Genomic DNA, 72089 nt, shown 5'->3' with positions numbered 1-72089 from the left:
AGTAGACAAAGAAGTACAAGATTGAGAAGAACACACACACAAAAGAGGTTCTGCATGTTGAAATAATAGAACACAGAGAACTGTGGAATTCAACAGTGATTTTCATTTTGTTAATGCTTGGTTGTAACAAACAGAATAAAACCAGAAACAAATAGGGGTGTAATATTTTCATGAAATAGCAGTAAATAGTATATTTTGCATCATGAAGTTACATTTTATACATAAAGATTTGTAGCCATTATTAAGAAGTTATGTTTTTATTTTTAGAATAATTATGTGTGCCATCAAAAGAGATTGGTTATAGAGGGCCCTTGTTTAAAACCCACTTTCTTCTTTAAAAAAAAAATATTTAAATTCAATTACTAGCATATAATGTGGTGTTTGTTTCAGGGGTACAGGTCTGTGATTCATCATTCTTACATAATACCCTGTGCTCGTTATAACTCACTTGGTTCTTCATCACCGTGATCCCTTCATTAAGGGACTCTCCTCTTTTCCTCCTCCTTTATGGAGGTGTTATTGAATATTCATTTCTAGTATCCAAATAATGGTACCCTCCTCACCAAAAGAAAGAAAAGATAAATTTAGTACAAATTCCTATGATGATATTTTAGAAAATGTACCTTCCTCATGAGTTCAGATATTTCAACCCAGTGTTTGAGCTCTAATGGATCTAGCTAGATTTTATCTGAATATTTTCCTCCCTACAGAATACATCCTTAGATGTACATTTTTCCTTTTTCTCTCAGCATGTATATTTATTTACATAGTTTTTTTCTTTATTTTCTACTTTTCCTTTCCACTCTTTCTGTCTCAAGAAAAAGAATTATTCACATGGGACAACAAAAGAAAAGCCAGGCAGCAAAGAAAAGTTCCATGGAGTCTAATCAAACATTGAAATTGAAGAACATTGGCCTCTATTCAGAGAAAGATAGAATACCCTTCACTGGTGAGGGTTTCAAAACAGAAGTGGCTTTGTGAACAATTCTGAGATAGAAGGCAGAGTAGACTGTAGCCAGCCTGGCACTACTGGCCATCTTCATTCCTGGAGCACGATTCACTCTGATCTACTCCAGAGAATAGGGCTCTCGTAAAACTATGCCCAGAGTCTTCTACTCCCCAAGAAAGTCAGAGCAATATAGATTTAATTCTGCTTTGTTTTTCTTTTAAATATGCATTTCATAATATGACATAAAACGTATTACAAAAATGCTGGACAGAAAAAAAAACAATGATGACACAGATTGTAGGTGGTTTTAATAGTTTCCTTTTAAAAACCTAAGTTTTTTTCATAAATTTCTGATAATATTCAGTGCTTTAAAAAAACCAGAAAAATGTTTTATTAAAAGTTAAATACAGTTCAAGCATACAAACTGCATCTTCCCTCTGGGCTGGGAAAGCTCAGGGTATAAATGTACATTCTGAACCCTGTCTTTCTGTTGTGATACTATGAAGAAGAACTAAATTAGGTTTCCCATTCTTAGTTATTTGCAGAGAAGTTTTCCAAAGTCTCCAAACCTGCTTTTGTGCTTTGTTTGGTTTGTAATTTTTATTGGAAAACATTTTAGAATTAACATTACTTCAATCTTTCACTACCTAATTTTTTAAAGAATTGTATTAATCCAGAGTCTTGTATAATCTATGGGTTTCAAGAATAAGAAATCAATTAATTGAAGGGAAGATCTTACTTTTATGATATAGATTTTTAAATAAAGTTGATTTAATGACATTTAAGTAATTGGTCACTTACCTGAATTTCATTAACTGAGATAAACTAAAAGTGTTTTTGTGTTCCAAGTACTGTAGGCAGTTACTTAAATGGTGGTCTTCCATTAGTTAAAAATATATGATCAGAGTTAATTGTTTGCTTTAGAAATGTACGTGCCGGAGCATTGAGAAATACATTCTATTGAGGAGCAGAAGCATAATAATCAGGGAAAAAGTAATTCCTGAGTAAATTTCATTCTAAGGGTGCAGCAGAGAGGTATGTCAGGATCTAGATAAGATGTATGTTTTGGTCCAAATAAATAGTGGGATTCTCTAGACCAGGAGTATTCTCATCATTATATAAGGGCAGACTTCTTAGATTTGGATGAAAAATAGAATTACTAAAGTGATATGTTATTTCTTGGGGTGGAGTGCAAAGTTTTGTACTTTTGGAGTTTTCAGGATGAGGGAATCTGGATTTGTGTCCAGAAATTTATCCTATCCATGTTGGTACTCACTTGCACCTACGTGGAACCCCATTTAAAGTCTCATGTTGGTGTTGAGGCATGCCTTTACAGGCAGAGAAGAGATACCTATCTTGGATAGTGAGAGATGTTGACCATTGGATTGGCTTGTCAGGGGGTTTCCTGAGATGTGGGACTTTCAGTGCTAAATGTTCGGTAGTCCCAGAAAAATCAGGGCAGTTGGTCACTCTGCTTCTTTTTCAGTAGGAGATTAGACATTTGTCACTCACACAGAGTGAGTGAAGAAATGTTTTAGCCACTATGCATCAATGAAGGGGCTCTAGTATCCAGATGGGAGATATATTTTTCTTTATCTCTCAGTCCCATAGTACCAGAGGCGGCAGGTCTGAACTCTTCAGACAAGACAACTTGTTGCCACATCTCTTTGATCAAGAGGTAATTATGTATTGCACCATTCGCAGGAAAAGGGCCAAAAAGAAGGGTCATCTTGATCACATTATATTGATTTATACCGGAGCTCAGATCAAACACAGATGTACTTCCAGAAAACTCAGCTGCTGTACTAGAAGCAAACGGGTGATTATCCAGAGGCACAAGTTTGTTTTAGGTACTTCCTTTGTCAAGTTTAGAAGAGAAAGTTGTGGGCTTAATTGTCAGGCCTAGGTAATATAATCCAACAGTTTTGGGCAACGAAGCCAAGTGATCTTTTGTGCATCTTTCTATGGAAGTGTCTGGTGACTAGATATTTTTAGAATTAGCTTTACATTTATTAATCTTGAAAGCATCATATTCTTTTTGGTTTCATGAAGGTAGTTTGTGTATTCTGTCAAAACCTGTCTTCAGCAGAAATATTGAGCCAGTTGACGTGGACTTTCTGATTAAAAACAATTAAGTATGTTATGGTTTCCTTCTATTCTGAAGTTTACAGTTTAACTTCTTGAAAGTTGTGTTAGCCTACATGTCTGTATTCATCAACTTCTGCTTGTTTCCTTCCAGGTCACAATATTCATGAGTAAATTTCTGTTGCAGAATTACTTATTGACTGAAAGTTGTCCACTTTGACCTGAGGGTTTTGCCTTAAGTATCCATTGGAAGGGTGCCTGGGTGGCTCAGTGGGTTAAAGCCTCTGTCTTTAACTCAGGTCATGATCTCAGGGTGCTGGGATCCAGCCCTGCATCGGGCTCTCTGCTCAGCGGGGAGCCTGCTTCCTCCTCTCTCTCTGCCTATCGTGATCTCTCTATGTCAAATAAATAAATGATTTTTTTTAAAAAAGTATCCATTGGAGCAGTGAGGAAGGCTCATGGTGACTTTTCTTTATTTGTTTTTCTTACTTGCTGCTCATTTTTTTCAGCTTGAACTAGAACATGGTCTCCATTATCTTCGCTTTCTTTTTTTATCTTCACTTGTTTTAATATGTTTTGTTGTTCAGAGAGAAGGACAAAAAGAAAGGAAGAAAGAAAGATGAAAGAGGAAGGAAGGAAGGAAGGCCAACAAGGGAAAAAGTGCTCTTATCAATTCTGTTACTTCTTCAAAGAGTGTGGAAAGCCCCCAGTGAAAGTATATAGGACTTTACTGTTTTGCTGAAGAAGTGGATATGTTCAGCCTGCTGTGTGGGGCAGGACTTCAAGGGCTGGATATCTATTGATGAATTGTCATAGGATCTACTTCTAGGCCTGGGTAGCTTAAAATTTAAATTTTATCATTTTACTCAGATATGATCAGACTGATAGTGAACTCAATGAACTCAATTAAAATATTAACTGAAGGCCATTCTGCTGTCGAGCCATCTAGTTATAAAACAAAATTACAAAATACAAGGGCATTTGAAAACCAGCTTTAAAATCTAATTAAAATAGATCAAGTGCCTACTATGTCTCCGATGCTGTGCTAATTATAGTTAAGAAAGGATATTGATTTGAGTAAGCTGTTTCAAAAGGAGGGGTGCGTGGGTGGCCAGTCCTTCAGCCGCTGCCTTCGGCTCAGGTGAGGATCGCAGCGTCCTGGGATCAAACCCGGAGTTGGGCTCCCTGCTCAGCAGGGAGCCTGCTTCTCCCTCTCCTCCTGCTTGTGTTCTCTCTCTCACTCTCTCTCTCTGTAAAATAAATAAATAAAATCTTAAAAAAGAACAACAAAAACAAAAGGAGTTATGAGTGCTAAATGCAACCTGTTAATTACTATGTAAAATTATTCTGAAAATGTCCTTAGATAAGTATGCATAAAATATATATTCTCATTAGCCTCTTGTTAAAAGAGTGATACTTCAGATTCTTTTTCCTAGAAAGTCTGATTTAATTTGCCACATAATAGCTTGCTATCAGTGATTAATTTTCCTATTATTGGAAAATTTTACTAAGCTTATTTTTTATTACTCATGATTATTATGAAGGTTCATGATCTTCAAAAATAAAAACTTGAAAATATTGAAGAGTAAACCGTAGCATGTATAGTGTGCGAAACACCCTGAATATCAAAGTCTAGTTATTATCTTCGATCGGTCTCATGGTTTTAATGAGTCAAAAACAATTCTGCATGTTAATATATTTCAGCCCTTTCTATAAAGGATATATGGCAACCTGTAAGAAGTTATATAATAAAACCTGCAAAACTATGAATCACAGAGGAATAACAATAATCTGTTTTATATATTATACTAAAAAATTGATCATTTTATTATTATAAATTTGTATGTACCTTTTTTGTCTTCTTATTCTCCTCTTTATCTTCCATCAAATAAGGTTTTTTTTTTAATTTTAATTTTTTTATTTTTTATAAACATATATTTTTATCCCCAGGGGTACAGGTCTGTGAATCACCAGGTTTACACACTTCACAGCACTCACCAAAGCACATACCCTCCCCAATGTCCATAATCCCACCCCCTTCTCCCAAACCCCCTCCCCCCAGCAACCCTCAGTTTCTTTTGTGAGATTAAGAGTCACTTATGGTTTGTCTCCCTCCCAATCCCATCTTGTTTCATTGATTCTTCTCCTACCCACTTAAGCCCCCATGTTGCATCACCACTTCCTCATATCAGGGAGATCATATGATAGTTGTCTTTCTCTGCTTGACTTATTTCGCTAAGCATGATACGCTCTAGTTCCATCCATGTTGTCGCAAATGGCAAGATTTCATTTCTTTTGATGGCTGCATAGTATTCCATTGTGTATATATACCACATCTTCTTGATCCATTCATCTGTTGATGGACATCTAGGTTCTTTCCATAGTTTGGCTATTGTGGACATTGCTGCTATAAACATTCGGGTGCACGTGCCCCTTTGGATCACTACGTTTGTATCTTTAGGGTAAATACCCAATAGTGCAATTGCTGGGTCATAGGGCAGTTCTATTTTCAACATTTTGAGGAACCTCCATGCTGTTTTCCAGAGTGGCTGCACCAGCTTGCATTCCCACCAACAGTGTAGGAGGGTACCCCTTTCTCCGCATCCTCGCCAGCATCTGTCATTTCCTGACTTGTTGATTTTAGCCATTCTGACTGGTGTGAGGTGATATCGCATTGTGGTTTTGATTTGTATTTCCCTGATGCCGAGTGATATGGAGCACTTTTTCATGTGTCTGTTGGCCATCAGGATGTCTTCTTTGCAGAAATGTCTGTTCATGTCCTCTGCCCATTTCTTGATTGGATTATTTGTTCTTTGGGTGTTGAGTTTGCTAAGTTCTTTATAGATTCTGGACACTAGTCCTTTATCTGATATGTCGTTTGCAAATATCTTCTCCCATTCTGTCAGTTGTCTTTTGATTTTGTTAACTGTTTCCTTTGCTGTGCAAAAGCATTTGATCTTGATGAAATCCCAATAGTTCATTTTTGCCCTTGCTTCCCTTGCCTTTGGCGTTGTTCCTAGGAAGATGTTGCTGCGGCTGAGGTCGAAGAGGTTGCTGCCTGTGTTCTCCTCAAGGATTTTGATGGATTCCTTTCGCACATTGAGGTCCTTCATGCATTTTGAGTCTATTTTTGTGTGTGGTGTAAGGAAATGGTCCAATTTCATTTTTCTGCATGTGGCTGTCCAATTTTCCCAGCACCATTTATTGAAGAGGCTGTCTTTTTTCCATTGGACATTCTTTCCTGCTTTGTCGAAGATTAGTTGACCATAGAGTTGAGGGTCTATTTCTGGGCTCTCTATTCTGTTCCATTGATCTATGGGTCTGTTTTTGTGCCAGTACCATGCTGTCTTGATGATGACAGCTATGTAATAGAGCTTGAAGTCCGGAATTGTGATGCCACCAACGTTGGCTTTCTTTTTCAATATCCCTTTGGCTATTCGAGGTCTTTTCTGGTTCCATATAAATTTTAGAATTATTTGTTCCATTTCTTTGAGAAAGATGGATGGTACTTTGATAGGAATTGCATTAAATGTGTAGATTGCTTTAGGTAGCATAGACATTTTCACAATATTTATTCTTCCAATCCAGGAGCATGGAACATTTTTCCATTTCTTTGTGTCTTCCTCAATTTCTTTCATGAGTACTTTATAGTTTTCTGAGTATAGATTCTGTGTCTCTTTGGTTAGGTTTATTCCTAGGTATCTTATGGTTTTGGGTGCAATTGTAAATGGGATTGACTCCTTAATTTCTCTTTCTTCTGTCTTGCTGTTTGTGTAGAGAAATGCAACTGATTTCTGTGCATTGATTTTATATCCTGACACTTTACTGAATTCCTGTATAAGTTCTAGCAGTTTTGGAGTGGAGTCTTTTGGGTTTTCCACATATAGTATCATATCATCTGCGAAGAGTGATAATTTGACTTCTTCTTTGCCGATTTGGATGCCTTTAATTTCCTTTTGTTGTCTGATTGCTGAGGCTAGGACCTCTAGTACTATGTTGAATAGCAGTGGTGATAATGGACATCCCTGCCGTGTTCCTGACCTTAGCGGAAAAGCTTTCAGTTTTTCTCCATTGAGAATGATATTTGCGGTGGGTTTTTCATAGATGGCTTTGATGATATTGAGGTATGTGCCCTCTATCCCTACACTTTGAAGAGTTTTGATCAGGAAGGGATGCTGTACTTTATCAAATGCTTTTTCAGCATCTATTGAGAGTATCATATGGTTCTTGTTCTTTCTTTTATTGATGTGTTGTATCACATTGACTGATTTGCGGATGTTGAACCAACCTTGCAGCCCTGGAATAAATCCCACTTGGTCGTGGTGAATAATCTTTTTAATGTACTGTTGAATCCTATTGGCTAGTATTTTCTTGAGTATTTTCGCATCTGTGTTCATCAAGGATATTGGTCTATAGCTCTCTTTTTTGGTGGGATCCTTGTCTGGTTTTGGGATCAAGGTGATGCTGGCCTCATAAAATGAGTTTGGAAGTTTTCCTTCCATTTCTATTTTTTGGAACAGTTTCAGGAGAATAGGAATTAGTTCTTCTTTAAATGTTTGGTAGAATTCCCCCGGGAAGCCGTCTGGCCCTGGGCTTTTGTTTGTTTGGAGATTTTTAATGACTGTTTCAATCTCCTTACTGGTTATGGGTCTGTTCAGGCTTTCTATTTCTTCCTGGTTCAGTTGTGGTAGTTTATATGTTTCTAGGAATGCATCCATTTCTTCTAGATTGTCAAATTTATTGCCGTAGAGTTGCTCATAGTATGTTCTTATAATAGTTTGTATTTCTTTGGTGTTAGTTGTGATCTCTCCTCTTTCATTCATGATTTTATTTATTTGGGTCCTTTCTCTTTTCTTTTTGATAAGTCGGGCCAGGGGTTTATCAATTTTATTAATTCTTTCAAAGAACCAGCTCCTAGTTTCGTTGATTTGTTCTATTGTTTTTTTGGTTTCTATTTCATTGATTTCTGCTCTGATCTTTATGATTTCTCTTCTCCTGCTTGGCTTAGGGTTTCTTTCTTGTTCTTTCTCCAGCTCCTTTAGGTGTAGAGTTAGGTTGTGTACCTGAGACCTTTCTTGTTTCTTGAGAAAGGCTTGTACTGCTATATATTTTCCTCTCAGGACTGCCTTTGTTGTGTCCCACAGATTTTGAACTGTTGTATTTTCATTATCATTTGTTTCCATGATTTTTTTCAATTCTTCTTTAATTTCCCGGTTGACCCATTCATTCTTTAGAAGGATGCTGTTTAGTCTCCATGTATTTGGGTTCTTTTCAAACTTCCTTTTGTGGTTGAGTTCTAGCTTTAGAGCATTGTGGTCTGAAATTATGCAGGGAATGATCCCAATCTTTTGATACCGGTTGAGTCCTGATTTAGGACCGAGGATGTGATCTATTCTGGAGAATGTTCCATGTGCACTAGAGAAGAATGTGAATTCTGTTGCTTTGGGATGAAATGTTCTGAATATATCTGTGATGTCTATCTGGTCCAGTGTGTCGTTTAAGGCCTTTATTTCCTTGTTGATCTTTTGATTGGATGATCTGTCCATTTCAGTGAGGGGAGTATTAAAGTCCCCTACTATTATTGTATTATTGTTGATGTGTTTCTTTGATTTTGTTATTAATTGGTTTATATAGTTGGCTGCTCCCACGTTGGGGGCATAGATATTTAAAATTGTTAAATCTTCTTGTTGGACAGACCCTTTGAGTATGATATAGTGTCCTTCCTCATCTCTTATTATAGTCTTTGGCTTAAAATCTAATTGATCTGATATAAGGATTGCCACTCCTGCTTTCTTCTGATGTCCATTAGCATGGTAAATTCTTTTCCACCCCCTCACTTTAAATCTGGAGGTGTCTTCGGGCTTAAAATGAGTTTCTTGGAGGCAACATATTGGTGGGTTTTGTTTTTTTATCCATTCTGATAGCCTGTGTCTTTTGACAGGGGCATTTAGCCCATTCACATTCAGGGTAACTATTGAGAGATATGAATTTAGGGCCATTGTATTGCCTGTAAGGTGACTGTTACTGTATATGGTCTATGTTCCTTTCTGATCTACCACTTGTAGGCTCTCTCTTTGCTTAGAGGACCCCTTTCAAGATTTCCTGTAGAGCTGGTTTGGTGTTTGCAAATTCTTTCAGTTTTTGTTTGTCCTGGAAGCTTTTAATCTCTCCTTCTATTTTCAATGATAGCCTAGCTGGATATAGTATTCTTGGCTGCATGTTTTTCTCGTTTAGTGCTCTGAAAATGTCATGCCAGCTCTTTCTGGCCTGCCAGGTCTCTGTGGATAAGTCAGCTGCCAATCTAATATTTTTACCATTGTATGTTACAGACTTCTTTTCCCGGGCTGCTTTCAGGATTTTCTCTTTGTCACTGAGACTTGTAAATTTTACTATTAGGTGACGGGGTGTGGGCCTATTCTTATTGATTTTGAGGGGCGTTCTCTGAACCTCCTGAATTTTGATGCTCGTTCCCTTTGCCATATTGGGGAAATTCTCCCCAATAATTCTCTCCAGTATACCTTCTTCTCCCCTCTCTCTTTCTTCTTCTTCTGGAATCCCAATTATTCTAATGTTGTTTCATCTTATGGTGTCACTTATCTCTCGAATTCTCCCCTCGTGGTCCATTAGCTGTTTGTCCCTCTTTTGCTCAGCTTCTTTATTCTCTGTCATTTGGTCTTCTATATCACTAATTCTTTCTTCTGCCTCATTTATCCTAGCAGTGAGAGCCTCCATTTTTGATTGCACCTCATTAATAGCTTTTTTGATTTCAACTTGGTTAGATTTTAGTTCTTTTATTTCTCCAGAAAGGGCTTTTATATCTCTTGAGAGGGTTTCTCTCATATCTTCCATGCCTTTTTCGAGCCCGGCTAGAGCCTTGAGAATTGTCATTCTGAACAATAGATCTGACATATTACCAATGTCTGTATTGATTAGGTCCCTAGCCTTTGGTACTGCCTCTTGTTCTTTTTTTTGTGTTGAATTTTTCCGTCTTGTCATTTTGTCCAGATAAGAGTATATGAAGGGGCAAGTAAAATACTAAAAGGGTGGCAACAACCCCAGGAAAATATGCTTTAACCAAATTAGAAGAGATCCAAAATCGTGAGGGGGGAGAAAGGGGACAAAAAAAGGTTCAAAAAGGAAGAAAGAAAGAAAAAAAATTAAAAAAAAAGAAAACACCTAAGAAAAATATAAAAAAGAAAAAATATATATATTAGATAAACTAGTAAAAAATCGTTAAAAAAGAAAAAGGTAACAGATAAAAAAAAAATTTTACCCAAAGGCGAGAAAAAAAAAAAAAAAACAAAAAATGAAAAAGAAAAAAATTAAATTAACTGCAAGACTAAAAAAAATCACAGGGAAAAAGCCATGAGTTCCGTGCTTGGCTTTCTCCTCCTCTGGAATTCTGCGGCTCTCCTTGGTATTGAAACCGCACTCCTTGGTACATGAACTTGGTCTTGCCTGGATTTCTTGTTGATCTTCTGGGGGAGGGGCCTGTTGTAGTGATTCTCAAGTGTCTGCCCCATGCGGAATTACACCGCCCTTACCCAGGGCCGGGGTGAGTAATCCACTCGGGTTTTGCTTTCAGGAGCTTTTGTTCCCTGAGCGCTTTCCGTAGAGTTCCGGAGGACGGAATACAAATGGCGGCCTCCTGGTCTCCGGCCTGGAGGAGCCGAGAGCCGGGGCCCCACTCCTCAATGCGTCCTTAGAGAACCGCGCCCAGTTACTCCCGTCTGCCTGACCTCCGGCCGCGCTCTGAGCTCACTGAGCCTGTGACCGGTTCAAGGTAACACCGAGCTGCGAGCTTACTGTCGGCTCTGTCTCTGTAGCCGGCTTTCCCGTTCCAGTACCCGCAAGCTCTGCAACACTCAGACACCCCCCATCCTTCTGTGACCCTGCGGGACCTGAGGCCACGCTGACCCCGTGTGGGCTTTGCCCCGGGTAGCCTCTGGAGCGATGTCCCTCAGCGGAACAGACTTTTAAAATTCCTGATTTTGTGTGCGGTTGCTCCGCCACTTGCTGGGAGCCGGCCCTTCCCCCCGGGGTCTATCTTCCCGTCGCTTTGGATTCACTTCTCCGCCGGTCCTACCTTTCAGAAAGTGGTTGTTTTTCTGTTTCCAGAATTGCTGTTCTTCTTCTCTTCGATCTGCCGATGGATTTGCAGGTGTTTGCAATCTTTAGATAAGCTATCTAGCTGATCTCTGGCTAGCTGAAGTAGTCTCAGTCTGCTACTTCTCCGCCATCTTGATTCCTCCCATCAAATAAGGTTTTAACAATGATGCTGTAAATCTAAACTTGGTGACCTGACATCTACTTTTTAGCAACACACAGCCAACAAGAAAAGTCACTTAACCTTTTTGGCTTTTTTCCCCCTTAGGATGAAAGTTAAAAAACTCTTTAAGGGGCACCTGGGTGGCTCAGTGGGTTAGGCCTCTGCCTTTGGCTCAGGTCACGATCCCAAGGTCCTGGGATCAAGTCCCGCATGGGGGGGGGTGTCTCTGCTCAGCAGGGAGCCTGCTTCCCCCCTCTCGGCTTGCCTCTCTGCCTACTTGTGATCTCTGTCCATCAAATAAAAAAAAATCTTAAAACAAAACAAAAATGTAAAACTCTTTGAGTATGTGGAATCCCTGGATGAAATGTGCTTTGAAAAAAAATGCTCTGCTTGACTTATTTCACTTAGCATAACCCCTTCCAGTTCCATCCATGTCTATGCAAATGGTGGGTATTCGTCTTTTCTGATGAGTAATATTCTGATCAGCCAATATTGTATTACTCTGATGAGTAATACTCCATTGTATATACGGACCACATCTTCTTTATCCATTTGTTTGTTGAAGGGCATCTTAGCTCTTTCTGCAGTTTGGTGATTGAGGACATCGCTGTTATGAACTTTGGGCTGCCTATAGCCCTTTTTTCACTCTATCTGTATCTTTGGGGTAACTAATTGAAAATAATACAAGAAAAAAGAAAAAAAATTCTCTGTTTACTTCGTTTGACATTACTCAGCCTTAGAATAGGACTGTTGAGGTTTTTTTTTTTTTTTTAATATTTATTCATTTGACAGAGAGAGACCACAAGTAGGCAGAGCAATAGACAGAGAGAGGGGGAAGCAGGCTTCCTGCTGAGCAGAGAGCCCTATGCAGGGCCCGATCCCAGGACCCTGGGATCATGACCTGAGCTGAAGGCAGAGGTTTAACCCACTGAGCCACCCAGGCACCCGGGACTGTTGAGTTTTGCTTATTGAAAAAGTTTCCTGGAATGGATAGCTCTTCCCACAGATGCAATTCTTGGGTATGGTTAGAGCTAGACTTACGTACAGGGCCTTGTCACAACAGGCATTTGTGTGACATTTACCTCATTTGCTGGTGTTAGCACAAGGAATGCTTAAGTTTTCCATTGTGGGAGATTTCTGCCTTAAACATATTTGTTTTCTAATCTAAATGGATTGAAGAATCTGTGAAACTGAAATTAGTGACAAATACTAATGGGGTTCCTCCAAAGTTTTGTCTTCTGACTGGTTGTGCTTTTGTCACCCTGTCATTGGTAAAACTTTGAGACCTGTTGCTTCTGGGTGCAGATCAGGTGTGATTAATGGGCTTGGTGAGAGTCATGTAATAAATCTATAAATCAAGTCATTTTGTTAACAAATATATATCCATCATTACACAGGCCAAGCCATGGATTCCTTTGCAACATATCTGTGCAAAAGAGATCACCTGGTTACTTCAGAGTTCGGTTCTCTTCTCATTAAGGATGCAGCGTTGACTCTTCATTGGCACAGTGAAACTCAGAGAAATCAGGAGGGTTTTTTTGGGTGCTGTTCAGAAGTTTTGATTCAGAACTGGAGGAAGACCAACGGGTATGAACTGGTCTGCATCTGGCCTCAAATAGTTCCTAAGTTGAAGTCTGCAATCTAATTTTGGTGAGACTCTTGAGAACCACAAAGGAGGAAAACCACATGGAATTCTTAATAAAATCCAACAATCCTAACAACATAGGAATAGGTAGTCACTTTAAATGTGGTAGTAAAATGGATGTTTCAAATGAAAGGTCGGTCAGCATGACTGCCTTCAATTTTACTGAATGGAGAGCTGCTGTTATCACCATTATTAGTCAGGGCTGTAGCCAAATTATTTGCTCATGCATTTAGAAAGGTGCACAAAATGCAAGGCAGGAATGCAAATCATCAGTTTTTGCAGATATTACCATTGCACGCCTGAAAAGTGTAGGAGCATGTTTCTGAAATGTAGAAATAGTAAAAGGATTACAGAATTGAGAAGTTATTTGCAAAAAATTAGCATTATTTTTTAAAAAGATTTATTTATTTAAGAGAGAAAAAAACATGAGTGTGGGCAGGGGCAGAGTGAGAGGGAGAAGAATGGACTCCCTGCTCATGGAGAGCAAGGCAGGGGTTCGATTCCAGGACCCCCCAGATCATGACCTGAGCCAAAAACAAGAGCCAGATGCTCAATTGACTGAGTCACCTGGTTGCCTCCCCCACCTCAAAATAGCATTCTTTATGTAAATAAGTAACTGTAAAGAAAAAATTGAATGAAAAGTTGTCACAATAAAAACAAAAATAACTTACCTCCAAATACATTTAGCAGTAATTGTGAACTGCCAAGATAGGGATAACTGTAAAACCCCCATGAAGGGAATACAAGACACTCAGATGAAAGCAAAGACAAAAACATGCCTTGTCCTTAGAAAAGAATATTCAGTCTTTATAGCTCTCTTAATAAATCTCCATAATGCAATAACAAATAACATGAAAAGAGATCACTTTTATTTAGAGATAAAGTGACACTAAAATTTATTTGAAAATAAATTAGCATGCAAAAATACACAGGGCAATTTCTAAAAGAATGGATAATAAAAGTACATGAGTATTAAAATATTTTATTAAAATTAGGTATTAAAATATTTTATTAGGTATTAATATTTTTAGGTATTAAAATATTTTATAATTTGGCAGAAGCTAAAACTGTTTTACTGGAATCTGAAAATAAGATGGATAAAGGGAAGTGAACAAAGAGCTCACAAATTACTCATGGTATCTGTTTTCAGATGAGGTGAGTTAATTAAAAGAATCAAAACAGCTTCCATCATCACTTGACTACTTACCATCCTCACTGCAGCAAAACAATCTGGTTCCAGGTCAGCCGAAAAAGAGCTGGCCTGTAAGATGGACTCAAGAAGAAACAACCACCAATTTTCCAGGTATGTCACTGCTACTCCACACATGTGAGTATAACGTTGTTCCACTGTGTGGTTATACTTAGAAAAATACTGGAATAAAAGATAGCAAAATGCACAAAAGTAGTACCTTGCCAAATAAGGCTATATGTGATTTAAAATTTTTTTATAGTTCCTTATTTATCTTTTGGTTTTTTTCAACTTTTTTTAAAATTTTTTATTTTTTATAAACATCTATTTTTATCCCCAGGGGTACAGGTCTGTGAATCGCCAGGTTTACACACTTCACAGCACTCACCAAAGCACATACCCTCCCCAATGTCCATAACCCCACCCCCCTTCTCGTAAGCCCCCTCCCCCCAGCAACCCTCAGTTTGTTTTGTGAGATTAAGAGTCACTTATGGTTTGGCTCCCTCCCAATCCCATCTTTTGTATAAAATTTTTGAAGTCTCTGTTCAAATAGTAGTCTGTGTTTTACGGCGGTCCCCCTTGGTGGGAAGGGAAGGTCTGGTTGTCCCGTCCTGGTCCAGGTTCTTTAGATTTGGTGATAAAAGGAAGAGCTACTCCCAGGTCTCCTGTTGTTCCTTGGTACAGATGTCTTCTACCTTTCACTATATCTAAATATATTTGCCTCTCTCTTTCTCTGCCTTTTACTTACTCCTTTCCTTTCTTTAGGCCCCCCTTTTTTTATCATTATCATCAAATATTGATTTTAAAATATATCAAATTTATCCACAGGCTCACCCCCTAAAATGGTGTCCTTAGTAATAGGCTAATAGCATGTAGGTGAAAAAATGTATGGGGATAGTTCTTTTCTTTCTGTTTAAAATGTATTAAAAAGCATTGTATTTTCATGGCACTTGCCTTTATATCATGTGTCAATTAATCAAGTTATATGAGCTGGAATGAAAAGAGTCCAGTCTTCTGTGCTATACAGTTCTAGAGGTATGAAAAGCAATGAGCCATTGGCACAGATTGTCCGCAGAGGATGAGCCACAGGGTTTCAGTAGAATGTCTTTGTCTTCTGAAATTCATCCTCTGTTTCTCAAATTCTCTGCCATTACCTCTGCTTGACTCCATGTCTAAGGGCTTCCCCGCCTCTTGGCCCAACGTATGCCCTTCTCGATTCAGGTTATTTCAGAGTCATGCCTGTTTGCTCATGGATTTCCTTAAGAACACCCACTTCTTGTAGCAAGGTTTTGCCTTCTTTTTTCACCAAAAGGGGAAAATTATCATTTGCCAAAAGATTTTTCTATTTTTCAGGTCCTTTCTAAATGACAGCTCATCATTCAGCCTTGTTGTCAACAGCCTCTGTCTTCCACTCTGGTTACTACAGTTTGTATCTGTAAGACAGTCATCATTTTCAACTTTCTCACACCAGTGGTCTGCTAGTTGGCTGAATTTATTCCATCTCCAGTCATCTCCTTTCTTATTAGATATGACCTTAGATTCAAGGCAGTAGCAAGCCCTGTCATCAGTAACGTGCAATTATTCACACTTTAATTTCATTCATTTTCTAAGCTAGAGGCGGGATGTCTGAGATTTCTGATTTAATTTGGTTTGTTCACTGAACTCAGTATGTTGCTCAGTCCAGCTGTCTGCTTCCTGTTCTATATGCTTCCTAAGCCTGATATTTTCTTATCAAACAAGAATTTGTATTTAATTGTCTCATATAGTTTAGTTTCATAAGGGGAACTTGCTACTTTTGAAAATTTTACACACTTTCTTATAAGAGTAGATAAAAAGAAATGAAAAATAATACATTATAATGTAGCACAATATAATAGGTTCTATTATTTCCTAGTTAGAACACATTAAAAATTTTTTTTTAAATTCCAGTGTCATAAAAATCCCTTGTTGGTTTTTCACCTTTCAACTCACATCTTTAATTAATATCAAAGGTATCAGCATTACCATGTGACCACGCAAGAGTTTTTTCTTTTACTTTAAATTTCCAATTTTTATTTCATTTCTTTATAGTCTTCACCAGTGGTTTTCAATATTCAGCATTTATCAGAATCACCTGGAGAGCTTGTTGTGCCCAAGACTGCTGGGCCCCACCCTGGAGAGACTTTTCCACTAGATCTGGGATGGAGCAGAAGAATTTGCATCTCTGACTTTTCCCAGGTGTTACTGACACTGCATTCCATGGATCTGTGCTAATGTAATGATTCTGTTAAAAAAAAATTATTTTTAAGTATTTTTCACTTAATTTTAAATTTTTATAATGTTCTCCATTTCCTAAGTTTTAAAATCTGATGTTGTCTATGTAAAGCTGTATCTAAAAGCTCATTACAACGCAGAGATAAATAAGAGAGGTTCCTGACCTTCCTTGAATATCCCAATTCCTTTTCCCAGAGCAGATGTTTTTGACTCTCAGGATTCTTCACGAAAATCTGATCAGCTGATGTTGATCTCTATGGGCAGCTGACGACTTCTGGAAAAAAGGCACAATCAAAGGCTCTGGGCTTGGGTCCTGTTTGTTTGGAACTCCAGCTCTGCGTCTGTAGGGGTATCTTTGTTTACAGGTATACTTAGGGCCAAACTTTTTGCAATACTTAGTTCCTGGGTGACTTAGATGACTTGGCACTGATGTCTCTGATCTGAAGTTTAAGGACTGGCATCTTTAAGCTTGACATTATCCTCTTCAAGCATTTTCCATTCAGAAGTTTACTTTTGTGTTTCACCTGTTGGCCTAGTGGAAAACTGTTTTGCCCTTCTCTATGGTACCGGTCTGATGTCCTGACATCCTTTGTGTTGGCTTTATAGTCTTAACTGGGTGTCACACAGCTTTCTCTCACAGGCTCAGCTGTGGCCAATGAGATACCCCCTTCCACGGAAGAAGTGTGGTAATTGAAAAACCAGACGGGGCTTAAGGCTTCAACAACATCCCAGAGTGGGGCCTCTTCTGCGGACTTAGAGATGAGCTCCTTATATTCCCAGGTTCAGATTCCCAGCCACTCTGGCATCTAGCATTTTCTCTATTTACTCCACGATATGAGGCTTGAAAGAGGAAAGGGTCTTGGGTGGGCTCACTTACTGAATCAGTGATGAAGTGTGACTCCACGGCAGGCAGAGGTCTTCTCTTGGGAGAAACCTGGATTCCACAGGAAATGGCTGTACTGCTCCCTGGTCTCATCCAGAAGGCCTGGAGGCAGCGTCTTCCCTGTGCCCGAGCTTCTGGGAGTCTGGATTGCCAGGTAGACGTTCGTGTCCTTAGCACTAGCTGATTCCTTAAATCTGTGAGTTCTCCCACGTTCTTGGAATCCCCTAGGAGAGTTCTTTTATTCTAGGTTTCCTTTCTTCCTCCTTCCTTCCTCCCTTCCTCTCCTTCCCTTCCTTTTCCTCCATTTCTTTCTTCCTTTATTCCCCCTTTTCTTCCTTCCTTTCCTCTCACCTTATTAGAACTCTCTTTACCGAAGTATCGAGTACAAATCTTCTTAAACCTGGTGATTCACAGACCTGTACCCCTGGGGATAAAAATATATGTTTATAAAAAATAAAAAATTATATTAAAAAAATAAAAAAAATTATTTTAACTCTTTTAATATAATTTTAAGCTATTCTTTTTGACTATGAGTTTTCTTCTTTTTTTTTTTTTAAGATTTTATTTATTTATTTGACAGAGAGATCACAAGTAGGCATAGAGGCAGACAGAGAGAGAGAGAGAGAGAGAGGAGGAAGCAGGCTCCCTGTTGAGCAGAGAGCCCGATGCGGGGTTCGATCCCAGGATCATGACCTGAGCTGAAGGCAGAGGCTTAACCCACTGAGCCACCCAGGCGCCCCGAGTTTTCTTCTTTTTTCTGTTACATGCTGATTGGTTCTGTTGGCAACTTTTCAAACTTTTTCTACTGAAGATCATTAACAGCGCTGTATTCCACAGATCATGTATCTCATGCTAATTACGAAATAAAGCCAGGTCAGTGTCAATAGTTAGAAAAAAAGAAGTCATTATTAATAATATATGATGACATCTGTGGAGGCTAATATTAAGTCACACTATTTTCTTTACCTCCAAATTCCAGAATTTATTGAGAACAAAGAAGCATTGGCAAATGCCTATGAGTATTATCAGTTTATCAGCTTGTTATAGACAAGATTTAATAGGAACTATGGTTGGGATCTGGGGCCAAATGGATTATTCTAATTTCATTCTAAATTTAAATGACTATCCATAGCCAAAACTGGATGACCATAGTTCCATTTCCCACCCGCTCCAGCTTTGGTGACAGAGCATGCCCCTATAAACTCACAGTTTGATGGAGGAGAAAACGTATTTCTTGAGGAAAAGCCATAATGAAAGAAAATTAGAAAGAAGTCCCTGGAAGGGGTAAAGTACAGTATGCTTAATTCCTTCTCCTGAGTTCCCTAGTCAAGATAAACTGATGGGATTCTATCTGAACAGGAAGATTACTTCTATCTAAATTTTCTGAGATACACTAATTTTTCTGATATACATTTGCTATACCTACTGTCCAAGATACAGTAGGTATAGCAAATGTATATCATAGAAGCCAGACATAAATCGTAAAATTAAATTTCTTAAGATAAATAATGCTTTCTGATACACATTTGCTATACCTACTGTATCTTGGACAGTATCTTGGACAGTAGGTATAGCAAATGTATATCATAGAAGCCAGACATAAATCGTAAAATTAATTTTAATTTTAATTTTTCTGATATACATTTGCTATACCTACTGTATCTTGGACAGTAGGTATAGCAAATGTATATCATAGAAGCCAGACATAAATCGTAAAATTAAATTTCTTAAGATAAATAATGCTTTTTTTCCTCTTCTTGCATTTTCAGTATCACAAGATAGATGGGGATAATGCTCTATGCAACATACAAATGTGATTTAAGGATCCAAAAAGTACTCAGGATTGTTTTTTAAAAGCAGAGGTGCTGGGGCGGCTTAGTTGGTTAAGAGTCTGCCTCTTGATTTTGGCTCAGGTCATGGGATGGAGCCCTGTGTTAGACTCAGCTCAGTGCAGATTTTCTCTCTCCTCTCCCTCTGCCCCTCCCCCAACTCGTGTGCCTGGGTGCTCTAGCTTTCTCTCTCAATAAATAAATCTTAAAGAAAAAAAAAGCAGAGGGGCTAAATCCAAAATAAAAACATCTGCACAAGGGAACATAATTTGGTAAGGATACTTGCAAAACCCCTCAAAATCAATGAGGTTCTTTGAACTCCTTAGAATGAGTTTGGATACAGTACAATTAAAGAGGTTAGACTTGTACATAGATTAAGAGGCCTTGCAACTATTGTAAAGTGCTAATCAATTGAACTCTTAGGGTAAACTTTATGATATTGAGATTTTGTTCATAATCATCCATAAGGCAATGAAATACTCTCTTGGGACCAATTGCACTTGACAGTCTGAAAGAGCTTGAGTTTATGCTTTCTGCTGGCATATAATCATGCAGGATAAAGATATCCATACGGCCTGCTCACTTTGAGACCATTTCAGCATTCAAGTTCAACAGATGGACTGCAGAGATCTGCCAAGGGAAAGAAGTTGACAAGGCTGGGAATATTGCCATTACCTATAAGGACAAATTTCAAAGGAGGGATTTTGTCTACCTATCTTCAATAATTTTAATGAGCATACATCTATATTTTAGGGCCCTGTGGGTGCTCGGGCAATATGTTCAGTCTTGTTTCTTCTAGGCTTAATAAAGAAAGATGAGTGCAATGATTGCTTATTTTAAGTTGTATGTTAATTTAACTTGAATTAGCTTTAATGAAATTGCAAATATTTGCCACTAATTCAATTCAATCACTTTAAATAATTTATTCATTTACATTTATTGAAAATAGAGGTGTGGTACCTCTTAAGTTACAAGAGATATAAAACTGAATATGACATTGTGTGTCTTTAATCAGGAAATTCATAGGTCTTTTAGGAGACAGGCTTGCAAATTAATAATTAAAATCTGTATAAGGTATGAGAAGTAATACATGCATTAGCAATGCAGAGGTACACTAGTTCATTAGCTGCATGAAACAAGTAATCAGCTCAGGGGAGATCAATGAAGGGTTTACAGAAATACAAAGAAAGCACATTTTTCATGATATACTTTCATAACTTTTGAATACGATCTCTAGTGTGTCGTGCAAGATAATTTTTCAGATGATAAAGTTTTGATGATATTAAGCACAGCTCATTGAATGGACAAAGACTATTTACTTCAAGATATTTTATTACAACGAAGAAATGAGTAGATTTGTGTGCGTGTGTTTTTTGTTCTTGTGGTTTTTAATGATGGAAGGGGTGGCCTGGCATAAAGGAGAGTCTCAAGAACTTTCCCTCCTGTGACTTTGGTTTTATCAATTTTCAGGATGAGCCCAAGGTCAAATTTTGGGATTCATCTGGTAGGATCTATGCTTTCATTCTTTCCCCTATGTTTAAAAATTTCATAATTAGGAGATTGGATTTTGCCAAAAACATGAGGTATTTTCAGGTTATTTTTCTATGAGTTGGAAACTGAAAACATACATGATGAGAAGGCCAAAAATTTATGTTTCTTTTCTCTAAAGGTAAAGTTGCACAAACAATTGTTATTCACTAGATGGCAGAATACTAATGGAAAACTCTGGCACAGTGTGTTTGGTTTCATAAATGTGTTGGGTAATTTGATTTAAGGGCCTCTGTGTCGCTGCAAAATTCAATGACTCATTCTTCGGTGACATTAAATATATATGAATACTCTGAAATATCTCCTACCACAGATGAAGGTGGTTTCCATAAATAAATAATAGAATCTTAGATTTGTGGGGAACTTTTTATCATCCTTGTTTCCTCTGGCATGCCCCTAGACCTGTGCCTTCTTCGGTGTTTCCTAAGACAGTTGTTTTCATTATAATTCTCCTGGCTTCCTAACTCATAAATCTGGGAAATATTCTTGCATCCTTTCTCTTTCTTGCCCACCTTTAACAAGATTAACATGAACAAAGGTCAACAGCTCGTGTTTGTGATATGTCCCACCTCCCAACCCCCCCCCCCCCCACACTTAGTTTTTGCTCCTAATACATTCAAGGCACTGCTCTGAGTAAGCCATTCTCCTTTTTCACACAGGCTGCTATTACCTGTTTTCTACCTGTCTTCTCTGCCTTGAGACCTGGTGTGATACTAGCTCAGCATGATCTTTCTAAAACACAAATTTCATGGCATCAGGCTATTTTTTAAAAACTGTGGCCTGGAGTGCCTGGGTGGCCAGTTTGATAAACATCTGACTCTTGATTTTTAGCTCAGGTCATGATCTCAGAGGGTTGTGAGATTGAGTCCCCATTGGGCCCCACACTCAGCAGGAGTCTGCTTGAGATTCTCTCTCTCTCTCCCTCTGCCCCTCCCCTCTCGCTTTCTCTTGAATAAATAAATAAAGCCTTAAAAAAATAAAATACTTGCCCTCCATAATACTGGAGCACTGGGTGTGGTGCATAAACAATGGATACTGGAACACTGAAAAGAAATAAAAAATAATAATAAAATAAAATACTGTAGGAATCATTTTTTACCTATCAGATAGGCAGAAAATTTTAAAAAACAAAATTTGAGGGGCGCCTGGGTGGCTCAGTGGGTTAAAGCCTCTACCTTCGGCTCCGTTCATGATCCCAGGGACCTGGGATTGAGCCCCGAATTGGGCTCTCTACTCAGCGGGGAGCCTGCTTCCTCCTCTCTCTCTGTCTGCCTCTCTCCCTACTGGTGATCTCTGTCAAATAAATAAATAAATAAATAAAATTAAAAAAAAAAAAAAAAACAAGCAACAAAATTAGATAAAAACTCCCATTGGCATAGTATCCAAATCCAGCCATATGGATACTAGACATTCTCCCTACACTGATGAGAGGGCCACCCAGCATCTCTGTTTGTGACAGGTCGCTGTACTATCTATCTATCTATCTATTTTTAAAGATTTTATTTATTTATTTGACAGAGAGAGAGATCACAAGTAGTCAGAGAAGCAGGCAGAGAGAGAGGGGGAAGCAGACGCCCTGCTGAGCAGAGAGCCCGATGTGGGGCTCAATCCCAGGACCCCGGGATCATGACCCGAGCCAAAGAAAGAGGCTTTAATCCACTGAGCCACCCAGGTGCCCCAATATTTTTAATATAAAAATAAATATTTTCTTTGAACAATTACTCTGCTATTAATGCTCTTGCAACATTATTTCTAAGACCCAAGCCTATGAAGAACCTTACCAATAATACAGAAATGTTTTAGGCTGGAATGTTTACATAATGGAATACTGTGTAGTCAGGATAAAGTGGATCAAAATGTGTTGATAGGGAACCATTTTCAAGGTGAATGACTACTTGAAAGAGCAAGGTGCAGAGTATAATGAAGAGGATGAGTCATTTGTGGTAGAATATTTACTTCATGTTTTTCCCATGTATCCTACAAACCCACATATGTGTGTGAAGCCCCAGAGCGTAGTGGCAAATAGCATAGATCATGGAGCATTCCCTCTGGGTTCAAAGCCTAACTTTGCCACCTACTCGTTCTATGACTCTGAGTGAGTTAGTGAGTCTTTCTGAGCCTCAATGTCCTCTTTGTAAAATGGAAAGGAAAGTAGCGTACCTAATAGCCCTATTGTGAGGATTGAATGGGTTAATAAATATAACTGACTTTGCATACCATCTGATACATTATAAGATCTCCATTTAGTGTTCACCGGGGATTAATAATACATTAGTCAACTTTTTACCAGAAAGGTGTGTAAGAAACAATTTTGGAAGATGGTGTAGGGGCTAAGGGATGTCTTTTTTTTTTTTTTTTTTAAACATACCACACAAGTACCATTAAAAAGGAAATACCTCTAAAATCTTTCAGTGGTTCTCCATTGCTTTTCAGTGAATTTGAAATTAATTTTATCATTCAAGGCCTTTCATGACCACAAATGTTCTCCCTGTTTGGCTTTACTTTGTGGACCTCTCCTATCCTCTGGTCATAGGATTTGTTCATTTCTTTGAAGCTGTTATGTCCTCACAGATATTCTTTCCTCTGACAGGATGTTCTTCTCACACTTCCAGAAAGCCCTTGCCTCTGCTCCTGTGCGTTTTCACAGGCTCTTATAGCACTTTGAGTGTTCTTGTGTTATATAGCTTATTTACCTGGTGATAGCTAGTTCAAATATTTACCTCATCCATTTATTGTAAACGCCTAAAGGCAAGAGCTATGTCGTTTTTTATCTTCATGCATCATTATCTATGACTGTGACCAAGTATTTGCTTAATAATATTAAATTAATGAATAAATGAAGTGAAAATAAAATCTGCTTCCCCTGTAGGCACACCCATAAATTCCTGCTTTCAAGGGTAGAAAATAGAAACCTCGCGGGGTACTTCAAACTGAGTGGATTAAGGAGTTGGTTACACAGGGGTAGGAAGGCTCAATGTATAAAAAGGTGGTATATATCTAAGTCAGATGATTGTAAGATGTTAGAGCAATACCAGGAGAGACAGGATTATGGTCCTAAGAGTTTGATGGAAGGACTCAATGGGCCTGGTGCTTTGGAACTGAAGGGACACTACAATTTGTACCGGGATCTCTGAACAGGGGGTGTGGTCTAGTGAGTGTCAGACCTCTGAAGACAGTGTTGCCTAGTGGGCACTCAGATTGCTGATGTGGAAAGACAGGTAGGTGTTAAATGGTCTCAGACCATGGCCCAGTGGGTAAGCACATGGCTTGGCTCTCCAACTACTAAGATAGGATTGCGGCTATTGTTGGTACCTTGAGGGTACTTGGAGAAGCTGGGCCTAGGAGTGTTGAAGGAAGGAAGGATGGGTCAACAATCTACAGCTAATGCCCAGAGGAGGTGGAGACAGGAAGGCAGTCTTTCTTTCTTTCTCTTGCTTACAGTTCTGCACTGAAGAATTAACTACATTTTTCTTCTAATGCAATTTTCCTCCATTGACAGATCTTAACAGGAAGCCAACTGGCAAGGAAGCTTAGGAACTGTACTTTGGAGAATTTCATCTCCACCCTCTCAGAACAGTACACAGAAGGTTGGACTGGTTTCTGAAAGACAGTAAGTAGCTCCAAAGTGGGATGTGTTAAAGATTTTCTATCCTTCCCAAAGTTGAATTTGTAGTCCTGAAATACAATTGAAAAAAATCTCTCTCTGCTTTAAGGACCTGATTCAGATTTTCTGCACAAACACTTGAAATTTATGTAACACCTCATGATTTTTCATTGTAGTTTCACATACATTACCTCTTTTTGAGCTTTACAACACAAATAATTATTTCCATCTTACATGTGAGTTTAGAGCATCCTGTAGTTCTTAGACTTTTTTTTATTTTGGTTATTTTCTTGCTTTCAAATTTGATTTAAAATATTTTTAGATTTACAAAAATTTTCAAAATAATATAGTAGTGTATTACCAACAGCAATGAATGAGTATGCCTGTTTACCCAGCCTTGCTAACAGGTTGTGTTTGGACACTTCCAAAGTTTTGACATTCTGAAATATCTCAGTGTTGTTTTAATTTACATATCCTTATTTATGAATGAGTTTGGACATTTTTTTCATAACTTCAGGATTAGTCCTATTTATTTCTTATGAATTGTCTATTTATATGTTATTTTCTCATTTTTCTGTCTGATTGGATCTGTTCTTCCATTTTTTTTTTTTTAAATATTTTATTTATTTATTTGACAGACAGAGATCACAAGTAGGCAGAAAGGCAGGCAGAGAGAGAGGAGGAAGCAGGCTCCCCGCTGAGCAGAGAGCCCGATGCGGGGCTTGATCCCAGGACCCTGGGATCATGACCTGAGCTGAAGGCAGAGGCTTTAACCCACTGAGCCACCCAGGCGCCCCCTGTTCTTCCATTTTAAAAAATTGTTTATATATTGAGAATTTTAGTCCTTTTTAATGTATGTTGAAAATATTTTCAGTTGCTTTTGGACTTTAACCATGGTATTCTTTGTGATAAAATATATTTTTTCTTTTTAAATTGTTATGTAGTCAAATCTATCCTTTTTTTTCTTTTTTTAAATTGTCCCTGGATTTGGAGTTGACATTAAAAACTTCTTAGATTGTAGTTCGAGAGGATTCTTCCATGCTTACCTATACTACTTTCATGGTTTCAAATTTTACATGTAGATCTCTAAACTATTTACGATTTATTTCAGTATATGGTACAAAATATGCATGTGATTTTCTCTTTTCCCAAATGACTATCATGTTGTTCTAGCAAAACTTATTAACTGTCTTTCCCCTGATGATTCAAGAAGACATCTTTATCATATGCTAAATTTCTGTGTTTATATGTATGTGTATCTCCATATATTTGGACCTATTCTACTTCTGGGCTTTTTATTTATTTCACTGGTATATGGGTCTTCATGAACCAATACTAAACTATTTTAATTATAGACACTCTCCTCTCTTTAAATATCTGGTTGGGTTAATTCCACCTCATAATTTTTCTTCTTCAGTGTTGCCCTGAATATTTTTATATTTAAATATGAATTATACCATCAATTTTCTAATTTAATTGAGAAAAAACACTTGTTAGTGTTTTTATTGGGATTGTATTACATTTATAAATTAGGGAACACTGACATCTTTATTATGCTGCATTATTCTATTTAAGAACAAATGATGTTTTCCCATTTGTTAAAATTTTACTTTTGTGTCTTCTAAGGGCTTTTAAAGATTTTTGTCATAAAATCGAATAGGTTGGGCACATTTCTTTTTTAAGTTTATTCCCAAGTATTTAATCTCCTCTTCTGCTATTATAGATGGTTTATCTAACATGTATCTTCACTTGGTTATTGTTTGTATATTTAAAGGCCATTAATTTTTTATGTCAATTTCATATACTGCTACCTTACTGAATTATTTTTGAGGTAGTTTTATGATTGATTCTAAGATTTCCTGGATATGTTATTGTCATCTATAAATAAAAATCATTTCACTTGTTTTTCAGCCCATTCTTATGCCTTTAATTTATTTTGTTTTTATCAGCTAATACCTCTAGTACAATGTAGAATAGTTATGGGATAATGGGATACTTTTGTTGTTCCTGTTTTTAGAGAAACATCTCCATTGTTTCTCCACTAAATTAGATACTAGCTTAAGACTAAGGTATAATATTTCTAATATTAAGAAAGTATTCCGCAGTTCTTATTTTTTTTAATCATGGATGGATTTCAGTTTTGTCAAAGGCTCTCTTCTTATCAATGGCAACAATTCTATGATTTTTTCCCCCTTCGACTTATTAAAGTGGTATATGTTATTAATGGATTTCCTAAGATTGAACCAACTTGCATTTTTAAAATAAAGTCAGCTGTTGATTATTATCTTCTTAATCTGGTGTTGGGTTCTGTTTGGTAGGATTTAATTTAATGTTTTTGTATGTATATACACTAGTGATAATGGTCTTTAATTTTCTGTATTTTTACTGTCTTTATCAGGTTCAGGTATCAGTGTAATAATTGTGTCATAAAAGGATTTGAACATTTCCTTCCTTTTTTCTGGAATAATTTAGAGAGCATTGGGTCTATCTGGTCTTTGAAGTTTGGTAGAATTCTCCTGTGAAAACATCTGAGGTTTGTACTTTTCTCAGACTAGTTGCTGTAGTGAGTGGAATAGTGGCCCCTCAAATACTGTGTTCTAGTCCTGATCCTCAGAACCTGTGGTGGTGACCTTGTTTGGAAAAAGAGTCTTTGGGTCTTCGCAGGTAAAATTAAAGATCTCAAGATGAGAATCCCCCCCAGATTAGAATGGACTCTAAATCCAATGGTGGGTGCCCTTTCAAGAAAGAGAAAAGAAGATACAGAGACACAGAGGAGAAGGCCATGTGAAGACAGAAGTAGAGAATGGTGTAACTGCCATAAGCTAAGGAATGCCAGGAGCCACTGGAGGCTGCAAAAGGCAACAATAGGTTCTATCCTAGAAACTTCAGAGGGAATGTGGCCCTGATGATGCTTTGATTTCAGATTTGTGGCCTTCAGAACTGTGTGAGAATTAATTTCTCTTGTTTCAAACCAAATTTGTGATCATTTGTTACAGCAGACCAGAAAAGCAAATACAGTTCCTTAATAATTTCACTTCTTTTATGGAGATGGTCTTTTAAAGCATTCTAATGCTAATGGGATCAAATCTGGTAGTCCGTGTTTCCCTAGGAGATTGATTCATTTTACCTAAGTTTTTAAATGTATTTGCATAAATATCTGTATAATATTATCTGATGATTTAATGTTTTTTCTTCTGTTTCAGTGTTTTTCTCATGATATTATTTTTCGTGTTTATACTTTTTTGTTATTGATCAGGTCAGCTAATGATAGCTACATTTTTAATTTTTTCATAAAAACAGGGTTTTAACTTACAAAGCACATATACTATTTTCTATAGTGTACCTCAGTTTAATCTTTTGAAAAGTCTTTCCTTTTGTGTTTTCTTTTAGCTTACTTTGTTCTGTTCTTTTTCTAGTTTTTAAAAATGGGACATAAATTCATCTATTTTTTATTACTTCATTTTTATTGATAAAAGTGTTCAGTGCTATACATTTTCCTCTGATCACTGCTTTACATGTGTCCCCTAGACTGAGATGTAGTGTCCTTTTCTGTATTATTTCTACCCAAGTGTCACTTATTATAAGTTATTTCATTTCTTTCTTTCTTTTTCCAGTTTTCATATGGGAAGGTCTGTGCTTGGAAATATAAATAAAATTAATGCAAGTCCCCAAACCTCATACTATCAAATGTATAGTGATTGTCCTGTGACTCCCATAAATTCCCAGTGTATTAGAAAAGTCCTCCATAGTCCAAAGTAGGCCAACCACTTATAATCTGAAAAGCAATACAAATATTTTTCTTCTCTTGTGTCTAAAAGTGAAATATTAGAAAATAAGACAATTGGTCCCATTTTCTTTCCTCTGTTTTCAGCTGCATCCAAATAAATGGACTTTGTCCATGGCCTTTTTCTCATAGTCCCCCGTGGGAAGATTGTTTTATTAAAACATGTAAGTAGACTGTGGAAAACTAAAACAGGCTAGATTTAAATGACAAAATTACCTCAGAAGCCAACTGATAGCACATGTTTATTAGAAGGGTAAGAGGTTTTTTTTTTTTTTTTTTTTTTTTAACAGTAAGAAATGAGTTTTTAAAGAATCTACATTAATAAAATTTTAGACACTTTTGTAAGAAATTATAATTGTTAAAGTTCCTAATTGAGTAATTAAATTGCATGACTTTATAAATTTGTGAGCTTTATAAACTAGTGAGTTTAACTTTAATTTTAATAGTTAGAAGAAATCTAAAACCAATAATAAATAACCCAAGGCATTATAGGAACATTATTTTTTTATTTTTAAATGTTATTTATTATTTTTTTAAAGCAAGCTCCATACCTAGCATGGAGTCCAAAAGGAGGGCTTGATCTCAGGACCCTGAGATCAAGACCTGAGCTGAGATCAATGGTCAGATGCTTACCCAGCTAAGCCATCTTGGTGCCCCATTGTCGAAAATTTTAATTTAAACCTAAATTCAAAAGATTTAATTGCATCCTTCGTGAATATTATTTACCTTTTTTATTGTTGTTATGATAAAGGATAGTGTTGGTTTCTTTAAATAACACCTTTTCTGAGTCTTAATATGTGACATGAATGTTAACCTTAATTTATCTGAGAGTAGTTCTAAATGAAGTGAAAAATCAGAAGCTAAAATTATTAAGGTACTAAAATATATTATCAAATAAATTAATTGTACTGAATTCTTATGTTTACATAGGAAAACAAAGCAAGTAAAGACTTGGCCTGTTAAATTATCAGTTAAATATTGTGGATATTGCATGAATATGGTGAATGGAATGAAAATAGTTTAAAATCCCCTTCAAAGAAGAATGAATCAGAAACATACTGGGAGAATGCAAAATTATAATGAGTAATTAGTAATTTCTACTGAAGGTCAGAGTTTAGGTTGAGTGTTAACAGTGATTTCATCTTTAATTTGATGATGGAAATTTAACAGCTTATTGGCATTCTCAGTAATGTGCAATTTGATAATATTCAAATATAAAATCCATGAAAAGTGTTAAATAAAATAAAGAACAAATACCGTACTTTATAAGGAGAATTAACTCCTGGGTAAATATGCCAGGTTTACAATTTACAACATTTAATTGGGCATTAATCAAATATAACATAGCACATTAGCTCTTGTGTATTTTAAATAAATACAGTAAAAGGGAACATTTACCAAATCATCTAAAGTTTATTTGGATGGTTCATGGGATTTGGAAACTGAGAACTAAAATTTATTATATAGGATCTTTAAACCTAATTCTTGCTTTGAATTGTGTTGGTAGAACCATGTAAATTTTAGTCCAAAGGGTGATTTAACTCCCAGTTTCCAGATGAAATAGAGAAAGAAAATAGAGTGAAATCTATCTTTACATAAATAATCATGCCCCTTTTTAATAATGCTTTGGCTATACAGGACCAACTAGTAGGATTTATAATACCTCAATCCTATTACTCAGTAAAATCAAAAGAAAATGCAAATCGTAATCCAGAATTTTATTTGGCTAAAAAAGAGATTATTTCGTTAAACGGATCATTGTGTGTAAGATGAGGAGGAGAAATTGAAATGCTGAACAAGAATCCCAAGAGAGTAGGAAGAGATCATTTTCACCTTGTCACATTTAATAATAGAAATACAGGGGAAAAGTGAGGAACACAGACCCAGCAATGGTGCTTTTCTTGTCAACCATGTGGACATCTCACCTCCTTTCATTAGGATGACAAAGAATTAGCATGTTCATCTTAGGATGCTTTCCAGGGGATGTTTCATTACTATATACGGTATCTATCTGTCATCTATCTATCTAAATTTTCTAGAAATTCTTGGAAATTATCAGGCTATTAGAGATTTTAAAGAATTGAGCTATTTTTTAAAAAGATTTATTTATTTATTTTATTCATTCATTCATTCATTCATTTATTTATTTTAAGATTTTATTTTTATTTATTTGTCAGAGAGAGAGCACACAGGCAGAGTGGCAGGGAGAGGCAGAGTGAGAAGCAGGCTCCCCACTGTGCAGGGAGTCCTATGTGGGACTCTGGGATCATTATTTATTTATTTTAGAGAACACTCTCACACACATGCAAATGGAGCTGGGGGCAGGGGGAGAAGGAGAGCAGGAGAATCCAAGCAGACCCCCACTGAGCCCAGAGCCCTATTTGAGGCTTGATTCCATCACCCTGAGATCATGACCCCAGCCAAAACCAGAAGTGGGATGCTCAACCAACTGAGCCACCCAGGTTCCCTGAAGAACTGAACGTATTTATTTAATTTTTTGCTGCTCTCAGATTGATTTCCTGCTAACACAATTCTGTGGCTTGAACACTTGCTAGTTTTAGGTGATGTGCAGGGACACTGGGGAATCGTTCAGCTGCTTTAGAGCGTTCAAGCCTAGGTGGTCTCAGTTCTGTGAAGTCAACGCTTCCCTGAACACCGTATTTGAACTAAAGTGCAGATCAGACATCTACCACATAACCATTTAGAATTTTAACGTGAAGTTCCCTGATTTTGACAGGATGGTGCTGGAATGTTTTAATTCTTCATAAAACCTCTAGCAATGCCTCAGAGATTTGTGACAGAGGGATGAATTTTGTGCAAAAATCATTAGGCCCACACCTAATCTGGCTAACTCTGTTTTGGGGGAGCAGGAGTGACAATGTCTCTGAAATTAGTGTAACTTACCAGAAGTCCAACAAAAAGAAGTCTTTCCTCTGTTTTGTAGTATTCCAATATTGTAGTCTAACCAGTCCACATTTTAAATAAATATGTCAGCCTTTTTTTAAAGGAAAAGTTAATGTTCACACTTGAAGAATTTTTATAAAATTCGTTCAGCTTCATCAAAATTGGTATTTATGAATTTTAGGGATTTTAACTGATTTAATATTTTTGGCTTTTCCCATTACTAACAACATTTCCCACTACACTGATGTTATATCATTTGCCAAACTAATTGAATATTAACTTTTTACAGCCCTCTGACATAGAGAATCAGTACAATAATATAGAATTTCAACCTTTTATATGCTCCTGTATTCTGGTTCCAGACAATACGAACAACTAGCTCTTCATTTGTTCATTCATTCTTCTACAGACCAGACTCCAATGGGAATGTCTGCTCATTGTTTTTTTCTAAAAGTTGCTGCCTTCCTTGCCCAAACTCTACCAGCCAGTCTGGACTAGGAAACAACTAAAGCAGGCTTGCTACATCTAGCGAAAAACTGCAACATTTTGAATTTTGTTCCTGCTGGTATCCCTGTGTACTTTTGTATGAACCAGAGAAATGGACAGAGAAGAAGAAGTTAAAGAGATTTGACTAAGGAAAAAAAAAAATGGACAAAGAGCCCAACTGCATTCAGGTTCCAGGTCTCAGATACATCTGAGACACAAGTCTAGACCTGCTTTAGAATGGTGTAAGGTTCTAGGATCCTTTCCCTTGCATTTAATCTACTCTCAGTGGGGAACCTCTTATTTGTAAGCAATTGACATCTAGCCAATACAATTCAGTATTATCAAGTGGCTATTATAGTTACTGGGGTCCCAGTAGGTGCTGGGAAACGAAGAGAAATGAGACCTGGACACTGATCTCAAGCACCCCTGATTTACACAAATGCTCAGCAGCACAGGGGAATGCGCTACTGTCTTAACTAGTGATGGATTTCTCATAATACCTAGAAAGGTCAATAGGGGTCTCTCATGATTCACTGAACCGATCTTCACATGACTTACCAAAACACCAAGTGTTAACAGACTTACACCCTTTCCTTTCATGATCTTGGAAGTAGGTTATACTAAGCATTTATATATGAGCAAATGAGAAGGATTTGACTTTATAGTACTAACGCAGCTTTTACAATCCCCTCCAAATCTGAAAATATTTTCTTAGTAATTCAAGTGTTGACGTTTCAATTTCAAACAACAGAATTATCATCAGAGCAATTGTCTTCCTGGTTAGAGATGGGACTGCAGTATACTCACAGGCTGCTAGAAGGCACTGTAAGATAAGAGACCCTCCCACGTGAGGTTCTTCCATATACATCAGGTCTGAAGGACACATAATCTGTCAGAAATAGAACACACAGATGAAAATGAAAATGCTGCCTGTTTTCCTGTTGGCAATATTATTACTGGATATGGGATGAATTATTTTCCCCTTCTGTGTGAAACTCTTAACCAGCGAGGAGACAGTTTAGCTCTTAGTTTTCAAAAATATCTTGCTGATTTCTCTTATTCAGTCCTTGCTGTCTGAAGCTGCTTCACTTTATTGCCCTCTGTAGGTTATTACCTGGGTAGATGACTAACAGAAATAAGTTAATGAAACTGGTCAGGTGATAGGCCTTGGGCTAGGTACCGGTGAGCAGACCTTTATCTGTAGTAGTCTATTTGGATTACCATCATAAAGTATTCCCACTGGGTAGATTATACAACAGAGATTTCTTTCTTTCTTTTTTTTTTTTCCCATGGCTCTGGAGGCCAGAGGTCTGAGATCAAGGTTTTGGCAGGGTTGGTTTCTTCTGTTGGTTTCTTCTTTCTCCCTGAGGAAAAGATGGCCAACTCCTCCCTGTGTCTTCACATGGTCTTTGCATGGCGCCTGTCTGGTGTCTGTACCCTAATCTTGCCTTCTGATAAGGATACCAGTCATACTGGATTAGGACTCACCCATATGATCCCACTTTATTTATTTATTTTTTTTTAAGATTTTATTTATTTGACAGAGAGTGACAGATCACAAGTAGGCAGAGAGTCAGGCAGAGATAGAGGAAGGGAAGCAGGCTCCCTGTTGGGCAGAGAGCCTGATGTGGGACTCAGTACCAGGTCCCTGAGATCATGACCTAAGCCGAAGGCAGAAGCTTAACCCACTGAACCACCCAGGCACCCCCCCCCAACTTTATTTTAATTGCCTTCCAATCACATCACTTTCTGAGGTACAGGGGATTAGGACTTCAACATATGAATGAGGGATGTGATTCAGTTCATACCTGGCACTTAACAATATTGCCATCTACAGATGATTAGCGCGTGGGCGATGAAAGGAATCAGGCTAATGAGATGTGTCATATAATGTGCCCTGGGATACAAATCCTGGGAACCAGACCCAGTCCACTGCTATGTAAAAAAGAGAGGCAGGCAAGTAGACTTGTGGGTGCCCAGGCCTGGACTCTGGCTTAGAAGCTGTTTGGGGATAGTGGTTCTGGGATCTGGCCCTGTTTTAGACCATGGTGTAAACATTTTTCTTAATTCCTTCATGTGTAAGAAATTATTGACAAACTTAATTAATGTCATGGGTTAAAGGGTGTACGTGTGTGCATGCCACTTTCTAAGTTAAGTATTTCTTGGATGTTCATTACGAACTACCCTTCAGACTTGAGCTTATAGGGAGTGAGTTTGCCCCTAAAAGTAGGCATGTAGGTAGCTATTGTGTTTCTCTTTAAGCATGGGTCCTTAGAGAATTGTATTCTCTGTTAAACACCAAAAACAGCCCACTCTGTAGAGGCACTGCTAACCATCAGCTCTTAAGTAGTGCTGCCTTTAAAAAATGAAACACAAAAGAAGAGGGCCATCTGGGATACAAGAAAATGTTTTTACGAGTCTCCGCAGGATCCTAACAGTGCATGCAGTGAGAGAGAAGTCCAAATCTTTGGAAAACCAAAGGGTAATTGAGAAAAAAGAAAAATATTTTCTGAAGAGAAGACTGACAAAATCACTTAATACTTGCCATATGATAGACGTTTTCCAGTTGAAATCAGTTTTGTTGTTAATCTGTTTGTGTATCTAATGTTTAAGTATTTATTTTCCAAGATTTGTTTTTGGCTTTCCAGGATTTTCTCAAAAATAACTCTATGCAACACGCCATGTACTTTATTCCTAAAATCATTAATGGGTCAGGCGGTTGGTAGAGTTTATATACTAAGGGAGCCACTAGGCTGTGTAAGGTGACCCTGGGAAGTTATAAGAAGTGCTTTGTAATCACCGAAATTTTTAGTGGCTTTGCCTACAAAACTGTAGCACAGCAACAAGCATTTGAGGAAAATAGCATTTTCCACGAACTATAGAAAGACTATTTAAAGGCTACTTATTAAAGCAATGCAGGTTTTACACATCTGTGGTAGAAATGAAGAATCTTCCAAGATTCAACTTTTAATGTGGGTCTGGAAAACGTTGGATTAGACTTTTTATATTGGGAGGGGAAAAATTGGTTAAATGCCATTTCTTTGAAATGGCACCCCTTCATCATGAGTAGCAGCACAGAAAGAGACTTGAATTAGAGATAGATTATCGTGGAAATCTTAGAGGTTGGACTAGCTGCTTGGAAAGACTGTCCATACTCAATGGCTTTCAAAGAGGAATGACTTCTTACACATTGGCTCGTGGGCAGAGAAGGGGTGAGCATTCATTTGAGCACTGTTCTTGAGTAGCCCTAAATAATAACACACTCAGTCTAGTGTGCTGCCTGGTAGGAAACTTACAGGCCTAGCCCCAGCTCCTGCTTGAATAACTGATCTTTTTTGTCTGATTATTTTTGTTTGGTCCCTCTTATAAAACCCATGTGAATAAAGAAGAATTTCAACAAAGAGTTGTTGAGAAGCTCAGTAATGGGTAGTGAGTCAACATTAAATAGATGTCATTAAAATTTGTGCTGTGTAGTGGATTGGAGTGCAGGCTCTGAGTCAGGCTGCCTGGGTTCAAAGCCTGGCCCTGCTGGTGTCATCTCGAGCAGGTGATGTCATTTCTCCTTGCCTTGGGTTTCTCCTCAGCAAAATTGAGTGTAACAACAGTATGGCTGCCTGGAATGCTTCTAAGAATTGAATCGATGAGCACACATAAGGAACTTGTAGTAATATGTATCCTATCATGAGCCTGGTTAAAGTGATAGCTAGTGTTGTTTGCCATATAAAGTACCTGTGATTAACCATCCTAGCAGACTTTTTTGTGTTCTAAATATATATGGTGCTCCTGAGCTTTCTTGATGATCTTGATCAGAGCCTGTGCAGGTCTGATATGTTTGCACAGACCTTTGGGGAGTATCTATAGACCCCAGTTGCTCCAAAAATCCAGCCTCCCTCCCTACCTCTGTCCTTCAGTTTTTCCTCTCTTCTTCCCTTCATTATCAATTATTTATATACCAAATTTTAGGGATTACACTGAAGTTACAGAGATTAGTAAACCCAAATCCTGATTTCAATGAACTGACAGTTTAGGTTGAAGAGGGAATAGAATTTGGGGCATAGATAAGTAAATAGACAATTTCAGTATCACTCTGTATTGCTATGTGGGAATTTAGCGTGGAGTTCTAGATGAACTGCTATGAGGGCCATCGAACCCAAAGTAGGACCGTGGTCTGGAGGAGAGGAGAGAGGCTTGGGGAACGTTTCCTGTGGAGGTAAAATCCTGATTTAGCCTGGGTCCTGAACAATGAATAGGAATTAACCAGGCTTGGGTGGAAGAGACGCAGATGGTTAGGCAACAGAGATGAAGGAAGACATGCTATAGGGAGAGGCATGTCAGCATGTTGAAGCATCTAGAGGTGAAAAATGTTTGGTATATTTCAAAGATGCAAGTGTATCAGTGAGGTGTCAGAGCCTCCTGAGGAATGGAGGGGGCCATCTTGTAAAGGACTGTGTCATCCATGCTAAAAAAAATTGGAATTTTCTAAAAAGATTTGAAGAGACATTAGAGATTTTAAAACAGATTTTATTTATTTATTTGACAGAGAGATCACAAGTAGGCAGAGAGGCAGGCAGAGAGAGAGAGGAGGAAGCAGTCTCCCCACTGAGCAGAGTGCCTGATGCGGCATTCGACCCCAGGACCCTGATATCATGACCTGAGCTGAAAACAGAGGCTTAACCCACTGAGCCACCCAGGTGCCCTGAAGAGACAGCAGAGATTTTAGGCAGGAGACTGGAAGGCACTGATGTAGCATCTTCCTATATAGATCTATATAGAACAGATTTGAAAGTTCTACAATTGAGAGTAACAAGGGTGGATGTAAGGACACAAGAAGCTAGAGTCCGAGCTAGGACAGGATCAGAGAGTTGAATGAAATGGATACGTCAGGAATATAGTTCTCAGAACTCTGTGGCTGCTCAGATTTGGAAGATGGGGAAAGAGGGGATGCTTTAGAATGACTTTCACTGGCTCCATTACATCAACTGTGTGGCAATGAAACTAGTCACTGAGATAAGTAACAAAAGGTACTGGGTTGGGATGCCTGCATTCACTTCTCAATCTCTGAGTGTGGGCTGACTGTAGAATGTTTAAATGGAAATATCTTTAGGGTGTGGAGCTCAAAAAAGCATGGAATAGGGAGATTTAGGAACCATAATATAGATTAGATAGTTTAGATAATATAGATTAATCATGGAGACCTGGTGTTACATGGTAGTATGCAGGACAGAGGTGTGGAGCAAGGTGATGGTAAACTAAAGACAACAGATTTAGAAGCAGCAATATTTACTCTGTGATGAATTTGCACTTGGCAGGTGGGGTGGACACTATGGGATTGCTATAGGTGGCTCAGTGGATTGAGGCCTCTGCCTTAGGCTCGGGTCGTGATCCCAGGGTCCTGGGATCAAGCCCCGCATTGGACTCTCTGCTCAGCATTGAGCCTGCTTCCTCCTATCTCTGCCTGCCTCTCAGCCTACTCAGACAGCCTCTGTCTGTCAAATAAATATATACAATCTTAAAAAAAAAATCCAAGTGGTTATAGGAATAGCAGCTATAAACCCCAAGGAGCAGAGAGTTTGTACATGAACGTGGAGAGACAAAGGACTAGGGTGTGAGAGAGAAGTCACCACCCAAGAAGGCTATGGCAGGAACTATCTGAGGAGAGCCAAGTTCTACTTGCACCATGCTGGGAAAGTCTGATGATGAAGATGAGTTTAATTTAAAGAGAATGAAGCTCTCCAGCAAACAGAAATAGGTGAATGTTAAGAGATGTGGACAAACAGATTTTGGAAACACAACATAGCAGTGTATGGGAAGAAGAGAGATGGTGGAGAGGTGGTCATTTGATGGTAACCTAGGCTGTAAGTAGAAGTCCGACATGAAGGTGCTCCTGGGCATGTCCAGGCTGAGGTGGAGTTGAATGTGTTGTGATATTAGCAGTGCGGACCTTGATGCCTTGGTACTGCAGACTTCCCTCCTAGCATTAGAGGCTTGGTTCAATCAAATGTTCTTGTGATTGGGCTAAGCAAGATATTTTCCCTTAATTCGTGGTTGAGGAGCTTAGTAGAGTGTGCTTCTGAACAGGCCCTTTCTGTCTCTCTCTGCTCCTCCCCCCTGTCCATTTAAGGATGAGTTTTTAATTTATATGGTGCATTTAAAAAGGATGAATATCCACTATATATATTCTCAGCACTTTGAATACTTATCTTACCTCAAATATTTGATAAATAAAGAAACAGATTTATCAGATATAAGTGAGTTAGAAGTCACAGAAGCGATGTGACTACAAAGTCACAGAGCAGGAATGACAGGCAGAGTGTGTCTTTTACTAAGTCTTGTTCATTTTCAGTTGCATTGTGGGCAAACAGGATTCAAGTTCCACCTGAGTTTCCTGGATGCCTTGAGAACCACTCAAGGCATCCTGGAACACAAGTGTAAAAAACCAGAAACTGGATTGCTAAGACTTGACCTCTAAAGTTTTGAAATTCTGGACGAAGCTGACAGCCATCCTGACACTGTCAGGAATTTTTCTTATTGACAAAAAGCCAAAGGACTCATGACCAACCCATCTCATCATCCAGCCGTGAATTCACTGGACATTTAAGTGCCTATTTGATTCAGGAACTGTCCTGTGTACTCTATTAATCACAGCACTATTGACAATATTTATTAAAGTTAGCATTTATTGAACTTTTTTTTTTTTTTTAGATTTTGTTTATTTATTTGACAGAGAAAGAGAGATAGCAAGAGAGGGAATGCAAGACACAAGCAGGGGAGTGGAAGAAGGAGCAGCAGGCTTCCCGCCAAAGCAGGGAGCCCAATGTGGGGGCTCAATCCCAGGACCCAGGATCATGACCTGAGCCCAAGGCAGACGCTTAATGATTGAGCCACCCAGGCACCCAGCATTTACGGAACTTTTACTAAAAACTAGGTACATGTTTCAACTCACTGAATTTTCTGCGCTACCATCCAAAGAATGAACCATGATGGCCCTTATTTTAGAGAAGACACTTATCTTTTTCTGTTGTATTGATACCCAGTACTTTTTGTGTTTGTATTTTCTACAGTAAGTGTGAGTTAAATGCATAAAGAGAAAAATAAACAAAAGGTAATTCAGTCATTCAGTAAATAATGTATCCAAATCCCTGAGATTCAAGGTTTGTCAGCCTTGGAGGAAGGAGGGCCTGGAGCATGCTTTTCCACCAGGTGCACTTTATCACTTAATTGGCACTTCACTAAGCCCATTTAACACCTTCCTGATTGGTCCAATAGTCCTTAACTAGAATACCAGGTACTTGTTATAAAAATAAGACTGGCGCAAAATTGTCGCTGTTGTTTCTTTAGACCATTGGCGTAAATTATCTGCCTACAAGATTGTGCTACTCATGCTAGCTTTTGGTATGAGTAAGCTTCTATTTCTGATAAATAAGAGTCTACTTTTAGGTTTTGGGCTTTGCAGGCTTGAATTCAAAGCCATAAATGATACTATAATGAATTCTACAGGTGTTAGTTAAGTATTCTGGGAAGAGGCCAGTGTGTTCAAAAGATAGGGGAAACTGGAGAAGGAAAAATATTTACCTAAATGTAAAATAAGAAGTGTTAAGGTGATGTGAAGCTGCAGAAGATTTTAGAAAAGTAACTCTGTCTTTAGGGGTTTCTTATATCCTGGGTAATCATATATGAGGTAAAGTATTCTGTCACTCTAATATATTGTCATAACTGATATTTTAGTCTTTTCTTTTTTCAATGCACTATAGCTCAATATCATTGTTAATATTTGTAGCAATATTTTGTCATTAGTTATAAAAGTAGGGTTTTTTTCCCTTAAATATGTTCTTTAAAAGGATTTCCTCTTGCTCCAATAGGATTCAATTAAACTTAGACATCATGATATATAGTAAAATATATTTCTGGTTTGCCTTTATATATGAGGCATGTTTTTATGGAAGTAGTTTGGAGAATATATAATTTGGGAAGCAATATAAAAATCTGACATATTGAGAAACAGAAGGAACTGGAAGATATTAGTGAAGGTTATATCCTAATAAATTTAAAAAATAGATAATCTGGTAAATTTAGAAAGATAATATGGACCAATGAGTTATAGTTTAGTTAATAACTAAAAATGGGTTATAAAGATATTCTATATCATTTATTAGCTGTTAATTATCTTTATAACCCATTTTTTACCATATGTCTTCAGGTATAACATCACATTAATTCAATATCCTCCATTAATCAAAATCTTCTTATTATTTTCACAGTTTTATGTTTCTTACCTTATTTGATGCTCACAAAGACACTTTTGAAGCCTGGGGAAAAACTATTAGTCTTGTATGACTAATTATGATATGCATGCAATTATCATTAATAATTTGCAACTTTAATAAAAAAAAGAACCCACCTATAATACCACTACATTACAACTATTCCCATGTATTTTATGCTTTCCAAGTTTTTAATCAGATGTGTTTGTAATATACAGCATATGCAGGAAGATGTAGTGTAGTTCATGTATTCAGTAAGTATATCTTGTCTTCTAGGAACACAGAAGGAGAAAGACCATGTTTCTGCCTTTGTGGAACTTATGTTCTGGTAGATAAAATAGTATGCAGATATATTTATTTTGCTAATATTAAGTTAATATGTAATATTTATTAAGTAATGATTGGTGCTTTAAGAAAAATAAAGGAGATCAGAAGGTACAGAGTGAAGGGAGGTTCAATTTTATAAAATGTGGTCAAGAAATAATTTTCTGATGGGCTAATATTTGAGAAGAAACCTTAGTGAATGGAGAGTATAAATTTTGTGACATGCAGGGTGTGGGGCATTTCTGGCAGTGGGAGCAGGATGGGAAATTGCCCCAAGACAGGGATCTCCATGAAAAACTAGTAAGTCTGAAATGGTTCAAAAGGACTACAGGTTAAGACAACATTGTTAAAGGGGACTGTTTACCTTATATTGCTGTTGCTAGTCACCAGAAGTTTGACTCTAATTTTCGGAAATATCCACCCAATTCAAGTATATATATACATATATATATGTATATATATATACACACATATTCATATGTATATTCATATGTACATATATTCATATATTAATATATATATTCAAGTATATATATGTATATATATAATTCAAGTATATACTCTAATTTTCAATTATATACTCTAATTTTCGGGAAATATATATAGATAGATAGATATCTATAGATAGATAGATATTTCCCGAAAATTAGAGTCAAACTTCTGCTTTGATATATATATAGATCTATCTATCTATCTATATATACATATATAAAATTAAATTATATATAAGTTAAATCTTCCCTATATTTAGGGGAGATTTAACTTAGACCCTCCAAGGACTTCTAGATATTTTGACAGTGAGCTAACTTATACCCTATAAACAGATTTATATCAATAATGCTAAGTCCAAGTTATAAAATGGTGTCTAGAGGGTTTCTTTTTCCCTAGTAAGGATTTATTATCCTTAGATATGATGTATAAGAAAATAATTTCTTTGACAGTTTTGTTAAGTTTTTCTTCTTTATTTCTACTTTAATTTGTCTTCATTCTATGATAGGCCTTTGTTTGACCCCTATTACTAAATCTTCGCTTACTTGCTCAGAGTAGCATCTCAGCACTGGGACTTTTCAAATTGTTCACTCTACCTGGTGGAGGGTGGGAGGTATCTATTTTCCTTAGAAAGTTTGTATTTGTTTTCTTTCGGAAGCTACTACTAGTATTCAGATGGTTTCCAAAGTCACCGTGAAACCATGAGAATTCACGATGGCAACTTCATACAGAGAGAGTGAGTCCTCGTTGTTCATAACCTAATTTCTTCTGTAACCCCTGAAGTTAATCTGAGACTGAAGCTCACTTTCATCTAAGAGTTTATCATCAGGGAAACTCCTATCTTACTGGCAGGGAAAATGGAAATCCTTTTTCTTGCTGGAGAGAAAGAAAGGAGGAGTGAGGGCTAAGAATTGAGGTTTCCCTGGGAGAAGGAGACATGGTACAGGAGAAGCTTGAAAAAATAAGTTTGCTGTTCAACTCTGGATATAGCTTGGGAAATTCCAAGCATTGTGCTCAGTGTGGTTTGAGGATGATAAGGCAGGATAATAAATTAAAATTGGTTGAGGCAAATGTCTAGGTAAGTAGGATTGAGATAGTTGTCTGAGTATGAGTCTAGGCAACCAGAAGTTTCCTGTGCCCTGCTGGCTGACCTAGAAGTGCTTAAAAGAACCAGATTGTATAAGGGGGTGGAGTGTGCCTCAGAGCAGGAGGGGCAGTGGACTTCAGCAGCTGATGGTAGCACACAGAACAATGAACCAGGTGAGGTCAAGCACATTTTAGCAGATCTGGGCAGAGAATTCTCAGTAACTAATTCAGTTAAACTTGATTGTAGGGGAAGGTAGCTCAACTCCCTGAGACTGTAGGTTCCTTTGGGAACAAAGCAGGAAGAACGAAGAAGGGAAAAATAAAAAATTCAGTCAGTTTATATATGACAAATTTGAGTTACTAATACCCCAAAGAAACTATTGAACCTGAAAGGACCAGGCTCCCTTGAAAGTATTTAAAAGATTTTTTTTTTTTTTTAAATCTACTGAGTAGAAATGGAAACTTGAGGCAGATGACATCATCTTTGGATTTTAAAAGAGCATTTTTTGTACATTTGAGTTATAGTGTGCAAATTTAAACTCTTGCTGCATTAGTATATTTGGCATACTACACAGTAAAAGACTTATCGTAAGGCATATAAGCTGCCATGAGCCCAAAATGATGAATTTGTAGCTTCTAAACCACAAATAATCCTGAATAGAGGACACTTAAGAAACTTCAACAACTCTTCTTTATTTTTATGTCTTTGGAAATTTCTACTTCCATCATTGTATGGTCAATTTCTGGTTGGAATTCCTCCCAGGGCACCCCTAATGCATCTTTGTAAATCCTTTAGTTTCTAGAATTTAGTAGCATCTTCTTGGTTGCCTTGCTTCTCTAGTGTCTGCCCAGCTCAGCAGTCCAGGATCTTGAGGTGGCCTCCTACATATCTTGAACCTGTCCCAGCTATAGTTTATAGTATTAGTATATCATCCATGGACCTAGCTTCCCTCTCAAAGCTAATGGTATTTACTCTGAATAATACAAATAAGATTGTATAACTGGAGAAAATCTTTGTGGTTTATTTTATATTGGATTCTGAAGCTAGTTTAATGACTCCCTAGAAAGCAATCACTTAAGAATTCCATCTCTTTCTGTCAGTGTGACAACCATCTCAGACTTCTTTGGTCCCACTCATGTAGATGAAGGAAGGAGTACTTAAGAGATATTTTGGGGGTTAGGTCTAGAAGCAATGTGCTTCAGGGTTGCCTCGGTGGCTCAGTCAGTTGAACATCTGGGTCTTGGTTTTGGCTCAGGTCGTGATTTGCAATTGTGGGATCTGGCCCCACGTTGAGCTCTGTGCTCGGTATGGAGTCCACTTCAGATTCTCTCTCCCTCTTCCTTCTGCTCACTCTCTCTCAAATAAATAAATAAAATCTTAAAAAAAAATATTTAGAAGCAGCATACATCAATTCCATCCACATGTGCACAGACTTACTTTCTCTCACAAAAGGTGATATAACTCTTTAAATAAAGTGCATGTCTGAAGAGGGGCTGAGAAATATATAACAACGTGTGGGTGGGTGTACACTTGCCTGTTATTGTCTGTCTTCTGGACATAGAAGATCAGGTGGCTTCTGTCTCTGTGCTTCCACCTCTCAAGGGAGACAACAGGAAACTCAAGCAGTCACTGCAACCTCCTCAAAGCTCTGGACCTCAGGGTTCTGTTGTCCTCTCCATCAAGCCCAAATATACCTTCTTTGGTCATTTACTTTTTTCTTTTCTTTCTTTCTTTTTTCTTCTTCTTTCCTTTCCTTTTCCTTTCTTTCCTTTTTTCTTTTTTTTCCCTTTAATTCATTCATTCATTCTTTCCTTTTTTTTTAATTTTTAAATTTTTTATCAACATATAATGTATTATTAGCCCCAGGGGTACAGGTCTGTGAATCACCAGGTTTACATACTTCACAGCACTTACCATAGCACATACCCTCCCCAATTTTCTTTTTCTTTTTATTTTTTTGAAGATTTATTTATCTATTCTAGAGGGACTGGGAGAATGGGCAGAGGGAGAGAATCTCAAGCAGATTTTCCACTAAGCATGGAGTCTGTCTTCAGACTCCATCCCATGACCCATGAGATTGTGACCTTAACAGAAATCACGAGTCTGATGGCTAACCGACTGAGCCACCCAGGTGCCCCTCTTCTTGGTCCTTTCATCAATAAACTCAAATAACGAGTCACCCCTCCCTTCCCTCAACCCTCATCCCTTATATACAGTATTGAGCAGGATAGGATAAACTCAGTAGCATTCTTATTGGGAAAAGGGAAGGAAGAAGACCCTTAGAAGTCACAGGTCCATGACCATACTGGGATCTGTGCAACAGAGCACCACTGTAAAGTCTGTTTGGGGTGGTGAGGAAAGTTCTTGGTTGGCCTTCTGTTTTGTTCTCTAGGAAGGAATGTCTTATCTGGTATCATTTGAGCCTCTTTAATTTGCCCTCTGAGAGGATTTTCTTATCCATTTTCTCCTTGGCCATATCTGAAATGGCTGTTGGTGGCTCACCCCTTTAAAATCCACCTCTTACAAGGGAATGTATAGGGGACCATGGGAACTCTTTTTTTTTTTTTTTTTTTTTTTTTTTTTTTTTTTTTTTTTTTTTTGTGTCTGACTTCTTTTATTTTTTTTATTTTTTTTTATTTTTTATTTTTTATAAACATATATTTTTTATATACATATATTTTTATCCCCAGGTTGGGAGGGAGACAAACCATAAGTGACCATGGGAACTCTTAAGTCTGGATCAATCAACTTGTTATTATTTTATTTCATTTGGACTCTTGGTCATTTAGATAATACATTTTTCTAAAGACTTAAGTGGGTTTCTGAACTCTTTGTTTCCAGACATTCCCATTTGGCAATCCTCCTACTTGAAGTTCTTCTCTATACGTGATTTTCAAGCTGATTTATTTCTCTGTTTCAGGTGGTTGCCTGAGACGGTCTCAAACATGGTATTTGTAGGGAAGTCACAATATGATTGTTAGCACAGACTTAAAGATTAATTGGTAAAGACTTTTTTTTCTCAAAGCTTCTTTCAGTCTTACCTCTTGCTATTTGAAGTCCCAAAACAGATGATTTTCTAACCTTTTCAGGCTCAATTCAGGGTCATGGGGAACAATTTGAAGGCATGAAATCTGAATTCATATTGTTTGCTCACAAGACTCAAGAAATATACTAATGAAATTACTACTCAACATGGAGGCATTGTCTTCATGTGGAGGAAACCTGCTGGAGGAATTTATAGAAGTTTTTAAAGAAACTTATATCCAGAAGAGACAAAATTATAGAATTTGAAAGGAGAGGGAATGCAACGTCTTGAGAAACATGTGGCAGCAGTACAAAATCTCAAGTCCCTTGGCGCACAAGCATCAATAATTCATGTATCTGCTGAAGGTGATTCTTCAGTTGAAATAAAGGTAGAGCAGTGAGTATCTTCTCAAATAGGTTTCTCAGGCCTAAGAAAATTCCTAACAAAATATAGTGACATTATTCTTAGGGAATATTACAAAATGGTCATTTATCTCTCTCTCTTTCCTGAATCCAAGTTCTTTGCAAAGGCTCTGTAACTTCTCTAATCAAGAGAGACTCACATTCACATGTCACCAAATAAAAAATAAAACAAACTACCAACACTGAAAGTAAGCAAAAATATCAATTAGATTTTCAAGGGCCAATAATCTAAAATGACTATATATGAAATAGTTGAAGAAACAAAAGCTATGATAGAAAATTAAAAAGTACTGTAAAATAATGAGCAGAAATTAGAAAGAATCAGAGAGTGTTTAGAAATAAAAAATTTGATGAATGGGCTAAATAACATACAAGACACAGCTAAGAAAAGAATCAATGAACTTGGAACTTTACCAATAGTAGATGACGCTAACATTAAATATCACTATTAAAAATATTTATCATGTCATGATCCCACGGTCTCGGAATCAAGTCCTGCATTGGACTCCTTGCTCAACCGGGATCCTGCTTCTCCTTCTGCCTGCCACTCCTGCTGCTTGTGCACTCTCTCTCCCTGACAAACAAATAAAATCTTTAAAGACGTATTTACAATGTGTAGACAAATCATATTCATAAGGAATTTAGAAAACAAGAAATATACATGACCATTAAAGACATTTTTTGAAAAATTACCTTCTCACTTGTATTTTAAAAAATGCAGATAAGTGGTAGCATATTTTGTGTATTATCTTGGCAAAGATTAATGGGTGATACCAAATGTTGGCATGGGTTCAGGATAAAAAACTCCACCACGCTGCTTTTAGAAGTAAAACTTGGCTTAACTTTTCGATTGAATCGGTTGACTTTGACTCAGAAATTTCACTTAAAAATTTTTTTCCTTTAGGAAAATAATTAGATAGATGTACCAAAATGTTAAAAAACCGTTCCTTGAAGAATTCTTTGTGATGGGAACAAACTGCAACAATTATAATCAGTGAAAATATCCAAAAGAGGTTTCCTTAAATTCATTTTGTTGTTACACTGGGATGGCAAATAGCCACAAACAATAATTGTGTGGATATTTATCAGCATGAAAAGATATTCATGGCATACTCAGTGAAAGAAGCAGGTGATACTTCCATGGATTTCTAAATTTTATGTAATTCTCACTTTTATGCATACATGTGCCTAGGAAAAAGTCTGAAAGCCGATAAGGCAACATGTAAATAGTGAATATCTCTGCATGTTTGAATTTCAAGGGAGTTTACATCACTTTTTTTCTGTGGGGCATTATTATTTTTAATCTTTCTTTTATTTGATGAACATGTATTATGCATGCAGTAATTTTTAAAAAAATATTTTATTTATTTGTCAGAGACCAAGAGTGTGCACAAACAGGCAGAGTGGCAGACAGAGGCAGAAAGAGAAGCAGGCTCCCCACTGAGCAAGGAGCCCGATCATGCAGTAATTTTTATAGAAGAACACAACTTGCTGTTTTGAAAGCCAGAGCTGGTGACATTGTTAACTGACTTGATTGCTGATGTAGTTGAAGAATTTCCTCCAGTATGTTTCATTTTTATTTTCCCTTTTGTGCTTTGTCTGCTCACGGATTTTTACCAACTTATTATTTTAGCTTTTATCTTACTTAGGGAATTTAGAAGTCTTCATATATTTAAGTTAGTAAGCTTGCTTTGTCACTGCACTTGTATTTACAAGCTGTTGTATAAGCACAGTAATGTGTGTCGCATTAGGAACCTCAGTTTTGTGCCGGTCTTCATAAGGGAGCAAATACTCTCATATCCTTATCTCTGACAGCCTGTCGCCCCCAACAGCTACTCCAAACCATCACAGCTCAACTCAAGCCAGACTCCACCATTTCCTCTCCTCACACTCAGCAGATAACCTAGCTTGCTCTGTAGACCTGAACATTTTCCAGCCCCATCCTATGGCAGTCCTCCACTCTTTCTATTCCCAGGCACATAGGCATTTATCTGCATCTGCACATATCTTTATCTCCATCACACCCCCTTCAAGTCCATGGAAAGTACTGTCCTTCCATCTGTATCTCAGCTCCCTGCCCCTGTCACCTCCTTGCTGGTCTTTAGGACATCACTAATCCCTCATTTTCTTCTGTATGTTTATTTCTGTTGCTTTATTTAGCTCTGTATGTAAGCAAGCGAAATTTCTGTCATTTCTATCTGCCTAAAATAAAAACCAAGCAAACATGCCCCCTGGCCCCAGTCCCGCCCACCATGGAAAAACCCAAGTCTGTCCTTGAGCTTTTCTTAGCACAGTTACTGACATAGAGCATCTATGATCATGTTGAGTTCTAAATATTTATTAAACACCCAGAGTCTGGCGCTACAACAGTTTACGGAGTTACAGAGACACATAAGTCACATACCTTTGAGAAGTTTGCTATCATCCTTTTATGTACTTAGAGCTCTGACACTGTTGCTTATAGTGGAGCTTCACAGAGGTAGGGCAGGTTCTTATGAATTCTGCTGGGACTAAATGAGAAGGAAATTACTAATGAATTAAGTAAAGATCCAAGATCTTCTTCCAGTCTTCATAAGAGAAGTATGGATGTCAGTTGGCTGGTCGATGTCACACCCCTTTCCTTCACTGTTGACTCTGAGGAGAATACTTACTGCAGGATCCCATTCCCTGAGGTCAGGCTTCTACTCTCTTCACTGAACTAAAATGACAACAACTTTCTGTGTACTTCACTCTCTTGACTTCTCTGGGACATCTGACAATTGACCACCTCTTTCTTCCTGAAACCCTTTTCTTCCTCCGTGTTAGAGATGCTTCCCCACCTCAGAGGTCATTTGTGGGCTTCTCCTCCTCTATTGTTCTCTACCCTGTTCTCTCTCGTTTTTTTCTCTGGCCTATTTTGTCTTCATCTGTGACTTCTACGCCTACATGTGTGTTAAATGTATTGTGGAAGGAATGAGTTAGAGATTGATTTAATGCATAAACAAATCCTAGAAAGGAGAAGCTAAGTGTCATTTCCAGGATCTCCTGTTGAGTAAGACCTAGAAAGATCCTGAACTCACCCTAGAGGTCCTCACTCCAAATCTCACCCAAGTATTCCTCTGCAAGCCTTTTGAAAATGGTTTTGGAACCATCCTACCCCACAATGTACGAGGATGTAATATGAGGGATATTTAAGTGGGTACTTTCATCTTCCTCAATAACTCACTCTCTCTTTTAATGTGCTATTTATTATCACCTGAAGAAATAAAATTTACTCTGGATACTATGATGTTTCAAAGATAAAATTCTTAGTATAAGTGAGAGTAACTTTTTAAAAAATGGCAGCATGGGTAACAAGTATCAATAGATAAGCTCACATCGCCCAAAGTTACAAACAAACATATACATAGATATATACACATATGTATACAGATGTGTGTGCATAAACTATATCAACATATAAACCCGTTGTGGGGAATTTTCTGCAGCTTACATGTTTCTATGATTAATGAACATTTCGTATAAAGTCAGTCTTTGGCAGAATGTTCTTGTGGCCTCACAAGGTAGAGCAGCAGAAAAGGGCAGGTGGTCACATCTTGACAGTGTTTCAGCTGGTCTGTAGTTTTGCTGGCCCCATGCCTTTTAGGCAAAGCCCCTACGCAGACTACCAGATTGCCCTGCTCTTCTGACACTCCTGTCCAGTTTGCAGAGGGACCTCCATGAAGCCCATGACTCCTAGGCCCTACAACTATCCATAGAAAATGTAACTCAAGCTTTGCTTCTATTGTACTTGCCTCCAGTGTGGCAGATACAGGGCAAGGTGGGGGTAAGCTGAATGGCCGGTGGTGGTGTTTTTGTGGATGTGTATATTACCAGTCACCTTGGGCCCCTCAGATGGGTTATACTGAGCAGAGATGGCTGAGACCATTAGGTCAGAGTGTGTGCAAGGGAAGAACAGCCCCTTCTCCTCAGCATCATGCAGACGTGCAGCTTATCCAGGCTGGGAGGGGCTGAGGCAAAGCTGCTTCTGTGCACAAGAATTGAGAGGAAGATGAAACCAGCTGTGGGCAAGAAGGCATGGCCAGCAGGGTCTTCTTGTCAGAGGTTTCTGTGTGCCTGTGTTGTTCTCACCTCCCTTGTGGATAAGCCTTGGCCCATGTGAACCGTAATAACTAGACATCATAATTGTGTGGTGTGCACGTGTGCATCTGTGAATTAAATTCTTTGTGAATATAACCTGGTCCATTTGCATGTGGAATATGAAGTCTGATTATTTTAGGCTGCTAACTTTTAGATGCATTTCCAGGGAAGCAAGCATAAGTAAATGGAGGACTTTCTGAATATGCATAGGGGGAAAGAAATAAACAGACAAAACAAGCCTGAAAGGTTGTATAGTAAAAATGTAACTTTGTTTCTGAGCATTCTATATACTTACTGTTTTCTTTGTTTTACTCTTTGTTTATCTGAATTTAAAGAATAACTACTATTCTTACAGTCAGTAAACATATTGTGAATAATATATATTTGTACTAAGATTGGTGGCCTCCAGTCTGAGCAATGCTTAGGAATTAATTGATTTTGTAGTATTGGTAATGATTAGAAGGATTGCATCTTCAACCGCTACTAAGATTTGTTTGGCTGGTCTTCTTTAACTAGTCATTTTGCTGAAGTTTTGCAGTTTGTTTTTAAAATAAAATTTTTATAGGCAGATACTTTGGGTATTGCTCAATCAGAACACTTTATTCCACCAAATTCTCAAGCTGTTAACCAAAGAATGAAATCATGATGAGATCATTAAAAAGGCAATTTGGCACTTTAGAAGTCATTCCACACACTATTTAGGAAAGGCTCTTATCTATGCCAATGAAATCATGATGAGTAATCATTCTAAAATTGATATCATTATGATGCTTTAAAGTTCCTAACTAAATAATATGTCAACATTTGAGCATGATTTACCAAATCTACCTTGTCAGAGAATTTATCGTCTTCATTTACCAGAATGGGAAAAATAAAGTTAAGTGACATACCCAAGGACATACATCATCGTTTTAAATATCTGGAAATGGAACTCTGGTCCCTGACATCTAATTAAGTCTTCTATTCATTAGAGCCTATCTCTCACCAACTGTGCCATTTTCATTTAAATAATCCTTATGAGGTTAACTTAACTTCTTAAAGTGTGTTCTTTGAAGAGTAATCACAATTTGGCTTTATTTGTATATTTTACTTTGAATTTTGAAAATTACCCAAATCCTTTTTTGGAGAGGTCAGGAGAAAAGAAAGTCAGATTAAGGGGATATACCATTTAATACTAAGAAATAAATTTGAAAATGTTTGACTAAAAATCCCATTATGTTTTTTTCCCCCCAGATAATGTTAATTCCATTTAAGTCTGGTTTCTCAAATTTTGTAACAAGTGAGACAGATACAGAGGAACTTTCTCCTAGGCTTTTAACATTTGCTTGGTATTTGAGCTGTCAGCATGGCAACTTTCTTCCTTACATTATTTTTGTTCCATTTTATTTCAGTCCCCTTGAAACCATGTATAAGGTAAAAAATTGAATATTTAATTTTAGAATTTGTGGGTAAAGTTCAGGACACATAGAGGTCTCATTTTATATTTGGTTTGAGTTACTTTGTTCACTTTTAGTTTTAATAAAAAATGAAACAAGACAAAACTCTCTAGTGTATAAGCCTGTTTATTTTATTGTGCTCTGTTTAGTTATTCAAGAAAAAAAAAAAGTTACAGAAGTGTAATCGTTGCCATCTGTTGTATTTGAAGTAAAATCTAGCCCCAAAGTCAAAAAAGTCATGGCAACAACTTATGAAAACAACTACAATAATATCAACTCACTATGGTTACTGGTGAAACTTTATTTTTCTCCCAAATGAAGTAAGTTTCCTTAGAGGATTATTTTAACATTTGATTTATATCATTATTAAATTTGCCTCCAAAATCATCAAAGTCTCTAATAGCACTGTTATTTAGCTCTCTGCCTGATAGGAGATTAGCAGATTTTTCTGTCACTCTGACTCAACCCACATCAGAACTCCCTCTTTGGAGAATATTATTTTTTAGAACTTCTCGGGATACGATTTTATGGGGAAATTTGTTGATATATGCATATACATTTTCCCAGAGTATTAAGTAGTTACTGTTCAGGGCAAAAATAAAAAACAAGCAAATTTGGTAACGTATAGGATTTTCTTTGTGGCTTAAAACATTTGTTCATTTGGTGGTACTGCATTAGCCCATATTTTTGTCATGTTTTTCTTTAGAAATTGTACTTGTAAAACATTAGGTGGTCTTCAAGGTAGACATGTCTTATACAAGATTTCTCTTGAGAGAGAATAAAGGCATAATATGGCAGCAATTGGCTTCTTTTGAAATCAGCAGAGCTAATATTTAAAGATACTCATTGGAATTGCCAGTGTATTTACTTGATTTTTATTTTCCAAAAGGGAACTCTAATTACCCTACAAAGGAAGAAAAGGCCTTCTACTACATCCATACATGTGTATTTTAAAATCATTTTGACCCATCTAAATAGTTTTCAAAAGAAAGTATAATCAGGGTGCTTGGCTGGCTCAGTCTGAGCAAGTGAATCTTGATCTCAGGGTTTTGAGTTTGAGCCCCACGTTGGGTGTAGAGATTACTTAAAAATTAAAACAAACAAACACTAAAAGATGTATTTATTTGAGAAAAAAGAGCGAATGGGGGGAGGGGTAGATAGAAAAGGAGAGAGAGAATCCCAAGCAGGCTCCCTGCTGAGCATGGAGCCCAACTCGGGGCTTGAATTTACAAACAGATCATGACCTAAAACCAAGAGTCAGATGTTCAACCAACTGAGCCACTCAGGTGCCCCAAAATAAAAAAAAAGTCTTAAAAAAATACCATCAGAGTTACTGTGGACATTCAAAAATACAGCATATTTTAGAGAAATTGGCATAAACTTACTGTCAAGTTGTTTAATTTTTTCTCTACTTCTATTTCAGTAGGGAAATAATGAAATAACTATACATTGACAGAAGTAATTTAAATTATTGATATCATATTGTCATTTGTAGTATAAAGTTAACTATTGCTACTTTTGTTGCCTGAGAAAAGTATTGTAATTAGAATTAAGAATATAAATTTGAAAGTGCTTTATTTTTTTCAGGACAAAGTTTTATGAAAGCCTATTATTGCAATTTCTACATTAGCAGAATGTGAATTAACAGGGTTTATAGTATTGGCAGAATTTGCACATGTGTGGAGTGTTTGGTAAAGAAAACATGTGTAAGAAAAGATGTATGTTCATTTAACACCTACCTTGCTCACCTGTTGTGTATCAGGCACTGTGCTATGGATTGTGAGGAATTCATAACTGATGCTTAGGAAATTTATAGGCTGGATCAGATGCAAATACGTATCACTGCATGCCACCCATTACTTGTACAATCTTTTTTTTTTTTTTAAGAGAGAGAGAGAGAGAGTGTGTGTGTGTGTATGTGTGTGTGTGGTGGGGTGGTGGATCTCAAGCGGGCTTCATGCCCAGCACAGGGCCCAAGGTAGGGCTCGATCTGACAACCCTGAGTTGAAATCAAGAGTCAGGCGCTCAACCGACTGAGCCACCCAGGAGCTCGGAGTCATCCAATCTTAATGCCAGGCCATATAAGCCTGGGAATAAATAAGATCATATCTTTAATAACCAACATTATTCTTTTAACTATATTCTCCATCATTAAAACTATTGTCCCTGGATGTTTCTAAGGTTCCTCAGATGGTGCTTAGACGTTTTTAGACTGGGGTATTCTAGCTTTCACAGCTAACTGCCATTTTTTCTTTTTCCATTTATTCTTTTTCTTCTGATTTGGTTATACGTGCTCAAAGAATAGCTGATAGAAAACTTACCTCAGTTACTGAATGCCATCAAAAACTTTGTGTGTGGGGCGCCTGGGTGGCTCAGTGGGTTAAAGCCTCTGCCTTCAGCTCAGGTCATGATCTCAGGGTCCTGGGATCGAGCCCCACATCACGCTCTCTGCTCAGCAGGGAATCTGCTTCCTCCTCTCTGCCTGCCTCTCTGCCTACTTGTCATCTCTGTCTGTCAAGTAAATATATAAAATCTTTAAAAAAAAAACAAAAACAAAAACGTGTGTGTGTGCGCGCGCGTGTGTGTACCTCATTACCTTTCCTCATAATCAAAGATACCAGCCTCATTTTCTACCCTGACGTGACTTGACTTTGTCCTCTGACTCCCAAAGTGGCAATGCCATTGTTACCACGGTATTCCTGGGTTTGCCAAATATACTGTTTAACTACTACTGAAAATTTAGTGCCCTCAGAATGTCATAGCTAAAGCTGCTCTGTGAACTGTGTGGGCACCTTTAATGTCCTAGGAGAGCTAATAGTCTTTGGGCTCTGTAATTATGGTGTGTGACCTAAACTATGGAATAGTCTTTCTTTCTACCTTTATGGTGTGTATACCAATAATATTCAGAGTTTTAGTTGTTTGTTTCTTAGTTTTTTTTTTCTTTTGCTTGATGATAGCCCCCACTGTCCCTGGGATTGAGAAGGACGTCCTCTACTAAGAAGAAGGGTGTTACCGGCTCAGTCTCATGTGTCTACCCTTAATTCCCTTTAAGTCTTTCCTGCGTTAATTGTCTTCATGCAGATAGATGATCTGTGCCCACCTCATCTGTCTTGAACTTGCCTAAATCCTAAAACTGGCACAATTCTAGCCAGGATCCTGTGCCAAAAGAATGAAGGGACAAGGAGTTATAGGACTTCTGGGAAAAGAAAGAAAGGCTTTGCAGAAATGTCTGTTCATGTCCTCTGCCCATTTCTTGATTGGATTATTTGTTCTTTGGGTGTTGAGTTTGTTAAGTTCTTTATAGATTCTGGACACTAGTCCTTTATCTGATATGTCGTTTGCAAATATCTTCTCCCATTCTGTCAGTTGTCTTTTGATTTTGTTCACTGTTTCCTTTGCTGTGCAAAACCTTTGATCTTGATGAAATCCTAATAGTTCATTTTTTTCCCTTGCTTCCCTTGCCTTTTGCGTTGTTCCTAGGAAGATGTTGCTGCGGCTGAGGTCAAAGAAGTTGCTGCCTGTGTTCTCCTCAAGGATTTTGATGGAGAAGACATCCAGATGGCCAACAGACACATGAAAAAGTGCTCCATATCACTCGGCATCAGGGAAATACAAATCAAAACCTCGAGATATCACCTAACACCAGTCAGAATGGCTAAAATCAACAAGTCAGGAAATGACAGATGCTGGTGAGGATGCGGAGAAAGGGGAACCCTCCTACACTGTTGGTGGTAGAAATGCAAGCTGGTGCAGCCACTCTGGAAAACAGCATGGAGGTTCCTCAAAATGTTGAAAATAGAACTGCCCTATGACCCAGCAATTGCACTATTGGGTATTTACCCTAAAGATACAAACGTAGTGATCCAAAGGGGCACGTGCACCCGAATGTTTATAGCAGCAATGTCCACAATAGCCAAACTATGGAAAGAACCTAGATGTCCATCAACAGATGAATGGATCAAGAAGATGTGGTATATATACACAATGGAATACTATGCAGCCATCAAAAGAAATGAAATCTTGCCATTTGCGACAACATGGATGGAACTAGAGCGTATCATGCTTAGTGAAATAAGTCAAGCGGAGAAAGACAACTATCATATGATCTCCCTGATATGAGGAAGTGGTGATGCAACATGGGGGCTTAAGTGGGTAGGAGAAGAATCAATGAAACAAGATGGGATTGGGAGGGAGACAAACCATAAGTGACTCTTAATCTCACAAAAGAAACTGAGGGTTGCTGGGGGGAGGGGGTTTGGGAGAAGGGGGTGGGATTATGGACATTGGGGAGGGTATGTGCTTTGATGAGTGCTGTGAAGTATGTAAACCTGGTGATTCACAGACCTGTACCCCTGGGGATAAAAATATATGTTTATAAAAAATAAAAAATTAAAAAAAAAAGAAAGAAAGAAAGGCTTTGTCTAAAAACATTTCATAAATTAATATTTTGGCTGATATCTGAAGAGTTGAGGAGAGGGTATGGCCAGATACGCTGAGTTATGAAACTGCAAGTTGTAAATGAGAATGAAGAAAAAAAATGCAGTTGGTGAGATAAATTTTAAGCATCAAAGACTTAGCGTAGGGTATTAAAGACTCATGCAATGTACGGCAGGACTGATGGAGTGGGCCTTAAACCGTCCTAAGTGCAGGCAGAACTCCCAGAACATCACAAGATTGACTCATCAGAATCTTCCCATCTTCCTCTAAGGTCGCTCTGGGCACTATTATGATTAATGGCGTCCCCAAGGAGCTGGTATCCAGGGAAGAGAGAGCTGCCTTTGCTGCTGCCTCAGTCGTCTCTGGGCACTGAGCAACCTGGACAGGGGACAAGTGCACTGATTGGCAGGAGCATCTCATGTTCTTACAGCTTTGCTTTCTGGCAGAGGAAATGGCCTCTGGCTCACTTTTCTCATTCTAAAATTTGTGCAAGTATTTCTATTTGGTGACATCTAATCTGCATCCAGAACCCTAGCTGAAAGATCACAGCAGCATTCCATCACAGACATTGGCAAACAGTACACAGGAGAGCTTCTCTTCCCACCTTCTCCAGAACTCGGGTTTTTAAAACGTTTACTAGCGCATCACTGAAACATTGACTTAATCTACTGTATCCTTCCTATCTGGCACAGGATAGGTAATGTATAAATAAAACTATAAAAAAAGATATGAATTTTTGAAGATTATAAGATTAAAATGTTCATGAGAGATTTGATGCTGACTGATACAAAGGTATTCCTTTTGTTATTTTTTGGTAAAGATTCCTAAAAAATGAAAACACAGTAACCTCATCCTTGAATGATATATTAAGGAACAAATGTGAAAAATTAAAGTAACAGCTGGTACTATGAGTCTACTTCTATCAGTAAACCCATTTGTATGTTCCTATTCAAGAATGCCACATTTATTAATAATCTATTGTCTCCATTCTGACCCAATTTTACATTTAAAGCCTGGGTGGCTCAGTGGGTTAAAGTCTCTGCCTTCACTTCAGATCATGATTCTAGAGTCCTGGGATTAAGCCCTGCATCAGGCTCTCTGCTTGGCAGGGAGCCTGCTTCCCCCTCTCTCTCTGCCTGCTTCTCTGCCTACTTGTGATTTCTGTCTGTCAAATAAATAAATAAAATCTTTTTTTTAAAAAAAAAGCTCTCTAAAAATAAGGATACTGTGTAGTTGTAATATGATACAGACTTTTTTCCACCATCCACACGTCATAAATATTACCATGTTCTATTGGAATTAAAAATATCTTTAAAGGCAAAAAAAAAAAAAATCTTTAGTAATTGAGGCAGTTTATTTGCATGAATATAAATATTTTCAGTTTATATCACAATGAAAATTATTCTAATATTTGCCTTTTTAAACAATTGTATGTACGTTGGTAGAAAGGATTTTAATAAGCTCTTGACCTTTCTTTTTATAGTTAATGATACTTAGATTTGTTTTGATTCAAGTCAAAGTTAACCTTTATTTTTCCTATTATATTTCAATATGCCATATGGTATAAACTGAAGAAAAATAAAAATGGCTTGGTTTTCATAGAATTAATGTTAGTTCTCATAGGGGAAGACTTTCTGACCTCTCTTTAACAGTATTTAAGGCCCCTAAGAGGCTAGAACTTTAAAGAAGAATGGAATTAATGATGCCTTACACAGAATTAGTGACAAGAAAGCCAGTGTGATTGTGTGGACGCTGGACATTTACTGAGTGCTTGGAAGGAGTCTGACATTCATTATACTAGATTCTGGAGCGACATAGAAGAAAAAGCCACCTAAGTGTGAGGAGTTTACAGTTGCCCTTTTGTATCCTTTGGCTCTGAAGATGATTGACACAACTGGAATTTGAGCTTCCCTCAGGCAGGAGCGGCTTCTATGGATTATGTCGGGAAATGTTTAGATAGAAGGAAAAACAGCTAATTAATCAAGTAAAGGCTTAAGATGATCTTATGTCTCCAGGAGAGAGCTATGGATGTCTTTTGTAGGATCAGCCTCTGAAACAGCAGGGTAAGCACCTCTGAAAAGCGTGTAACAGAAGTAAGTGAGGCTATGAGAGAAGATTCCGCAGGCAACAACTGTGCTTGACTTGGAGGTGGTTGCTTGTTACTAGTAAAAGCAGGGAGACTTGCTTGTCAACTAAGAATGAGCCAAGCAAATATTTATTGTTATCATCATGACAAACGGGAGGCATTGAGCTTGTTTAGATGGGCTGATTTCCCAAATTTTCTGAGTGAGAACTTTTGCCAAGAGAGATCTGATACTCCTAAAAATAACAAATCCTTGGTGACACTGGCCTTTTTGGAAGCTAGAGTTACAATACTAAGAAAAATAGACCAATGTCAGTGACACAAATTTCCCTGTAAGTTAACTTTACTATTCCTTTCTTCTTAAAACATTTTATTGAAAATCTATTCGAAGGCGTTTCAGATAAAATGATTACCTGAACACTAACTTCTTGCTTTGCCTCTTACATTCCAGTGGCAATGACACAATAATAAAGAAACCCAGAACTAATGCTGGCATCTAGGAAAAAAATACTTTAAATTTGTCATAAAATTTCAGGAATTTGTGCTCGATATGGTGTAGATTGATGGGATCTCTAAAAGCCAAATTTGAAACTTTCCCTTTTGGTGAAGTGGGTTAGCACTGAGGATTTCTGGACAATTTTGAGAGCACTTGGGGGAGGAAGAAACATTCCACTTGGACTCACTTGTACCTCTGAAATGTAAGGCACTTAAAAGGACCTGCATCCAAGGACCCATGAGATGGAGCTTACTACAGACCCAGAAGTCAGGTGGGAAATTTATTTGACAGCTTTATGCTAATAAGATAATTTGAAAAGTAATGCATAGCAATACCCTAATAAAACAAATGGAGAAGAAAAGAGAACCAGCCTAGAAACAAAAAGGAAATTAAATTAGCTGGGTGAGCTAAGAAAGTTAAGTATGCAAGAACATAATTAAAATTTGCATTATAAACTACGAAGATTATAGTCTGAAGTCAATCTAATGAAGACAATTTGAATTTCCATGGATGGTCTTGTAGCTGGGGATTAAAAAAGTTGAAGAACTAAGAGCAGAACTTGAAAACAGATTGTTGCTCTCATAAAAAATTTTTTAAAAAGACAATAAACAATAGTTAAAGAAATAAAGGAAAAACACTTTCTTGGCTAAAGGTAAACTTGAAACTACACATTGCTAGGTCTCCCCTGGAACAAGGGAAACATTAATAAAAATAGACTAACATCAAGACAAAATCCAGCTAAAAATTTGAATTTGGAAATCAGAGAAATAATCCTATAAAATTTGCTCAGAAGATAAACTGTCAGCTTTAAGATAAACTGTCAGCTTTAAAGAAAGTGAAACCAGCAGAATCTCCAAACAATGCATTAAATACATGGAGATAACAGGGAAACATTTGTATTTTAAAAGGAAAATTTGTGGTCTAGAATTTCCTTATCAGCTAAATTGGTATTCATTTGCATGAATAAATATATCTTTTTATAAAAATGTTAGTGAAAATTGAAACAAAAAAGTAAAATGAAGTATAAATGCTTATAAAAATGTACAAAGTGCCAATGTCATGAGGGTACTAAAAAATATGAAATACACTGAAAAATAACAATTGCATCAAAACTGTCAGATGATATTACTGATAGCATAACATGGATTTGGAAGAAGTAATATATGAAGAAATTATACAGTCATGAAAATAAATGACTAAATATTGAGTTCAAAATTTAGAAAAAAAATTAAAAATTAGAAAATATGTCAATTTTAATAAGCATAAATCAGATATGAATAACCAGAAATTATAAAAGTGAGAAAATTATAGGTAAAGGAAATTATTTACCATATAAAAATATATAAAATCTTAATTATTCAAGTTGAAAACATTATACCTCTGAGAACTGACATCTGGGGCTTAAAATTAAAATAAAAGATAATAGCCATAGGATCACAACAATTTTATAATTTTTATTGCAAACTAGTTAATGAGTACATATTTTGTGCCAAGCACTGTTCTAGAAATAAAAGATCAATGTTCTACATCTGGCAATAGGGGGAAGAGATAAGAAGCTATAACCATAATAAATTATATTAGGAAATGATAACATATTCAGGAAAATATTAAAAGTAGGTGAAAAGGTGATTGGAATTATGGAATGCAACTATCATTTGGGTAGTTTGGTCTGAAAGCTCTCAGTAACAAAGTGGTATTTGGACAAACACTTAAGATGAAAAATGCCGGGACACCTGGGTGGCTCAGTGGGTTAAAGCCTCTGCCTTCAGCTCAGGTCATGATCCCAGGGTCCTGGGATTGAGCCCCACATGGGGCTCTCTGCTCAGCAGGGAGCCTGCTTCCTCCTCTCTCTCTGCCTGCCTCTCTGCCTACTTGTGATCTTTGTCTGTTAAATAAATAAAATCTTAAAAAAAAAAAAAAAAGATGAAAAATGCCATCATTGATATTTCAAGGAAGGGAGATCCTGGCAGGAGAAGGAGCTAGTGCCACGTAATTTCCTCCTGGATACACAGTTAGGTTATTCTTCCCTACAGTCTGGGAGGGGATGTGAACTGAACTCTTGCCAGTAGAATGTGGGCAGAAGTGATTGATGCCTCTTGTAGAAGCGGCCCCTAAAACCTGCATTCCAGTATCTGGCTAGCTCACTCTTAATTCGTTTTTCCCTTTGTCTCCTCTTTCTCTGGCTATCTTCTGTTTTTGCTCTTTATCTTTCTCTCTCATTGTTGGTCCTTTTGATGGAGGAGATGTGGGCAGAGCACTCCAACATGGCTTTAGGGAACAGCAGAGCCATAGCTGAAAGGAATCTAGGGAGTCTCAACTCCTGACTCTCCCTTGGGAGGGGAGATACTCAGGTGCCACTCATCCTTCATCATACTGTGACATTGTGTTGAGCCATCAAGATTTCTTTTTTGTTCTTGTTGTTTTGCTTAAGTAGGAAACTATTGTTACTTATACTGACTGATGCTGGAGCAATTCCAAGAACTTTGCCTTTTCATTTGAGCGAAATGGAGTGACAGTGTCTTGAGTAGAGGAGTGATTTGACCTTACATTTTAATAAGAGTTTCTCTCTGGCTGCTCTGTTGGTAGTATCCTGTAAAGGTGCCAGAGTAGAAACAGAGAGATCAGGTAAGAGGCTGAAGCAATAACTCTAACAAAAAAACAGCGATAGCTTGGAACCCTCCACCTGCAGTGGCGATGATTGTCAGCCTCCAGATAGATTTGAAAGTAGAGCCAGCAAAATGTATTTTCATATTAGATATGGGAGTGGAATAAAAAGTTGATGCCAAGGTTTTTGACCTGAGGACCTGGGAGGATAGTGTATCTGTCACTGAGATGGGGAAAATGGTGGGTAGAGGAGTTTTGGTGGAAAGATGAATTTAGTTTTGGATATGTTGAATTTCAGGTGTTGAGTGAGCAGTTGGATATGAGCCTCGTTTCAAAGTGTTTAAAAGTGTTAAATCATGTAATTCAATTGTACTATTTATTTTTATCACAGAAACTTTAAAAAATACTCTATGTATGCCACCGATGGAATTTTGACTTCTACCTCTGCAACTAATAATACAGTATATGTTAATTAAATTGAGTGTAAATAAAAAAAATTAAAAAATACTCCATATGGCAAAACTGCAACTATCAGAAATAGGATCTGGCTAATATTGGATGTTTCTATTAATCAAAGGTGATCCTCAAGAATGATATTCCATTTTAGATTGCACTTCTTCAGTTACTATTAAAAATAGGATTTTTCATGTTTAGTGCCCATCTGGGTTTCTATTGTAAATTTCTTTTATCATTTATATATTTTTCTTTGAGGTGTGCATGTATATTCATATATATATATATATATATATATATATATATATATATATTTAAAAAATCCCTTAATATGATATTTGATTATTTGTCTCTGATGTATTTTGCCAATGTATTCTCTCAAAAGCTCAGAAATTTGACCTCAAATCTCAAATAAAATATACCAACTTTTTGTCTGTTTCTCTTTTAATACAGAAGATGAGAAATGAAGATAAGAAAATAACACTTTCCAGCTTTGATTACTTCTCTAATTTGGATCTTTATAAAGGTATGTTTTTCCCTTAAACTATTTTAAGAAATTGCCTCCCATTTTTCAAAATAATCTTTCTATTTTGACATCAAATCCCATGTGATGCAAAGATTTGGATCAGTGGAAACTGAGATCTGTAGAGTTACTGTGATGCTCGATAGGTTTAATGTAAGATCTGAGATTTTGTTGGAGAGCAAGTATCATCGGTGGGTGACCATGAGGGGACTACGAGAATCTTCCAAGAATGTTCCAAAAACCGTGATCCTAGGATGACTCCAAGGTCAGTCCTGGAGAGCACTGTCAGTAATAAGGAGACTAGTATGTCAACTGGCAGCAGAGAAGACTCAAAAAACTTTTTTTATAAATATTTTTACGATAAGAGAAACAATAAAAATCATGAGAAAAGTAGAGAAAAAAGAATTTTTATAAACAGCATTTTTTTTTCCTTTCTTTCTTTTCTTTTTCTTTTTTTTTTTTTTTTTTGCCTGACCGATTTTATTGTGACATCCTTCTCTAAGGTAGCTTTTGCCTCATTGTGAAACTAATACTTGGTATCTGCCAGCTGAAATATTTTTGTCTCTAACTTCCAATCTGAAGGGATTTCTGAAAACCAGCAGATTTCCTATGTGACTTATATCCTTCCCCTGTCCTTGAACCACTCAACTCCCCTCCCCTCCCCTTTTCTTCCCACCCTCTGTCTCCATCAAGGGGCATATCTATTTTAACTTTCATAATGGTTGGTAACAGCTCTCTTATCTTAGGTTTAGACTTTGGTTATTTCTTATCCTATTGTCATTTCCTTTTTGTTGTTGTTTTCTTTAGTTGTTCTTTTATCTAATTCCTTAAGTTGTATAATTAATGCATTAGTTATCAGCCTTTCTTCTTTTTCTTTTTTTATGAAGATTTTTATTTACTTATTTGACAGACAGAGATCATAAGTAGGCAGAGAGGCAGGTGGGGGTGGGGGTGGGGGCAGGCTCCCTGCTGAGCAGAGAGCCTGATGTGGGGCTCTATCCCAGACCTGAGATCATGATCTGAGCCGAAGGCAGAGGCTTTAACCCACTGAGCCACCCAGGCGCCCCTAGCCTTCTTCTTTTATAACATAAACATTTGGCTCTACATTTTTCTCTGAATTCTCTTCATTTGTATTTAACAAGTTTTATATGTTGTATTTGCATTATATGTCAGTTTTAAGTTATATAATTATTTTCATTATAATTTCTTCATGGTTCATGGGTTGGGATGTGTTTTAAAAAATTCTTAAAAGCATAAAACATTTTATTTTATCAACAATGATTTCTAACTTAATTACATTCTGATCAGAGGATGGATTCTGCATTAACCCAATTCTTCAAAATTTACTGAAAATTGATCATGTAATTGATTTCCTACATGATCCATTTTCTGTGTTTAATTTAGTAGACTGTATATTCCTTAATTTCTGTTTTAAAGTTCCAAAAAAAAATAAAATCTCATTAGTTCAATTTTTTTTTTTGGTTTGCTTGATCTATCTGTTACTCAGACGTATATGTTAAAAGCTCCCCCTACTTTGGTTATTTTTCCAGTTCTCTTACTCATGCTCTCCTTTTTTTTTTTTTTAATCTACTTTGTGACTTTATTAAGTGCATAGAATTTTAGAACTATTTAACTCCCTTATTAATTAAAGCATTTATTATATAGGAAATCTACTTATCACAGTTTTAGCTCTAAACTTTGTGAATAATAGAACATCAGCAGCTTTCATTCATCAAATATTTGCATGCTTATTTTATTCTTTGACCTTCACTCCTTTCAGTTCATTAAATTTCAGAGTATCTTCTATAAATACTATTTTGTATGATTTTTAATCTAAACCAATATGGTATTTTTAGTTTTTATTTATGAAATCAATCCATTTAAAAGTATTGTAATTACTGATATACTTGAATTTATTTTTACTTTCTGATATTTTTTCTGTCTTTCTTTTTTCTGTTTTTCTAGATTAAAAAAATTTCCCCTCACTTTACCCTTTTCTCTTTCCATTGAAGGATTTATTTATTTGCTCTGTATTCTTTTAATTAATATCCTAGAAATTGTAACATGCAACACAAACTTGAAGAATTCTAAAGTGAATCAACATCTTTTCTGAGACTGCTTTAACTGCCTTGAGCATATTTTTGGCTCACAGGCATTTCTTATCTAGTGCTAGTGCAATCTTACTATTTTTTTAAATCGTTATAGGCAAAGCTCATTCAGATACCAGTTTCTTTGCTCATTCCTTTCTGTATCTCAAGCCTTCCTCTTGGAATTTAAAATTTGCCTTTTAATCATGCTTAAGAATTTTTTTCACGAAACTGTTTCTATAATCAAGGCTTTATTTTTTTGTTGTTGTTCTTGAAAAAGATAGTTTTGTTGAGAAACATTGTTTTCACTAAGATACTGAGAGACATTTCTCTTTGAATTTGAAGACTTTCACTATCTTATTTCCTGTGCTGCTCTTGAGCATTTCGGCTGAGCTTAGTTAGTGTTCTTTTGTAAGTAATCTTTCATTTCTTTCTAACTGTTATGAATTTCTTATTTTTTTCCACAATGTTCCCCATGGTGATTTTTTTTTTTCATTTTGTTTGAGATTTATTCAGTCTCCCAACTCTGAGAATTTTGATAAATTGTATTTCTTAATTCCCAACAGAGAAACCAAAGCATATATTTGGTGCATTTATAGTTAATGTTACATTATCTAGTGTAGTCCTGTCATAAGATGTCTCCTATATTGACTATATATCACTGAGAAATAAATTCTCTACTTAAAGTTTTATACATCATGATTGGAAGAATTTCCATGGATAGGTTCTGTTTCTGTTCGTTTTACCTTGTTTCTTTTCCATGACCAAATATTTCCAGTGCCTACCACTATAGGATACACTTACATTGCCATGTGTCCTCTGGCTCTATTCCTTTATGTTAGGAAGCTAAGGAATCAACACATCAAGTGGTAGAATTATTCCTAGAAGCCAGTCCTACTCTGGAATGGTAGCAAGAGTTTAACTATACACAAGAGTGATTGTTAACCAAATAAATATATCCCACTGGATTCAAACTAAATGAATAACTAACTCAATTTCATTTTAGATTGATCCCTTGAATGCCTATTACCTCTCTTAAGGCAGCCAATAAAAGGGGAAGTGTGACAAAAGGGAATTTGGACAAGAACAAGCCATCAGTCTTAAACAATTGCAGTTCAGTGTTTTTCTTTTAAACATTTTACCACAACACATGATCATGGGACCTCATGGCTCAGATTTCCTTGGGACCTTGAAATGGGCTTATGCAAGCAAGGAGCCCAAAATGTACTCTTCTGCAGCTTTACTGTAAATCTACTTCTGTTCAATCTCTACCCTCTTCTAAGTTATATCCTCCCTAAAGGTAACCATTATTCTGAATTTGTCTTGACTTTATATAAACGGAATTGTACAGCAAATATTTTTTGTTTTTGTTTTTGGCTTCTCTCACTGGACTGTATTTTGGTGAGATTCACCTATATTATTGCATATGGCTATTATTTGTTAATTTTCTCTATAGCATGACATCACGTGAACAAACCACATTCTTCCATTGATGTTAATTTGAGTTATTTTTAGTTTAAAAATCTTACAGATAATGCCACTGTCACCATTTCTATTGTGTCTCTCAGTGTGTGTGTGTAGGCGTTTCTTTTTAACTCACACCTAGTTGTAGAATCCACAGATTATAAGCCTCTTCATTGTAGTAGATAATGCCAAACTCTTTTCCAAAGTATTATATCAACTCTATTTCCACAATTGGTGGAATGAGAGTTTCCATCGTCAACACTAGTCATTATAGTTAGATGGGTAGCAAAATAGCCTTCAAGATATGATTTTCATTCCACATGACTTTCATGTGTTTACTAGCCATTTGAATGTCACCTTTGGCCAAGTGTTTGTTGAGCTCTCTCGATCATCTTTCTATTTGGTTGTTGGCCTGTCTCCTCTTGATTTGTGGAGATATTCATAGTTTTCATATAGATGATCTTTGTAAGTAATATAAGTTGCAAATATTTATTTATATATTTTATTTATTTATTTGAGAGAGAGAAACAGAGAGAGACAGAGAACATGAGCAGGGGAGCAGAGATAGAGGAAGAAGCAGATGCCCTGCTGACCAGGGAACCTGACATGGGGCTCGATCCCAGAACCCTGGGATCATGACCTAAGCTGAAGGCAGACACTTAAAACTGAGCCACTCAGGAACCCAGTTGCAAATATTTTCTCCCATGTTCTGAATTTGTAATTTCAATAACTATGTGTTTTTGTATTTCTAGACAAAATGATCAGTTCTTTCCAAATATACTTAATCCATTTTTGGTAGACTTAATTTCTTTATATTTTTAAATGTATTCTCTATTTATTTAAACATTGGAAAATGTTCATGTTTTGTATTCAGGACATCAATATTTGAAATTTCCTGAAATCAAGTCTACTTTTATTTATTTTTTTTTCCCTTTTGCAAATTCTCTCCCATGGTTTCTTCACATACTTGTGTTTGGGAGGGGTTGGGTAGAGGCAAGAGGCGGATGAAATCCTGGTTGAGGTTGTCCTTTGCTACTGAGAACTGAATTTTCCCCTGCCGTGTGCCTATGGTGGTTGTTGTTTTTTTTTTAATTTTATCAACATATAATGTATTATTTGCTTCAAGGGTATAGGTCTGTGAATCCTCAGTTTAACAATTTAGGCTACATTAAATTCATTTCTTATAACTGGTGTGATAGACTGGAATTTGTACTCAACTTGCTAAACAATAAGAGACACTGAGGAGTTTAAATGTGAGAACAACATAGTTAGATTTTTTATATTAAAGGAGACAGAGAGAGACAGAGCAATTTGGGTAGATAGTTTGAGGTTGGGGATAAATAGTTGGAAGCTGGGGATGTTAGGATGTTATTGCAATCATACAGATGAGGGGTAGAATAGACAGGTAAAATAATAGTGGTGGTAAGAAAGGATACAATGACTCACAGACAATATATAGTTACAGAAAACATCAGTTTAAGTAGAAATGAAAATAATAAAAAATACCACTGGGTCAAAACCCACATCTTTGTAAAGAGGCACTTTCATTCATTATTGATGGCAATATAAATCAGCCAATTCTCTAGGTAAAGAACATGATAATATATACCAGAAACTATGAAAACAAAAGTACAACAGTATGCCTTTCTCCAACAATTCCACCTTTAGTAATAACTAAGGAACTATGGACACAAGCCTGTGAAAGTGTATGAACAAAAGTTTTCACTGTATCTTTATTTCTGAGGTAACAAATTAGAAAAAAATCTATGTATTTATTTTGTAAAATCAAAGGGAACCACCAAAAATGAAGATATAAATTATAGCCTAAGTAATAAAGTAGGTTGCAGAATAGTATTGGAAAATATTATACAATTAAAAATAATAATATGCATATATAGAATATATTTGAAAAAATAGGTAATATAACAATGCTTATATCAGCATTTTTTTCTATTGCCTTATATTTTGAGAATGCACATGGATCATCATGTTTTGAAAAGTGATAAAGCAGTTAATAGGTGCTTCAAAGAAGCCAGTATCAGCTACTGGTTTAGTGGGGAATCTGATGAACTTAGATGCTGTGCGGGACTTGTTTGAAAATACAATTGGATATATCTGAATCTCAGTTAGAAAGAGTCTGACTGTAAAGCATTTAAGATGAAGTGGCTGATGTCAGAACTTTTTCCAATGTGTTTCCAGGAACTTTTGTACTAAATTTTATTATTTATTTGTTTATTTTTGCTTAAAGATTTTATTTATTTATTTGCCAGAGAGAGAGCAAGAAAGTGTACATGAGAGCACAGGCAGGGGGAATGGCAGGCAGTGGGAGAAGCAGGCTCCCCACTGAGCAGGGAGCGCCATGGAGGACTCTATCTCAGGACTCAGATTGTGACCTGAGTCAAAAACTTTACCAACTGAGCCACCCAGGCGTCCCTGTACTAAATTTTAAATGCTTAGTTAAAAGAATGGTATAAGAATCTATTTTGGCAGTAATTATCAGCCTCTTTCCTTTATGGGGTTAAACATACTCTTCCCCAACCCCTCATACTATTGGTATTATTATATTTATCAGATATTAAAAATCCCATATAGATTGGGTGGGCTATGCATTTTGAAAATATATATTGTGTAATTAAGTAATGATTCTATTGGTCACTATCTCTAAACAAGGCACTTCAGAGGGTGTTTTAATTCTACAGTTCAATAAAAATCCTGTCACTAACATTTCCCTAATATATCACTTTTCAAGGCAAACTTTGAATAACAAATTCTTTGATCTTTATTTTGCCAATTTGAAGGTTAGATTTTTTTAAAACTCCCGACACCAATTTTTTTTAAGAACAAAGGTCTTATTTATCATAATAATATGGGAATTTATCTAATGTATTTATGGATCCTATAAGAATTTAACAAATCCTATTAACTGAGGTGTTTCAATTTCATAGGTAGGATATTGTTCACAAATCTAAACCAATCAAAAGTGAAATAAAAAAATAAATGTGTATTTCTAGGGGTGTTTGGGTGGCTTAATCAATTAAGTGTCCAACTCTTGATTTGGGCACAGGTCATGATCTCAGGGTCCTGAGATGAAGCCCTGTGTGGGATCCTTGCTGGGGATGGAGCATGCTTATGATTCTCTCTCTCCCTCTCCACCATTTAAATAAATAAATAAATATTTCTGAAACTATTAGTTTATCTCTGCAATGTAGTTAAAATGCACCCAATCTTCTCCATTCTCCTACTAGTAATGGAAGAAAAGCAGGTGAGGAAGGGGTCCTGACCTAAGAAGAAACTGCTTTTAAAAGGAAAAAGACCCCCTCCTGTTATTCTACACCAACCTGAAAGGAGCCCACCACCTTTCCCCCACATGAACAGCTCCCTGATAGGTAGGTAAGCACATGGACCAAAACCTGATTGGGTGACAGGTGCATGGAGGTTTCATCAAATTAAAACAGCCAACCAACAATCTCAAAAAATCCCTAGACTTAGAAACTCTGAGGGCAACCCTCTTGGGTCCCCTCCCTCCTCCAAAGCTTTGTACTATCATTCAATAAACTTTGGTTTGCTGTCTGTCATTCTTCCTCTGGTCTACCTCTTCATTCTGCCGAGTGGCATGACCAAGAAACATGGGCACTAAAGGAAAAGAAATCCTGAAACATTAATTCAAGCACTAACTTTTTCCCCCTGAATTATTGCCTCAACTGGTCTTCTTCCTCTTAGTATCTTCTTATTTCAGTCTCTTTCACTTTGCCACTTTAAGCAGTTGGTTATGTAAAGTCTTGGCTAAAAAAATCTTTACCGCCCCAACTCCTGAAAGACTAAAGTCTTGCCCAGAAAGCAAGATCATCTACATTTTGACCCATCCCATATTCCTGATTTCATTTCTTTATATGTTTCAAAACATGCCCTACAAGTGAATTCTCTTGACTTCTGTATACTGTGCAAGTGCTGGAAATTTCTTCCTCATACCCTCTTAGCCTTCTCAAATTCTTATTGATAGCTAGGAAAACTAATCTCTAAAGTCTGTTGTACTTTTTCATTTATCTAATGGTAATTCTTTTCTCTAACAGGTAAGTAGGATTCCTGATTCTCCTCCTGAATCTTGTGCTGAAGCACAAGGTTGAAATGACTGGCCTTTTCAGCTAAAGGAAGACCGTTTGTAATAAAGAATAAAGTCTTCCTTGAGGACTCAGATCAAACATCACTGAAATTGTCACAAGTTCTCTTTTTCATCCCGTGGCTGCATGCATATTTATGTTCTTACCCATGTATTTTCCTCCCAGTCATGTGGACACCCGTGGTGGACAGGTAACATTATTCGATTGCACTGGTCACAAATTCAATTCCTACTCAACAATCTGGAGAAGAATCCTTCTGCGCATTTTAGTAACAATTCAAACGAATGAAATAATTTTTAAAGTGTAACTAGTGAAAAAAAAAAGACTTTTGAGTTCTGGGAGAAGGCAGAGACAAAGATTTTTTTTTTTTTTAAAGATTTTATTTATTTATTTGACAGACAGAGATCACAAGTAGGCAGAGAGGCAGGTAGAGAGAGAGGAAGGGAAGCAGGCTCCCTGCTGAACAGAAAGCCCAACACGGGGCTTGATCCTAGGACCCTGGGATCATGACCTGGGCCGAAGGCAGAGGCTTAACCCACTGAGCCACCCAGGTGCCCCAGAGACAAAGATTTTTAAGTAAGGACCCAGGAAATAGCACCTACCTCTCTTTTTATTCTCTGGCATTCTGAGACTAGGAAAAATTATTAATGATACATTTATGCTCCAACAGTTATTACTGTGGTATTGGCTTTAGTAAGTTAACACGTGCATAAAATGCTACTCAGAAAGTGTTCCTCTCCAAGTTCAACCCCCACGCCCTTCTCAAAAAAAAAAAAAAAAAAAAAAAAAAGAATGGAAAAATTTGAGTGTCTTGAGAAAAGTTTAAATGTATCCACTTCCTCATATTGGCCATGACCCTGAAGTCTTGGGTTGCACTCAGGGTCATTGCTCTTCATTAGTCCGTGGAGACTAATGCTAATTGAACTCACTGCCTGGGAGTTTTCTAAGTGGGGGAAAAAAAATAAATACATTTGTAAGATGCTTAATTTTAAAATAGACTATATCTTGGGCAGCGGACATGAACAGACATTTCTGCAAAGAAGACATCCAGATGGCCAACAGACACATGAAAAAGTGCTCCATATCACTCAGCATCAGGGAAATACAAATCAAAACCACGAGATATCACCTCACACCAGTCAGAATGGCTAAAATCAACAAGTCAGGAAATGACAGATGCTGGCGAGGATGCGGAGAAAGGGGAACCCTCCTACACTGTTGGTGGTAGAAATGCAAGCTGGTGCAGCCACTCTGGAAAACAGCATGGAGGTTCCTCAAAATGTTGAAAATAGAACTGCCCTATGACCCAGCAATTGCACTATTGGGTATTTACCCTAAAGATACAAACGTAGTGATCCAAAGGGGCACGTGCACCCGAATGTTTATAGCAGCAATGTCCACAATAGCCAAACTATGGAAAGAACCTAGATGTCCATCAACAGATGAATGGATCAAGAAGATGTGGTATATATACACAATGGAATACTATGCAGCCATCAAAAGAAATGAAATCTTGCCATTTGCGACAACATGGATGGAACTAGAGCGTATCATGCTTAGTGAAATAAGTCAAGCGGAGAAAGACAACTATCATATGATCTCCCTGATATGAGGAAGTGGTGATGCAACATGGGGGCTTAAGTGGGTTGGAGAAGAATCAATGAAACAAGATGGGATTGGGAGGGAGACAAACCATAAGTGACTCTTAATCTCACAAAAGAAACTGAGGGTTGCTGGGGGGAGGGGTTTTGGGAGAAGGAGGTGGGATTATGGACATTGGGGAGGGTATGTGCTTTGGTGAGTGCTGTGAAGTGTGTAAACTGGTGATTCACAGACCTGTACCCCTGGGGATAAAAATATATGTTTATAAAAAATTAAAAATTAAAAAAAAATAAAATAAAATGGACTATTTCTAAATCTGTGGGAAATGTTCTGTTTCAAATTTCATTGGGAGCAAGATGAATTAAAGAGATGCTTTTCCTTGGGTACCTTAATAAATTGCTTCTAAAACTTAATTCTTTTCAGATACTTTGTAACATAATAGTCTCTTACTCCTCAGTGCTTTTAACTGTGATAATGTTCTTCTGGATAACATGTTTTCACTGTTTGTATTTACCACAATTCCTTTTGAATTAGGCATTAAAGTAAGTTTTTCCTGAAATCAAAGGTGTTGGGATCATCCCGTACTCATTACTTACGATTTTTTTGTACCTCTCATTTCTGCAGACAGACACTTAGAGAATAGGACCCAGACAGAGATTTGCTTGTGTCCTTTGGTGTTTCTCTTGGGAGGAAAAAAAAAAATCACCTCATGAGATGACAAGATTTTTTTATCTTATATACTGTTTATTTCAATTTGTGCACTTTTAAAACCTGTCATGATCTCTTTTGCCAGAACATTGAATGCTAAAGTTTGGCTGTTATCTGGTTAGGAAATGAGACTGTATCAGTCTCTGCTGTCATAGGCTTCCTGACCAGTTCTGAATTATTCTTTGGTTTGTAAGCTCACTCTACCATCAAAATCTCTATTTGGCTTTTCTAATCTAAGACACTAGCTAGTCTCTGTGGCTCTTAAAAAACCCGACCCAGCACGAGACCTGGGCTTTGACTGGCCTCCTCCATAGGGGGCTCCTTTCTGTTATCTCTTTGGAATTCAACCTCTTTCTCTGAACAAATGAGTCACATTTATCTAAACCTTACCTTTCAACTCTTTTTCCGCACCCCCCTCCCTTTCTTCTTTTTCTGCTTATGTTTGGGGCCTCTGGAAATCTGAGCCTGGGGAGAAGAAAAACAAATACGCTGCACTTTTCCTAAGAATGCCTGGTCTCTTAGCTGTTCTGTGTCTCTGCAGCTGACATGGAGCCTCCATATCCATTTCACCCAGATTCTTCTCCCCGGAGCTCTTTTATTCCAAAGTGAAGTGAAGAATTTATAGTCATCTGATGAACTCCAACATAGTAATTCAATTGTTACATAGAAATTTGACTGCTTCAAAGGTCGGCTGGGCTTATCTTATGGATCAATACTGTTAATTACTTTAGTAACAATAATCACTATCAACTGATCCTTTTTTTTTTTTTTAAATGTGCCTATGCTGAGCTAAGTGGTTTACAGAGTAGTTTTATAAGAAATCTAGATTTACCAAATAATAATCCCTTCTTCATTTAGACAATACTGTGTGTTAAGAATCCTGCTGCAGACAGTCAATAAAACATGTTTAGGATAGGGGCCCT

At 37.1% G+C, this 72089-nt stretch overlaps 1 long non-coding RNA gene across 3 annotated transcripts; it reads left to right on the top strand.

Moving 5' to 3' along the window:
* Nucleotides 1–23596: 23596 nt before the first annotated feature.
* On the top strand, nt 23597–71010 carry LOC131834123 (uncharacterized). Of its 3 annotated transcripts, XR_009354761.1 has the most exons (6): nt 23597–23868; nt 24150–24260; nt 61118–61190; nt 67984–68124; nt 68809–69046; nt 69870–71010. It is a non-coding gene; the product is annotated as an uncharacterized LOC131834123 (long non-coding RNA). The 3 variants fall into 3 exon arrangements; XR_009354759.1 differs by lacking the exon at nt 68809–69046; XR_009354760.1 differs by lacking the exons at nt 61118–61190; nt 67984–68124; nt 68809–69046; nt 69870–71010 and adding an exon at nt 54072–54838 and having other exon boundaries at nt 23600–23868.
* The last annotated feature ends 1079 nt before the right edge of the window (nt 71011–72089 follow it).

Source organism: Mustela lutreola, chromosome 6 (assembly GCF_030435805.1).
Source record: "Mustela lutreola isolate mMusLut2 chromosome 6, mMusLut2.pri, whole genome shotgun sequence".
In the NCBI taxonomy this organism is placed as follows: domain Eukaryota; kingdom Metazoa; phylum Chordata; class Mammalia; order Carnivora; family Mustelidae; genus Mustela; species Mustela lutreola.
Note: the sequence above shows the minus strand (reverse complement) of the source record. Positions and strands in the feature narration are given on the sequence as shown.